Here is a 72089-nt window from a genome sequence, read left to right as displayed (position 1 = left end):
ACCCTAGTACTATCTGCTTCAAATATTTGGTAAAACTGAATAAAGGGATTTAAAACGCTCACATAGATATGTGCAAATAGAAGCATATATTCAGCTCACCATTCTGATACAAAAGTAATAATGCCACGGACAATGGCTCCTCCCACTCGTACATCTTATGCCCTCTTAAAGGGCTTCTACCGCAGGTATAATGTTTCATAATATTGTGAGATGTGTTGCCTGTGACTTGGACTTATACACTTTATGCTGGACATTATGCTGTATTCTAAAATAGCATGCTTTTGATTTAGTGACTTTACATGTGCTCTAAATGGTATATACCTGGCTGTCCTATATGCTCTCTGGCCTCCAGTATTTTATGAATCTCTGACCCAAAACAAGTATTCAGGCAAAGAGTTTGGATTTTAATCTCTCTTCTGATTAGTGTATTTTTACCTGACAAGGGAGCATGAAAAACAGAATATCAGCAAGACAAGGACATTTCTATTTTCAGGAGTAGCAATCTTGACATTTCTCTAATGACCGGTTATCTTCAAGGATTGAAATTCTAGTCATTTTCCTCATAAGTTATCTCTTCAATGGTAAGCCCTTCCCAAGCAACAAACCTGCTTTCTGTTTGGGTTTTGTCAGTGAAGTTCAGCAGGCACAGGACAGTTAGGCGGAAAAGAGAACACTTTTCACACAAAGGGAATATTCACAGGCATTTCCAGGGACAGCTGAAGGCTAAAGAAGTGCACCATGAAAAAAGTTCACACTCCTGGTTTTCCTCTCTAATCAGCTTGCTATATTTGGGCGGCACAGTGGTGTAGTGGTTAGCACTCTCTCCTAGCAGTAAAAAGGTCACTGGTTCGATCCCAACCTCGACACATCCTGCCTGGAGTTTGCATGTTCTCCCTGTGCCTGCGTGGGTTTCCTCCCGGTACTCCGGTTTCCTCCCACACTCCAAAGACATGCAGGATGGTAAATTGGCTTCTGTCCAGAAAATTGGCCCTTGGATTGAATGGATGAATGGGGACCTTGGATTGTGGGCTCCTTGAGAGTAGGGACTGATGTGAGTGTGCAATGTACAGGGATAGGGACAATTGTAGACACTCAGGTTGAACTGGATGGACTTGTGTCTTTATTCAACCTTACTAACTATGTAACTATGTATGTGTGTTGAGTATTGCATTCTGATTCATGTTTTAATTTTTTTTTTCTTACAAGGTTAAAACCTCAAAAGAAAGGAGGAAGTGGATCCTCCCAGCCCTGCGAAAACATTGTGGTGGCGTACTACTTCTGTGGAGAGCCTATTCCCTACAGGACCATGGTGAAGGGCCGTGTAGTGACCCTGGGACAATTCAAGGAGCTGCTTACGAAGAAAGGAAATTACAGGTAAACTCCGCCTACCTGGGAAAACTGTCTATACCAGCCTTTCTCCATCTTTATACCTCTGGGAACCCTGGCTGATGATGAGTACATTATTTAACTAACAAATAATGTGGAGGGCTTATAGTATTTGACACACGGGGCAGTTTATTTTTTTACATGTCCTGTTTTTTGTTTTGTTTTTTCTTTTACAAAAAATACTTACAAGAAAACAATTCTTCTGTACTCTCACTTTCAATTGATGGTCACAGTAGGTGAGCGATCAGTCTGCCGAAGGAGACTCTAACATCTTCAGGAGGAACCCTAGACTTCCACAAATCCCTGGTGAAGACACGCTGGTCTCTACCTTAAATATGTGTTCCTAGCTTATTTATTTTTCATGCAATCTCTAATTTAAAGTAACCTGTCATAATAGGAATGAAGAATGCCTTTCCTGGTGTTTTTCAAAAGGAGTGCCTGGCTTGCTGGTTTCAGTGCTCCTGAGTCACAGAAGCATTCTGCCAATAAAAGCCTGGACTCTCTCTGGTGGCAGACTGTATGTAATGCTCATGTCACTCTTGCCATCCTGTACTAATGACAGGATTGCTAAAATGCTTGTATGTGTCACTTCCTTGCTAGCTGGATCAGCAAGGTATCATTCATGCTGAAAACACTGCAGAATGTAAGTTAGCTAGTGAGATAATGATGTCTCTCTCTTCTAGCCAGCAAGGGAGAGATGCATGCAAGCAGGTTTTTCTCTCCGTTGTATCCTGCATAGCTATCGTATGTGTGATATCTACATATTTCTCACATGCTTCTTTAAAGCCCAATTCCACCTTAGCACCTCTTCCTCTGACCCCTGGCCCCAAACCTGTGTGTTTTTTTTTATTACTTTATACATTCTTTTGTGTGGGGGGGGGGGGGGGGGGAGGTTGGGTTTGTGGTTGAGTCACATGACCTCATTGGTCCTCTTCAGGTGGTGAGCAGGTCCTGATTTCTGCAAAGAACAGTGTCGTGTACTAAGTGAGTGGATCCAGAAAAACAGACGGCTCCGTGTACTGAGTGGTCGGGTCCCAAATGCTGTAGAGATGGCTCCATGTACTAAGTGGTCGGGTCCCAAATGCTGTAGAGATGGCTCTGTATACTAAGTGGTCGGGTCCCAAATGCTGTAGAGATGGCTCTGTATACTAAGTGGTCGGGTCCCAAATGCTGTAGAGATGGCTTTGTGTACTGAGTGGTTGTGTCCCGAATGCAGTAGAGCCAGCGCCATGTACTGAATGGTTGGACCCGAATGCTGTAGAGATGACTATATGTACTAAGTAGTTGGGTCCCCGAATTCTGTAGGAAATGGCTCCATGTACTGAGGGGTCGGGTCCCAAATGCTGTAGAGATGGCTCCATGTACTGAGTGGTTGGGCCCCGAATGCTGTAGAGACGGCTCCATGTACTGAGTGGTTGGGCCCCGAATGCTGTAGAAACGGCTCCATGTACTGAGTGGTTGGGTCCCGAATGCTGTAGAGAGATGGCTCCATGTACTGAGTGGTTGGGTCCCGAATGCTGTCGAGAGACGGCTCCATGTACTGAATGCTGTAGAGAGACGGCTCCATGTACTGAGTGGTTGGGATCCCGAATGCTGTAGAGACGGCTCCATGTACTGAGTGGTTGGGTCCTGAATGCTGTAGAGAGACAGCTCCATATACTGAGTAGTTGGGTCCCGAATGCTGTAGAGAGACCGCTCCATATACTGAGTAGTTGGGTCCCGAATGCTGTAGAGAGACCGCTCCATATACTGAGTGGTCGGGTCCTGAATGCTGCAGAGACCATGTCATGTACTGAGTTGATGCTAATGCGATCTCCTGTGTGTCCAGGGTGTCTTAATAATGCACCCAAGCCCCCATCCCAAAATGGCCTACATTGTTGTTCTTCAGACAATCAATACAGTTTCAGTAACAGGCTTCTTTTTCAATTTTTTAGGTATTACTTTAAGAAAGTAAGTGACGAATTTGATTGCGGAGTGGTTTTTGAAGAGGTGCGAGACGAGGACACTGTTCTGCCCATCTACGAAGAGAAAATTATTGGCAAGGTGGAAAAGATCGACTAGGCCATTCAACAACGCAAATGTGCTGTGTGCAAGCAGACTTGAAGATGTTTAACAAAATGCTGGAAGATAGACAATGCCACAACAGCCCCTCGCTGTCGTAAACGGCGGTATCTGTTTGCGGAAGTTTAATTCCCGCACTGGCGATCTTGAATCAGTTCAAGAGAACCTGTTGAAGCAGTCCGCGCTGTCCTCTTGGGGGCTGCAGTCCATGTAATGTAGCAGTGTACAGTTAAAGCTAGAGGTTGTTATAGAACCTTGTTTATGAGAGCTGCATATTTTTGATACATTGAAATTAAAAAAAGAAAAAAAAAACGGGAATTAAATTTTCCGAAGTCACAGTGCTCTTATGTAAATTTTAAATGCTATGGTGCTGCGGTCACCGAAAAAAGCTTCAGCCATCACAAAAAGTTGATCTGCCGAAGGCAAACCAATCTCCGCCCCCCCCCCCCTATTGTTTGCTGATGCTTTTTTTTTAATTTCAGAGTCATTTCCAATGTTCACTATTCCCACTTGAGTTTTTTCTGTACGGTTCCAAAACACTAAGATTTGCTTCAAGTGTTGTGCACGCTCGGCCTGGCAGGAGGCTGCATTGGTACTTTTCTGTATGGGTGCCTGGTTTTATTTTAAAGAACATTTTCTTACTAATTGCTATGTGGATCTTTTTTGAAAGAAAAGAAATATATAATTGTGGAAAAACCTTGTTTTCTAGATTTATTTTTAAAAGCTCTCTTAAAAAGTTATCTCTACCAATAGTATTGATGCAGTTTTGTGAGCAAAAAATTAATAAATGGTGGCTAACATGGTTTTCTACATGTCAACTCCATGTAGAATCGATGTTTTAGTGGGTCACCGGAGGTTGGGTTATTTCTTTTACACCAACGGTGGTGGTAGGGTTTTTTATTTATTAATTTTTTTACCTGTGTCCTTTCACAAGATTGTTAAAAAGGTTGGTGGATTTCCCCATTATGAAATAGAACGAATGAAGTGTGACCATATAAAGTGGCTGTTGCATAAGGGCAACATTGGGAGATCTTCCCAGTGTAATTTGAGGAATGGTTTAAGAATCCACTAGTGCCATAAATATTTAGGTAATGTTTATGGGCAAAATAAAAAAAGACATATATGATGCGGTCTGTTAGTAGCGTTAACAGCAATTTTTGTTTTCCTGAGAAAAATTGTTATTACCTGTTATCAGGGCTGCCACTAAAAATCATGGGAACCCAACGAGTTAGGTGGACATGCAACATTCCCCTTGGATCCAGTGACAGCTGTGGGGGATGAGCTCGAGTGAGCCCTTACCCACCTTTTGCTGTGTACCTCCACTACCTTACATGGGACTTATTCACCATCAAGGTTGAATCTGGGCCACCCTTCTGATCTGATGGGCCCGATCCAGGGTGTACTGCTTGTACCACTCTATCAGCGGGTCCTGCTTGCTGTTTCCACCAATAGATATGGGGTTCTTTTTCTGTTTCTTCAAAAGGCCAAGCTGTCCAGCTAAAGTGGGGGTCCGTAACCTGTAGAACGCGACCTACCAGGTCAGCGTGAAGCAATACACTGGGCTTAAAAGTACAGGGCTGCTTTCACACTGAACTGCGATTTAACAGGATTTTTCCCCCCAACTTTAAGTGTGAACGAACCCTAAGGGTGCTGCTGCCAAATGCAACTAAGGGTTCATTCACAAGTACAACGGGCAGGCACTACTACTCCTCTGAAAAGTGATCTGAGCGTATTTAACAGGTGGTGAGGTAGGGATATGTTGCCTCCTCACCACCGGATTTAGACCCATTTTTTCCGTGCAACACTGTGCTTGGTGATCTTAGACTTCTCCCATTATGTTAAGGTAGAGCTCCATCTCTTTAAAGTTACCTACCCCCGTTGGGACAAACCATCAGAAGCCTGCTGGGGCGTGCTTTCATGGTTAGCTTTTATTTATATGGTTTAAATATTTATTTTTTCTCCAAAGTCTATCTATGCTACTTTTTTCATCTAAGGCTGCATTCATACCTGAGCGTTTTCAGCTTATAAAACGCCCCAACAAGCAAAATCCCTTTCATTTCAAAGGCACCTCTTCACATCTGAGCATTTTCATCTGAAAGCAAAACTCCTGAAAAACACCCTAAGCTCAAAAAAGAACATTAGCTTCTTTGGGGCAGATCACAGGCGTTTTTCTGCCTTTTACAATGGTGACCTGAGCAAAATCGTGGCAAAAACACTGCAAAATCGCAGTAAAATCCGCTGCAAAAACATGCAACTTTGAATGCAACCTAAAGGTTGTCTTAGATGACAATTTTCTTTTTGATCAGCCACAAGCGAAGTGGATAGAGGGATCCTGCCTACTGTGCCATCGTATTCTGACAGAGGAACTCCTTCATTGCCAGAATACACTGATCAGCGGCTGCCGATCGAGAAGTTTTCCAGCATTCCATTTATGGCCATACATTGATTGAATTTCGGCCAGTCCCTGCTGAAGCAGCCAAATTTCGATGATCTATATTCCATTTTTGGTTTTGGGTTTCATACTACGGTATGGCTAAAGCTTTGTACACACGAGTTCGTCAGGGACCGGCCGACCTTTCAGGCCATGTGTACAGCTGTCTGTTCTACAGAAGGTGGTGTCACAACTGGCATGCTGGAAAACCAGTGGCTACCGCGCTGATCAGTGTGTTCTGGCAGGGGGGAAGTACACAAAGAACAGCAGGGGAAATTGCCACACTTACATTGCTTGTGTTATTATGGCGATTTCTCCGTTTGTTTGTTTTTTGCCTTCAGCCTGTTGGGTTGAAAGAAATAAAAACCTCTAGTGTGTACCCAGCTTAACCTGTCCACAAGGTGACAATGCCACGGCATGATTTTACAGCAAAACTAACAGTATGGTCACCCTGTTAAAGGAAGTGGAAAAATAACCAATTTACTGGCAGGTTCAACAGGGGAGCTGAGGAAAAACAAGCATTGCTTTGTTACTGCTTTTGAAAGCCTGGCTGTCATTTTTAATTTTGCCAATAGTTCCACTTAGAGTTTTGCTACACGTTACCCATTCTGCTTTTGTTTTTGCTCACAAAGTGCAGTGATCTTCAAAATACATCATCCTTTCTGGTCTCACCCTCACACATTTTGGAGTTGAGTTAATCACTTTGCAGCTCAAACCATATATGAATCGAACCTTTCATAGAAGTATTGTTCCTACAGACCTCTATTACTCTGACTTCTGAGTCATTTGACATTTCAAAGTTTGTGAAAAATGTAATTGTTTTCTGCCAAAAATTGCCTGCTCAGTACATTTGTGCCATAGCAAACCAATTTAACTAGTCTGCAGCATGCTGAGTGAGGTAGGAGAGGTGAAAAAAGGTGTACAGCGGATGTCCAGGGCAGCTTTGGTCAGTAGATGGGTTCGATTTATGAAAGCCACAACTCCAGTTGACCAACAAATTCTGATGCACAAATCCAAAGCAAAAGACTGGCTGCTGAATGCTGAAAATTTTATCCGAACAACTTGAACAGATTCCCTGCCTTCTCACGCAACATGTTTTCACCCACAATCCTGGCATTAACCCTAGAGGTCCTCTATGATTCATTATGTCAATATAATAAACATCAGAGTTTGAGTTTTCAGCCTGTCTTTTCGTTATGGATTTGTGCAGTCTGTGGCACATAGGAAGAGCCCCTGCTGGCATTAAGCACTCAATCTTCCATCAGGGTGACTCAATGCAGGGCTTGTGAGTGGTGTACCCAATACTTTTGCCAAAAGATTTAGTTGATTGTCTTGTACAGGCTGGCAGTATCCATTGGGCCTGATGAATTATGCTGTAGATGCTTGCTGCCATTGATGAACTGTAGGCACAGCCCATTAGACAAAGCAAATTGCTCATGATTCCCTAGATTTAGGAATAAATCACTTTGATTGCATAGATAAGTGCATTTGAGTTGAGTGACTGCTGCTTTTAGTCAGCAGTGCTGCCCTGGATTTATTTATCTATGTACATATTTATCACCTAATTGTTGTAGTTTACAGTTTAAAAGCAACCCTAAAATGACCACCAGTTTGCATGCATTAAGAAGCTAAAGTACTACGCAAAAAAGTTATTTAAAAAAAAAAATCATGAAAGCATAGCTCGAGGATTCCAACCCCCATCCTCGGCTCTTCTTCTTTCTCCGGTGTTGGCAGGGACCCAGGAATTCTTTCAGGGCCGAGCAGCACTCGTGTAATGCAATATGAGCATTACTCGGTCCTGGAGTACTGTGAACCCATTCTACGTGATGCCAGTCGTGTAAACGGGCTGGGCTCATATGAAATGAGCAGAATGACAGAGCGTCCATCTGTCCTGAATAGGACTGCCAGTGCTGGCTTGAGGAGGACTTTGGGACAATGATGCAATGTCAAGAAGATGAGTGAAGTTTGGCACTATCTGGGGGGCCTAAAAAAAATAAATCATTTAAATATAAAGGCCACTAAAGTAAGTACATGATTTTGATAATTGGCTGATCGGAGGAGAGAGCGTAGTAAAAATGTATCAACAAGTGTGGCTAAAGCTGGCCATAGATGGGTAAACTTTTGAATGAAAAAGAATGTTCTAAGAATGTTCATTCGTTCTTCTAATCATTAGTGGGTCAAATTGACCCAGTGACGATAAAATTAAAAGGAGCAGGATGGGACATTTCTAACTGTATGAGGCTTACCTTCAGTAAAGTCCTTTCATTCCTAAATCAAATGTTAAAAGCAAATAAAATCTTTCAAACCACATTTGAATACTCTGAGGATTTTCGTACAAATTTCCCCAAGACTTTTCCCAAATTTTTTTTTTTTTAAATCTATGGCTGGCCTGTTGATTGGTTGGCCAGTCAGCTGATCGGGGGTATATGATCACTCCCCTAACCTAATTGGTTGTCCAGTCAGCTGGCTGAGGGTGTGTGAACACTGCTGCAGCGTAATGTATAGTCAGCTGGCTGTGAGGTGAGGGAACAAACCCCCCCTCCCCTTCTAGCCTGATTGGTTGTCCGGTCAGCTGGTTGGGGGTATATGATTACTCCCCTAACCCAATTGGTTGTCCATTTAGTTGGTTGTGGGGGGAGGGGATATGTGATCACTCCTCCAGCCTAATTGGTTGTCCAGTCAGCTGGTTGAGGGTACATATATGATCACTCCTCTAATCTTATTGGTTGTCCAGTTATCTGATTGGGGGTATATGATCACTCCCCTAACCCAATTGGTTATCCAGTCAGCTAGCTGGGGGTGCGTGATCACTCCTCCAGCCTAATTGGTTGTTGGGAAGGGCTGTTCCTTTAATGCAGCAGCACAGCTTTGTCAGAGTGTGGTCTGGCAGGGGGTGCCTATATCAGCAGACTTGCTGAACAAAATATTAAACCCCCCTTGGAGTATAAAACCCATATATGTATTTCAGCTATGTGAGTAGCTGCTTGCCTGGATTTAAGTGTATAAGGAAGCATATTTTGGGGAAACAATGGGGTACCTCATTGACTTGGAATACGTATTTAGAACAGAAAAGTTAGAATTTGAAATCTGTCCTGTTGTTTCAACAAGTATTGAATCAGGAGAATCTGTTTGCCAAGAAAATAACATTTTCAGTAGACCTCAGTAACAGAATGAAAGCTGACAAGTTCACTTTAAACTGGCTTCTCCCATTAAGCTTGCAGCTACGTCGGACATTGCTCAGAGCAAAACCAGCCAATACACGTTAGATCTACCATCAACTGCAAGCATCTACCTTCCCAATCCATTTCATTTGTATGCAGGCCCTTGCTCTGCATTGTTGTATTATAAATGCTGTATTATACGGTAGCTAAAGTTTACTGAGCGCTGCCATTTTGCACTGCATTAAGCTCGATTTGCATCTCTGCATAGAACAGTAAATTAGCCTTAAATAGGGGTTTCCATTTATTCTGAATGGCGCCCAACACATGCATACAGTAGAAGCAAATGCAGCTGAACTACAATGAACAGATGTGAACAGTCTATGCGTTTTGGAATGCAAGGCTAGCACGGTGTGTTAAGGCTTCCTAAGGGAGATTCAAAAACAAATTGGCTGCCTTAAACAAACCTGCACATGGGTGCGAGCCAGATATTAATAAATGAGCCGCCTATTATGGCTCACAGCCACAAATCATTTCCCTCTCGGACTTTAAGGACGCTTGACCCATCATTTATCAGACTAATGCAGTACTGCTCCTAAATGATCTCCCTTTTATGCTAAAGAAATTGAATACACAATACCTTGAGTAAAGACCATATGACTGCGGCAGTCCTTTTGTCATAAATAAAAGCCAATGTTTAGAATAACAGAAAAAAAAAAAAGATGGTGCTTCATGTAAAATAGACTTGCAGCTCTGAAAGAGGCCTTATTTGTGTGCTCCCCCCCCCCCCCTTCCCCACCACCACCATGTAGAGTGTTGTAGAGAGAGGTTCATGGGATGTTCTCATTATTAAATACACTTGTGAATCAAATTTATTTTTCTGTATATTATGTTATCTAATATATTAATATATATGAATATTGCATGTTCTGTATGATTTTTATTTCCTTTGTGCTGTTTTTTTTCCCCCCCCTTGGAGGGGGCATTGTTCAGATGAAATTTAAAGGTTATACCGTTTCCAGTTCACCAAAAAAGGTTCTAGAATGTGTATATTTAAAAGCAGACCGTAAACGGTCATGGCACTCAAATGTTTTAGGATATCCTATTAAAATGACCCCATCCCATAATTACACAGCATGCCCCTGTTTTACAAATCTTCCAAACACTACACAAATTTTTGTTTCAAGAAAAAAAAAAATGCTTATTGGTTAAAGGGACGCAAATTCCTATACTGCAACGTAACTTGTGCAAAGATATATTGATGATGTTTACATTGAAAATATGCATACATATCTATAAATGTTGGCTTGAAAATATCTCCTCCTCATAAACAAGTTTATTTTCTTTTTGTCCAGTTTTTGTTGGAAATTTCTTCTCTTTTGTTTGATAGAAACACAAACATCCCAAACGTGCCAATACTTCTGAAAAATGTAACACCCCCCCCCCCCCCTTTTTTTTTCTCCTTTTCTATAACCATATCTATGTCATTAGAAACTAAGGCCCATTGAACGAAAGTCATAAAAACAATTTGCCCCTTTTAATTTTTTTTCCATATATTGCCTTTTTGTTTTTTTAATTGAGAAAATGCTTTTAAATTTCCCCTCTCGATCTTACATGCTTTTCTAAATGTCACCATCATTTAAAATATCACACAAGGACTATTTTTTCAGCCTTTTTAATTTATTTTTTTGCCAATTAAATATTCACACCTATGTCATTAGGAACTAAGGATCATTGAATCTAATTCATTGAGATAATTTGCCCCTTAAACTCCTTGACCTTTTTCTCATTCTTCATTCATGTATTTTTCAAAATTGAGAAAATGCTTTAAAAAAGTTTTTTTTTTTTTTTTTTAAAGCTCTTCTTTTTTTTGGGCTTCTTGTCGTTTTTTTTTTTTTTAAGCTGAACTCCAGACAAATAAGACACAAGTTTAATGCAAGTAGCTGAATTTGTATTGGCCTCTTGCAGTCCCCTGTACAGCAAGGTTCATATTTGGAGAGGGAGGAGCAGCACAAGGAGCCAACCAGTTATGCTAACAAGAAACAAGCTGATAGGAGGAGAGATCAGAGAAATGAACTCATGAGTCTGCTGCTTCTCCTTTCGCTGTCCTGTCACAGACTGACAATAGGACAACACTCCAATTAAAAAAAATCTTCACGCCCCCCCCCCCCCTTTTTATTTATAACCCCTATGCACCTAGTTGCAGGTCCTGCACATTTTAAGGCACTCCTACTGGGGTCCACTCCTTTTCAGCTCCCCCCTTCCGCCCTGCACCGCCATTTTCTTCTTTGATGTCATCAGTAAGCTGCCTTCTCTTCCGGGTTAGGCCAGCAGCCTCCCAATGATGCCTCACCTCCTTTCTTAAGGAAGGGCAATGCCTCCTGGGATATGTGATGTAGAGGGCTAGCAAAGTGTACGTCATTCACCTAGGAAAATGACATGCACGGGGGGGGGGGGGGGGGGGGGGGTTGGGCTTTATTTGAAAAAAAAAAATTGAAGGGAATAAAAAAGTCCCCGATTTGTGGATGAGAGGCAACATGTCATGGAGGGTGAAGATCCACTTTAATTGCAGCAGGTCTCCTGGCCCGTCAGACCTTGCCCTGTAGCAGAGCTGTGTTTTCTTGGAGTTCAGCTTTAAATTTTCAGATGAGGTGAAATTTGTAAATTGATGATTTGGCTACCCAGCACCTATTTTAGCAGATAGATATAGAAAACCTATTTTCACTTGGTAATCTATTTTTCACAAATTTGATATACTTGCCCAGTTTTATATTTTTGAAATTCTCTGTCCATTTGAATAGGTACTAGGATGTATTTTTGGTCAATGTCTTAGACTTGCTAGAGTGCTCAGGTAAGCTCTGTCCTCTTTTGCTTTACTTGATCGGTTACAGTAGGTGCGTCCCTTATTCTTGGCAAACTTTTGTTAAATCATCATCGTAAACCACAAACGAGTTCTTGAATCGGATTTAAAAAGCCAAAGTGTTGCTCTAGCGTCAGTTTTTTTTTTTTTTTTAATGATAAAATTTGATGGTTGAAAATCTGAGGGAAACGTGCGTGTGTGTTTGATCTTTTGCATAACTCTGTCACACGGTGCCTTTTTAAAATATAGCTCTCCAGTGAATCTTTGACATGTTTTGCTTTTTATCCAGGGAACATGTAAAAACATTTTCTTTACTTTTTTCCATATTTTTTTTTTTTTTTTTCTAAAGAACTTTGTTTTCTTCTCTGTAAATATGTACATTTTCTTAGAAATAAAAACAAAAAAGGAAAAAAAAAAAATGTCCGAAAGCACATCAGGTTTTATGACGTTACCATATCACCGATCATTACCCAACAAATACTGTCTTGTACATTTTTTTTTTTTTAAAGGTACTTGGAGATTAATAAAATAATAAACTGATATATGTATACAAATGCATGTTGTGTACTTAATTGCTAGTAAATAGATCTTTGTACTATATGCGAGATATATAGAAAAACAGGAGGGATTGAAGCATGGAAAGCTTATTTTTATTGCTCATTCGGTGATATAGAATCCACTGTTTCAAGCATACCTGCACTTTGTCACACTTAATCTAGTGACAAAAATATCCTTCTCCCCCACCATATGTTTAGTTGGTGATCCTTTAGATCACCTTGTCACATTGCAGTGTTGATGACCTCCAAAATGTTCAGCTCCAAATTTATGCCATTAAATTGTCAAGCACGTGCAAATAATAAATAAATTAAAAGAATGTGTGTAAAAACAAGAAGTTCACTTCGAAATGGCATAGAAATCACCTTTATCTCAACCATATGCATGTATTTTCGGATGCATGCTGTATCTACCAGCAATTATAATTATACATAAGATGCATGATTTCAATAGAGTATCTCATGTCTACGCGTTTCTAGGGTCTTGCCCTCTTCTTCAGAATGAGGAATATCTGAACTGTAAGATATTATATCACAATGTGTGTCTTTTGGCCAATATGTATACAAGTAAAAAAAAATCGGGAAAACAAGCAAACAAAAATACTAATAACCACTTTATTAGAGAGAGCATAAACGGTATGCAGTTATATATGGACATAAGCTATATACATCTTCATTCACAGGCCGACAACCAAACTCAAAAATAGAGGGGAAGAAAGGAGCACATATGTATCCAAAAATAAGTATTTTGTAATATGATTGATAAAGGTAATTTTTTAACTTTTTGGAAGTATGGTGGACTTCCTGCATTTGGGGAAATCAATATGTGATTAATAAATTATACATTTCTGTTCAGTTTTTTTTCTTCTTAAAGCATTTGTAACCCTTGGCTCCTGTTCCTTTAGGCTGAGTTCACATCTAAGCCGCATGTGGCTTGCAGCAGGGGTTCGGTGCGTCCCTGTTCTCTGTTTCAGGGCCAAATTTTTGCCTGAATTCGGACCTGAAACGGATCCAAAGACGCACAGGACCCTCTGTGCAATCCACTCGGCAGCCACCCCGGAGATTTGTGAAGCGGCTCCATTGAGAGCCAGTCACAATCTCCTGTCATATGAATTGAATGCAGAGAAAATCTGCATCCAATTCGCACTAGTGGGAACCCAGCCTTAAAGCATGTTATACAGCACTATGCTTGTGCTGTGTAATTTGGCCCCCATAACACCTGAAATACCTGTCTGGTTCTGGCCCCCCACCCTGTAAACTTACCACTGTTTATCATGGCTGCTGAGCCCTGACACCATGGTCAGCTTACGTGCCTCCTTCATCTGCAGCTCTCCTCTGTCCTTTACCCCACCCCTCCCCTCTCTGCCTGTCAGCTCCGTCTACTAGCCAATACTCCCCTCCTGCTGGAAAAATAACAGTTTTGTTTCTAAAGTTCCCTCTGTTGGATAACATGATGTTCCCAAGTGTATGTGGTTTATAAAAATATGCTGCCTAATACCTTATTTCAGAGCGCCGCTCATGTGACTGCCCGTCGGTCTCCTCCCGGCTGACGCCAGCAGGGGATTCTCAGCCCCTCCCCCTGCAGCTGTGAGATTGGGAGAGGAGACCGGCGGGCAGTCACGTGAGCGATTGGCGCCCTGAAATAATGTATTCGCATATTTTTATAAATCCCATACACTGAGGAACATCATGTTATCTAACAGAGCGAACTATAGAAGGAAAAAAAAGTTTCCAAAATGTTCTCCAACTTTCCAGACCTCCATATTCTCTTCCATTGCATAGCTGGCAGGGCGCAGTTCTTGGCACAGTCTTTCGTTTTATTATGCAGAAGTGTGTTCACTACTAAGGATGAGCCATGTTGATAGCTTCCTTCTAGGTTTGGTTCAAACTCAAATGTATCCTTTATTAACTACAATGAAACTGTCAGAGGGGAAACAGGGCTACAATACAGACCGCTGCAGAGGTTGGTCCTGGCAGCAAGGAGGGGCAGGGGTTGTATTGGCTCTCCTGGGTGTACTCTATCACACCCAGAGGAGGAGGTACAGGGTAGCAGAAAGAAAGAGCAGATCACCGGTTTCTGTCAAAGGGACAGCGGTCCCGAACAGTGAGAGCCAGCGCCGCCTCATCTGTGTCCACCAGTGCCACCTACTAATGCCCATCAGTGCTGCTTATCAGTGCCACCTACCAGAGCCCTTCAGTGCCCATCACTGGTACCTTATCAGTGCAGCCTCATCAGCGCACATCAATGAAGGAGAAAAATTATCTGTTTGCAAAATTGTATAACAAACTATAAAACTGTTTTGTTTTTTTCAAAATATTCATTCTTTTTTCGTTTTTTTTTTTTTTGCAAAAAATAAAAAAACAAGCGGTGATTACATACCACCAAAAGAAAGTTCTATTTGTGGGGGAAAAAAAATGATAAAAATGTAATATGGGTACAGTGTAGCATGACCACGCAATTGTCATTCAAAGAGTGACAGTGCTAAAAGCTGAAAATTGGCCTAGGCAGGAGAAGGGGGTATAAGTGCCCAGAAAGCATTTGGTTAAAGTGGTTGTAAACCTTTTTGTTTGTCTTTTCTCTCTAGGTAAGCCTAGAATAAGGCTTACCTATAGATACTGGAAATATCTCCTAAACGTGCGCCGTTTAGGAGTAGTGCGTCAATGTCATCATCGGCACATGTGCTGTGAAGAAACGGACCATTGTGGCGTTTCTTTTCCCATCGTGTGCCGTCACTGACGGCTCCCGCGTGGGAGTGACGTCATGCAACGCTGGCCAGTCACAGAGGTGGAGTCCTTGGCTCCGGAAGGAAGAGGGTAACGAAGATGGATGCAGCCTGCACAGGGGACAGTGTGGGCTTTGTTTGCAGGTAAGTGTCATATAACGCATACTAGCCCATTATGCTTTTCATTTGCAGGACTTTTGGAAGCAAAAAAGGAAGTAAAACCCGTCGGGGATTACCTCCTCTTTAACTGCTTGCGGACCAGCCGCCGCAGTTTTACTGCGACAGGTTGGCTCCACTGCGCAAAATCACGTTATATTACGTGATCTCGCGGGAGTCCGACCGTGGGTCCCGCTGACTCGATGTCCGTGGGGATACCCGCGATCGTCTCACGGAGAGATGCTAATGTAAACAAACATTTCCCCATTTTGACACTGTCACTGATCACAGCTCCATGTAATCAGGAGAGGTGATCAGTGATGTGTCATAGCTAGCCCATCCCCCCTACAGTTAGAATCACTCCCTAGGACACACTTAACCCCTACATCGCCACCTCCTGGTTAACCCCTTCACTGCCGGTGACATTTTTACAGTAATCAATGCAATTTTATAGCATTGATCGCTGTATTAATGCCAATGGTCTCAATGCGTCAAAATTGTCTGATGTGTCCACCATAATGTCGCAGTCACGATAAAAATCACTGATCGCCGCCATTACTAGTAAAAAAAAAAAAATTATTAAAAAAAACTATTCCCTATTTTGTAGACGCCATAACTTTTGCACAAACCAATCAATAAACGCTTATTGCAATCTTTTTTTTACCAAAAATATGTAGAAGAATACGTATCGGCCTAAACTGAGGAAAAAAACTAAAATTTATATATTTTTTGAGGTTATTTATAACAGCGAAAAGTAAAAAATATTGCTTTTTTTTTTTTCAAAATTCTCGCTCATTTTTTGTTTATAGTGCAAAGAACAAAAACGCAGAGTTGATCAAATACCACCAAAAGAAAGCTCTATTTGTGGGAAAAAAAAGGACGTCAATTTTATTTGGGAGCAACATCGCACAACCGCGCAATTGTCAGTTAAAGCGACGCAGTGCCGAATCGCAAAAAGTGCTCTGGTCTTTGGCCAGCCAAATCCTCTGGGGCTGAAGTGGTTAAAGGCAACTATAATAATTCTGCAGGTGATGTAGAAAGCCCCTTTAACCAAGCATGCACACATTACACATTTTTATATTGTAAAAACTTTTATTGTCTTCAGTAAATAGAAATCCATAAACGCCACTTAAAGTTCAACAAGGGAGAAACACTTGAAAATAGCGCAACCAATCCGCATCCACCAAGTCTATTTTAAGTTGCTTTTATTTTTGGTGGCTCTACAACTCGTCTTTGGGCTTCTCAGGAAGAACATCTTCAACTTTAATGTCTCCTCCCCGCTGATCATCTTTTAAATTTTCTATAATCTGTATGTAATAAAAAAAAAAAATGGTAAGCATATATAAATCTTAATAAACGTATTCTCCCTTTTTGGGTCGTTAGATATACAAATAAAAATGTTTAATTATATCTGTTCGATAGGAACAAAAAAACATGATCCTGTCAGAAATCAGTGCTGCAATGTTCTCCCAAACAATATTATCAAAAATTGTGTTATGACTAGAGGTCGACCGATATATCGGCCGATATTTCCCGTTTTTTAAATAATCGGCATCGGCCGATTTGAGCTGATGAAAAGCCGATTTAGAACTACAGCGGGACTTTTCTATTACAGAAGTCATTTCAGTCAGTGTAATGCCCCATACACACGATGAGATTATCGGACGAATGAACGTCCGTTTTTTATTGCATGCTAATCTCAGATCGAATCTGATGAGTTTACTAAAGTCACGAAAATTCCCGCACGACATAAAAAAAATTCGTACGTGATGTCATGTGTTGTAATGCATTTGTATTGCATTTTCGAACGATAGCTGTACTGATTACACGAAAATCGTACGATCTAGCATCGTACGAAAAAAATTTCCGTGCACGTCCGATAGAATAATATCGGATGTACTGTTCGAATCGGCTCTCGAAAGCTCTGTACTAACGATCCGATTATCGTACGATCGCATCGAAAGCGGTATTTTCCGTACGATTTTCGTATCGTGTGTACGGGGCATTAGTTGCCTGAGTCGTCATAGAAACCCTTTCCTCCTCTCTGGGCAGACTGCCAAGAAAAGAACTAAATGATACAATGTTTACACTTGAATGAATGAAGTCATCTCTGTGTGTAAAAGTTCTCAGTTTAACCATTTAAAGACTAAATCTTTTCTGACACTTGTTGCTTACAAGTAAAAATCCTGTATTTTCTGCCAGAAAATCACTTAGACCCCCCCAAAAATTATATAGAGTTTTTTAGCAGAGATCCTAGGGAATAAAATAGCGGTTGTTGCAATATTTTATGTCACACGGCATTTGCACAGAGGTCTTTCAAATGCATTTTTTTTAGGAAAAAAATACACTATTTAAAAAATAAAAATAAAATAAAAACAGTAAAGTTAGCCCATTTTTTTTTTTCGTACAAAAGTTTTGACTACCTGTTTTTATTTAATATATAGGTTTTTTTTTTTTTTTTTGATCTAAATCATACATACAAGTAAACTGATTGGAGGTTTGTTTTGTTTAATAAATGTTTAAATGTAAGAAATTTTCTGTATCACTAATGAAGGCTGCTTTCACAGTGGAGCGGGCAGGCGTTGATGGTAAAACGCAAGTTTTAGCGGCTCTTTACCATCATTTTAGCGGTGCTATTTGGCTGCTAGTGGGGCACATATAACCCAGCTAGCGGCCAAGGAAGAGGTTAAATGCGCCCATGAAGCACCGCTGCCAAATCGCATTGCATGCGCTTCAGCAGTGGTGCCCATTCATATCAATGGGCAGGAGTGGTGGATGAGCGGTATACACCACTCCAAACGTGCTGCTTGCAGGACTTTTTTTTTTAAGATCCTGCCAGCGCATCGCCTCAGTGTGAAAGTTTCACACAGACTGCAGGGGAGCCATTTTACAGGCACTATTTTTAGCCCAAAAGCGCCTGAAAAACGCCCCAGTGGGAAAGGTGTGTTAGATCAAGGGGGATTAAAAAATAAAATAAAAAAGGAAAAAAATAAATAAATAAAATAAAATCGGCCTAACATATCGGCCCAAAAAAAATCGGCATCATATATCGGCTATCGGCCGCCATGATTTCTAAATATCGGCATCGGCCAGAGAAAAACCCATATCGGTCGACCTCTAGTTATGACTACAGAATGCCTCCAAATCGTTGTAACTGGGATGAGAGTGGGGGGATTCTGTAGTCTCTCATCCAATTTCTAGATTGCTACTTTTGTAAACTTCAAAAGCCAGTATAAAGGAATAGGAGTGGTAGAAAAAGCGCTTGTGGGTTTAACGAATAGTATTTTTTTTTAGGGCTGTGGAAATTAAAGATTAATTCCTCGATTAATATTTTTGATCAATCAAAATTCTTTTGATCGATACTCACCTCTCCGCCGGCTTCCGGGTATTCAGGGAGTTCCATCGGAGATCCGGTGACGTCATAGACATCAAAGTCACTGGACTCCTCCCCCTTCCCCAAGTGTCTCCGTCTGCTAACGAAGGGAAGGGGGAGGAGTCTGGTGACGTTGAAGTTCTGATTGAGCCTAATGCGTACGGGGGAGGAGCTACACTTGACTTTACCCGCTGCTGCCCTACGGAACTAACACGATTGTCGGCTTTACATGCTGTGTTTTTATCATCTTTATGTGAGTAGTTTGTGTTTGAACACAAAAATTAAATCTTATACTTAAGCGGTGAGCACTTAGATCTTTTTTTTCTACCCATGACCTGGCCTCCTTGCTGAGATCCAAGGAGACGTGAGAGAAGTTTATGGTCCGTGTTAACCCTTTTGATACCCGCTTGCATGACCACCTGTTTGCACAGGGGTCTATGCCATAAAGGAAGAGTGATTAGTTAGACCGGAGGTGGAGGGATTGTCACGCTACTGTGAGAAAAAAAAATGACTTACATCAGTGCTACAGTTTGAATTTAAAATGTATTTGTGTGAACTGTGAAGTTAAGTCATGGATTGTGGAAACAAACTAGTGTCGGGTGATTGTATATAGTGTATACCACATTTACCACTGACTAATGCAGAGTTGCAATGCAAGGAGACCAGCTAAAAGTAGTTGGATCTGTATGTGCGTTATAATTAATGGAAATTAGTCGGTTAATCGATTTAAAAAAATTAATTAACACGAAAATTGTAATCAGTAACAGCCCTAATTTTTTTGTATAATTCTCCTTTAAAGGGGCGTGACAGGCTATACCTACATACTTTTGCTAATAGGCGTCCCTCGTTCCCATCTCAGAAAGTTGGGGGGTATGCTCCTTAGCTCTAGGGAATACTGAGTAATATTTACCTTCCCCCTTGCTCCAGAAGGCTCCCTTCCTTCTATGTGACCCATCCCCCGAAGCCTCTTCTGTAAGACGCTTGGCTCCATGGTCACATGATGACATCATCAAGCACAGTGCAGGACCAATCGCATTGTACATGAGGATGAAGAGGGACTGCCCACAATACAGAGTGTAACTAGGGTGCCTCCAAAAATAAGGGGAAAAAGAAGAGACAGAAAACACCAGAGAGGTCCTTATGGTGTAGTTTAATAGATAATTAGATAAAAATATAGGAGGAGAAGGTGAAATGCAATGGTGTACTCAAATCTGAGAGGTTGCTGAGCTCTCGGATGGGGGATCAGACAACCTGGAGTGAACGCCTGCAGGGAATAGAACTGTCCCTGTGCAGAGAGTGTTTGCACTCGGTGGGGTGATCCGGACAATCCTATGCTCTTTGGTCTTAGGGCTCCAGTGTATTCACAGTAGGGGGTCTTCGAGTCCCAAAAATGGCAAAGTTGTGTCAGCAGAGGAACTTACATGTGAAGGAGAAGCTGAGAAGTGCATTATTCATAAATTTGAACACTGTCAACGCGTTTCTTGGCACTACACTGTCTACTTCCTCAGGATAGTGCATAAAACACTGCTTCCCGACCGCCTCATGCAGATATACTGCGGCAGAAGGGCACGTACAGGCAGAATCACGTACCTGTACATTGCCCTTTAAGAGCCGGGTTCGGGGCGCGGGCCCACCGGGAGTGCGATCAAGTCCGCGGTGATACCTGCGATTGTCTCACGGAGAGGATGAACGGGGAGATGCTAATGTAAACAAGCATCTCCCCATTCTGCCTAGTGACACTGTCACTGATCACCGCTCTCTAATCAGGAGCGGTGGTCAGTGTCGTGCCGCACACAGCCCCTCCCCTCCACAATTAGAATCTCTCCTTAGGAGAACAACCCCTACAGCGCCACCTACTGGTTAACCCCTTTACTGTGTAAATGTTACTGGCAGTGATCAATGCATTTTTAATTGCACTGATCGCTGTAGAAATGTGAATGGTCCCAAAATCATGCCAAAATTGTCCAATTTGTCCGCCATAATGTCATAGTCATGATAAAAATCGCTGATCGCTGCCATTACTAATAAAAAAAAATTATTAATAAAAATGCCATAAAACGATCCCTTATTTTGTAAACGCTATAACGTTTGCGCAAACACATTAATTAAGGCTTATTGCGATTTTTTTTTTTTTACCAAAAAAGATGACGAAGAATACGTATCGGCCTAAACTGAGGAAAATAATTTTTTTTATATATTTTTGGGGGATATTTATTATAGCAAAAAGTAAAAAATAATGTGTTTTTTTCAAAATTGTCACTATTTGTTTATAGCGCAAAAAATAAAAACCGCAGAGGTGATAAAATACCACCAAAAGAAAGCTCTATTTGTGAGAAAAGCTCTGGTCTTTGGCCACCCAAATGGTCCGGGGCCTAAGTGGTTAAACAGATGTGATCTGTCTCTCCTGCTGTTTGTACTAGAGTATAGTGCCTTGAAACGCGTTGACTATTTTTATTCTATTCTGCAAGCAATAAATACAGAAGTTATGAAGAATCCACTTCCTAGCTTCCCCTTCACATTCAGATGACTCTTGTCCCTTTCAAATAGCTTTCATTCATCCGTTTAATGCATCAGTACTTTGGAGAGAAATAATAGCTTGGGAACCCAGGGGAGATCACCCCAATTTCTGGGGCTAGACAGAAAAGTTTTCATAAGCGCTTTCATGGTTTTATCAAAGAAAGACCGGTTCACATTTGAACTTAACTTATCGAAATCATATACTGTATACTGATGAGGAGAGAAGTACTAACCTGTTCCTCTTCATCCACGGGTAGCACTCCTCCACTATCGATAAATTTGGAAAATAACTCCACTGTTCTATTTTTTGTATACTCAATCATCTGTTTAAAATCAAGGAAAAAAGTGTGTCACTTAGATAGGTAACTGCAGTTGTTTTAAAGTGATATACATTTATTTATATATATATATATATATATATATATATATATATATATATATATTTATTTATATATATATATATATATATATATATATATATATATATATACACACACACACCGATCTGTCATAACATTACATTATGACTACCCACCATAACATTATGATCATCCACCTACTATAGAAGTAGGAAAACAGGTGTATAGGTGCTGCAACCTTCCCACATATCATTGGATAGCTCCCACTTTTGCTGCCAAAACAGCCCTGGCCCACTGCAGCATGGGCTCCACTAGATATTGCATACCACTACCTCCACCGGCTTGCCTTCTTCTCATATTGCATCCTGGTGCCATCTCTCCCCAGATTAGCGATACACACGCACCTAGCCATCCACACAATTCATCAGACCAGGCCATCTTCTTCAATTACCCTGTGATCCTGTTCTGATGCCCACGTGCCCATTGTAGGCCCTTTTGGCTGTGGACACAGGTCAGCATGGGCACCCTGACCAGTCTGTGGTTACTAGAGTTGTCCTGATACCACTTTTTTAAGACCTAGAACGAGTACCGATACTTTTTTTGCAAGTACTCGCCGATACCAATTACCAATACTTTTTTTTAAATATCATGTGACAGTTTTCAAAGCACAATACAGATTAGGTGGCACTGATATACAGCATTGATGAGCACTGATAGGTGGCACTGATTAATGAGCACTGATAGGATTAGGTGGCACTGATGAGCTCTGACTGATGCCTGGGCACTGACTGATGGCACCGACTGAAGGGCACGGATTGATGTCACTGACTGATGGGCATTGCTTGATGGCTGGTACTGATGGCTGGCTTTGATAGGTAGCACTTATGGGCATTGGGCACTAATAGGTGGCATTTATGGGCACTGATGGGCAGGCACTGAAATGCAGCCAGTTAAGTCTATGGTTTTTGGCCAAGATGTCCAACAAGCTTTTTTCGGTGTGATGGTCGGGTGTCCACAACCTTTTGGCCATAGAGTATAAGTGTGCATTTTATTATCAGAGTCTCACCTTGCGTCCTGGTCCAGCAGGGAAAAACCTCAGGTTGGGATATCCTCTCACCCTCAGCCCGTCGATCTCATTGGCTGTGCCGTCTATCTTTGCAATGATTACGTTTGGGTGATCTTTGTACTTCTCTCCCAGTTCCTCCCAGATCGGTTCCAGCTCTTTACAGTGAGTGCACCAAGGGGCATCTGAAAACAATTACAAGGGTTGGCCAATTAGAGGAGCATATCAATAGTCTGTCTTCCTGGAGGATTCAAACCGCCCAATCATTTATAGGTCATCTATAAGATATCTGTAGCAGGTCCCCAGAGCTTTTACCACAATGTACCAGTGTGCATTATGTACTCGCCTATTATGGTAGAGTGACGAAAAAGGGGTAACTGCGCTAGAATAATAAAAGGAAGACAACTGAACCACAATAAGCAGCAGCATACAGTGCGATAACACAAAACGTCAATAAAATAGAGAAATCTGCGCTATAAATTTTGAGTCTATAAATCAAACGTGATGTCAGAAAATAGATTGTGAAGGTTGTAGTCACTGATGAATAACAACACCGCAGTGTGCATGTACAAACATAAAATGCCCGACCACCGTAGCTGTTGATTATGCTTACCAAGCAGCAAGCGTTAAAAGCAGGTGGCTTGAACCCAGCCTGGGCCTTTTAAACTTTTTAGACCACAACCCTTCGTTCCTCCCGATATCCGAAGAGAAAAAGACTAGCCATAGGGTAATATATTCCAAATTCAATGAGTATATATTGCACTTACAATTGCGTAGTAATAAAATGCATAAAAAGGTTGCCGGCTGGCATACATGAACACAGACGGAGCCCGTCCTCCTAATTAGATTGCGTGGTGACGTCACTACGTGCCTTCGGCCAGACGCGTTTCGTCATCAACAGACGTTTTCAATGGTGGTCGGGCACTTTGTCTGTTTGTATATGCACACTGCGGTGTTGTGATTCATCAGTGACTACAACCTTCACACTCTATTTTCTGACATTGCGTTTGATTTATGGACTCAAAATTTATAGCGCAGCTTTCTCTATTTTATTATGGTGGAGTGCCCTACTAAAGCGATGACAGATCAAGGCTCTTCATTGTCACGCCATGTGCTGCCATCTTCTTTCAGTTCTCTGCACCATACCTTCTCTCTTCTGCTATTGGGTGGCCATTGATGATGTAATTCCTGTGCATACATGCCAGAGTTCCATCATCTCGGTACCCGGCTCTATTCTTGGTATCTTATAGAAGGAGGGGGAGGGTTAGGAGTGAACACCGTGGGCAGTGCACACAAATTTGTCAGAAAATAGGTAAAGCAGCTTTTTGCCATTGGCGGATTCATAAAGTCCTAAAAATATTTTTCAAAAAGTCTAAGTTCACTTTTTCACCAACAAATGAAAAACATTAACTAGCACCCTACACCCCCCGATCCTCACCACACTTACCCTGTTTCCTGGGAAAATAAGACCTAGCGTGATTGTCAGTGATGGCTGCAATATAAGTCCTACACCCCCAAATAAGCCCTACCGTGTTTCCCCGAAAATAAGCCCTACCCTGAAAATAAGACCTACAAGGACTTTAACTAGGGCTTATTTGGGGGGTAGGCCTTTTCTATTGCAGCCATCACCGCCAATCACGCTAGGTCTTATTTTCGGGGAAACAGGGTATGTGCATGATTAGCGCTTGCCACCCACACAGTCGGTGCGTTTTCCAGTCTTATTAGAAATACTTTCCTGAGCCCTGTTTCTGTGAATTACTAACACTGATTGAGGAAATATGGAAAAAAAAGTACGGAGGATCTAGCTAGGACTAAACTAACTAGCAGTAAACAGGATGGGAGGACAGAGGAAAATACCAAAATCAAATTAGTAAACAAGTTGTAGTGGCCCAAATCTGCCACTAGATGTCAGTGTACATCAAAACAATAACAGCCCAATGCAGTTCAATAAAATGATATGAAAGGAGGGCTGAAATGAAAGGCTGGGGAAGTAAATATACCTTTGAGAAGCTCAGCCACTAAACCTTTAACCCTTCGCTACGACAGACAGTGTTCAAATCTAGTACAACTGATGAGACGATATCTGCCTGAATATCACAGAAAGGGTTAATTATGACATAGCTCCCAAACAAAAAGAACTAAGCAGGATTTTTCCTTGCTGCAAGTTCCAGAAAAAGAATGTCTAAAAAAGGAAAGCAGCTTTTTTTTTTTTTTTTTTACTTTTAAGTTTTACTATGTGAAAGGGAATATGTAACAAATATAAAGTAGATGTCATCCCAATTTGGCTGCAAAAAGTGAAAATACAATTGAAGATGATTCTGAGCCACAGATGCCTCAAGTGTGCCATCTAGTGTCCATAAAGATTATCTGCAACATTTTTGTTACAGCTGAACAAACTCAAAATGATGTTGAGGATGTCGCCGGGTAACTTTCATGCCACATTAAACCTTCTATATACTTACAGAATTCGACAAACACATTCTTGGTCTCGTCGTAAGCGATATCTTCAAAATTGGTGCCCACAAGAACCTTGACGGGTTTCTTATCCCAATCTTCTGGCAGCTCCTCGCTCATGAGATTTTGCTGTGTTTAATGTAACATAATATACGTGATTTATTTATTGTACATGTGGGGTATGTAACATATCTATGCTCAGCCCAGGTGTCTACTACATCCATATCTCTACACCCTTGTCCCCCTGACACCTTCTGGATGCCCTTCTTCATCGCATCTCACCTCTCTTGGATGGAGCAATGGATAGGACTATAACCCCTGCTAGGACTTTTATTTTTATTTTTTTTGCCATCTGTGTCAAGTTTTGGTGAGATTTCTCTTAACTTTCTGTTCCATATTCAAGACAGGAAAAGAGAAGAAATCCTTCCAAAGTGGAGGAATCCCTGGTTGTCACCAGAACTAGCATCCACCATTGGAAGATTTCCTCTATCTTCCTGTCCTGGTGATTTTCTTTCACTTGCACTGTCGGTGATAACATTCACCAGCACAAATAGAGAGGGCGAATCTGTCTAATGGGGACAGACGAGGGTGACCACCACCAAACTGCTATTCAGGGACACAACCCCCCCCCCCCCTCCCCCCCAAAAAAGATAATTTCTGATACCTTTATGGGGCGGGGGAGGGGAGGTTTGAAACATTTTCAGCACTGACGTTTTCATGCTGAGAACTGTAGTCTTTCACTTTGGGGGGGGGGGGGGGGTAACATCCCCCAAAAGTGAAGGACTACGGGTCCCAGCATGAACCCATGAAATCTGAGGATGTAACTCCTCACCCCCAAAAGTGATGGACTAAGAGGTTGTGACAACCCCTCAAGATTGAAGGACTACAAGTCCCAACATGAACCTCTGAGATCTAAGGTTTTGACACCCCCTCAAAATTGAAGGACTACAAATCCCAGCATGAACCCCTAAGATCTAAGGTTGTGACTCCCCCTCAAAATTAAAGGACGAGTTCCAAAAAAAACCCTATTAACACACACCAAACTGAGCATGTGCAAAATGCCTCCAAAGGCTCTGTCTTATCAGGAGATCGATTGGGGACAGTGGAAGAAGGGGAGGAATCAGAGAAGACAGGATCAAACAGCCTTTTTACACAATGCAGGTGATTAACCCCTTAGGTTCCACATTGAGTATAACAATCATGCTTTACTGCATATACAGACCGATTTTACTGTTGTGAGTTTAGTAACACTTTAACTGCATCAGAGAAAATTCAGGTCTCCTACCCTGGGCTGGTCTGTGCTGCGTGGCAGAGCTGAGTACATGTCAGGATTGGATGGACAGAAATACAAGTGTTTTTGTAGGTACAACAGCTCCCTTATTGCTATTTCTCCCACTTATTTAGCTATTTAACATGAGTTTAGCTTTAATAAAATACCCATAGTGCAAAAGCAATAACCCAAAGCACCCAATCAGAATTCAGTCTGACCAGTACAAGATTAAACCTGATTGAATGCATTATTTCCTGCACTTCCCACTTACACCCTTCGTTTTCTTATTTTTCAGGCTTTTTTCTTTTATTTTCACCTGTTGATCCTACCAGGAACACACTTACTGTCCCATCAGGGCTACACTCATTTCTCCATTATATCTCTAGAGGAAGCCATGGTTGTCATGCTAGGCTGGACTTTAGATTGATATTAAACCCTTAGTTTTTTTATGCACTTTTTAATCACTCACTGAGTATGCAGCTTCTTTATCTTTAATCCTTGCCTATGTTCCAGCTTAGGCTGGTGCCATGATCACCACCTCAGGTTTCCTGTTTCAGGGGGGGCTCCTTTCTCCTGCAGGATTCTATGTTGCCAACCATGCAGGAAGGGACTATCGTTGCGTCTCCCTATACTGTGTGCATCAATAGAAACACACAGCCCCATAGCCCAGCGTGGTAAGGCTCCTCCCTCATCCTTCCCCCTCTCTTCTCTAAGCTAACAGACTAAAACTGTCCACTGGCAACTCGTTCCTATCAGAACAGGAAGTTCAGGGAAGCAGCACTGAGATATTCAGCAGCAGAGGTATCAGTTTCCTATGATGCACAGTTTTTCTGATAAGTCAATGAAAATAAAAGTTTGGCACCTTGATTTTCCCATCCAGGACCCCCTGGCAAAATTCCCTCACGGCCTCTGTTGTTATTTTTTCTGCCTTGAAGACGTATTTTTTCACCAGGTCGATGTTGATGAATCGGATAGTTGGGATGTCGCTGTTTTGGAGTCCAAAGTATTCAAGAACTCCCGCATGAGGTCCAGAAGAATCAATGGAGACAAAAAGGATCTGAGTGAGACAAGAAGAAGACAATTTTAAAGTTGCACAGACAGTACACGGGATCCACTACCAAGAATGTGTGGAGCAGAGGGTAGAATCTCCACATACGTAACTGACTCACTGCTGAATCCCAGGGAATCGGCAAGCAGACAGTGTTTTCTAATGAACCCGAAACAGTAAATGTGTTGGGGAAAACATCATGGAGCTCCTAGCAACCTCTGGAGGAACCCTGGTTGAGAAAGGTTGGCATAGTAAATGTCTTGAAGAAGAATTCCAAGCATGGCATTTCATACATAGTTACATTGATCTAGCTTGGACCAATGCATCAATGTATATACCATACCTGGCCAAAGCCCCTGGAAATCACTGAAGTAGACACCGTTACTCCAGGGATCACCACTGGGTTCCAGGTCCCATGCTGAGCAGCCAGGCTTGCTGCATTGTAAAACACAGAAAGTTGGCTGATCAGCTTGGGTGCCATTCAGAAAATGCTTTACATTTTCCTAATAAATGCAAAGCATTCTTCGATTAGATGAGGTGGAGATTGTGATGTCACCTCATAGCTTCTTCACCTCATCCAATCAAAGAATGCTTTTAATCTCTGCATTTTTTTCCTGACCATTATTATTACTATTTGTTTCATTTAATTATTACTGAAAAAGTTGTGTCATATACAGCAGCCCAAGTCATCCTTTCACAACCAGGGTTATGTGAAAGCCTAGAGTAGCCTTTCTCAACCAGATTTCTGTGGAACCCTAGGGTACCACTAGAGTAGCCTTTCTTAACCAGAGTTCTGTGGAACCCTAGGGTACCACTAGAGTAGCCTTTCTCAACCAGAGTTCTGTGGAATACTAGGGTACCGCTAGAGTAGCCTTCCTCAACCAGAGTTCTGTGGAACCATAGGGTACCTCTAGAGTAGCTTTTCTCAACCAGAGTTCTGTGGAACCCTAGGGTACCTCTAGAGTAGCCTTCCTCAACCAGAGTTCTGTGGAACCCTAGGGTACCTCTAGAGTAGCCTTTCTCAACCAGAGTTCTGTGGAACCCTAGGGTACCTCTAGAGTAGCCTTTCTCAACCAGAGTTCTGTGGAACCCTAGGGTACCTCTAGAGTAGCCTTTCTCAACCAGAGTTCTGTGGAACCCTAGGGTACCTCTAGAGTAGCCTTTCTCAACCAGAGTTCTGTGGAACCCTAGGGTACCTCTAGAGTAGCCGTTCTCAACCAGGGCTCCTCCAGAGGTTGCTAAGTATTCCTTCAGCAACACATTTTGTCTCTCAGATAAGTAACCACTGGCACTGGAGGTCTTTTAGCTATCTGAATGGGGTAGTAGATTCTTCCCAATGACCACAAATGTAAGAAGCATTATTTTTAGTGATCATCATCATCTTCAATGTACAGGGAGCTGTAGATATAGTAATTATTAGCAGATGTTCCCTGAGATCAGAAAGTTATTTCAAGGGTTCCTCTGTGTTAAAATGGTTGAGATAGGCTGCTCTAGATATTGCTAGAGCTTCCTTGATAGGTGAGTCTTGGTGCATTGGTCTCCTTTCCACACTGACCAGCAACATAAAGGGCACATTTTCCACTGAACGTCAACGTGAGGAGAAGATTGCATCCTACAATGAGACCTAAGCTGGCAAAAGATGGATTGAAATTCGTCAGGTTCAGCAGAGAGCCGGTCAAATTTAGATCCATGGATAGAAGTCCCCTTTCGACAGAAGTGCATAGTTATGGTTTTCTTTGCATAAAATAAGACTATACGTTAAAAAGATTTGTACATTCTGATATAGTCCTTCATCATTTATATATCCCAGTAGACATCTCAGGGGCCCCGATCTTCACCTACGATCACTTTTTTGCTTACCATTACTATCCAAGCACTTCCACTGTACAAATTGACATATGGTGCCAGAGGATGCCCACGCAAGTTCGCTAAAATCTGGGACTCATGGGTCAATTCGGAGCGTACTATACCACCTATTTCTTAAAGGGGTTGTAAAGCTTTGTTTTTTATTTTCTAAATATGTTCCTTTAAGCTAGTGCATTGTTGGTTCACTTACCTTTTCCTTCGATTTCCCTTATAAATGTTTTTTTTCTTTGCCTGAATTTCTCACTTCCTGTTTCTCCTCAGTAAACTTCACACCATCATCCGAGCGGTGTTTAGTCAGCCAGAACAGCTTACTGAGGAGGAACAGGAAGTGAGAAATTCAGACAAAGAACAAAAACATTTAGAAGGGAAATCGAAGGAAAAGGTAAGTGAACCAACAATGCACTAGCTTAAAGGAACCTATTTAGAAAATAAAAAACAAACCTTTACAACCCCTTTAAATCATAGGATCGGGATGTAAATTTGGACCGTACCTTTTCCTATGATTCTTCCTTTTATACCAACTATTAAAGTAAGGGTAATTTTTATTATTTTTTTTTTAAAATAACAAACATATCATACTTACCTCTACTGTGCAGCTCGTTTTGACCTCAACTTCTGGGGTCTCTCGGCAGCTCTCATGGCTCCTCCCCGCATCAGATAACCCCCTGGGAGAAGCGCTCTCCCGGGGGGGTAACTTTGCACGTGCTCCGAGTCCAGTATTCGGTGTCCATAGAGGCCTAATGCAGGACTCGGCCACACCCCCCCAGCACCCACGTCATTGGAATTGATTGACAGCAGCGGGAGCCAATGGCTGCGCTGCTATCAATCTATCCAATCAAGATCCGGGAGCCAGTAGAGAGAGACACAGCATGTCACCGCCGACTGAATGAATGGGTTCAGGTAAGTAAAATGGGGGGGGGGGGGGCTGGGGTGCTGGTGACTGCCAGGACATACATAGGATGCATTAAGGTGAAAAAACTCGAGCCTTTACAACACCTTTAAGATTTCACATGTTTGTTTCACACTTCTTCATTTAAAATATAGATATAAAACGGATTTCAGCATTGAATTGTATATGTTGACTGGACTTGTTATAGATGCAACTTATTGATGATTGAGCTCTGTTGGCTCCAACATTAGTGTATATGTATATGTGTATGTGTTTGTGTACAATAAAAATGACACCTTTAAAAAAAAATAATTAAAAATAGTTAATCAAATCAATTAATTAATTTTTGAGTGCCCTGGGAATGCGCAGATGTGAACGTAGCCTCACTTTATCCCAAATATTTTTTTTAAGTTTTGCCTTTTTTTCTGCTCTAACGTATCTTTGGGGTTGGACTGGCCATGCAGAGCCAGATCCTTTGGGAGAGACCATGCAACCAATGTATCGGTGAAATTACCTTTTGTTATGATCATTACATCTCATGATATCTGTTTATTGCAGGCCTGCTGAAGTGCTGAATATCTCACCTTCCCCTTGAATTCAGCAGCTGCACCACGGAAATTCTCCAGCAGCTGGAGCTGTGACTCTTCCGTCTTATTGATAAATAGCAGTAGGTGGTTGGGGATCTTGGCTGCAAAAATTCTTTCTGATGTCTGTTGGAAAAAAGGAAAATGCAAGTGATCGCTGTTCTTTATTGGTCGCAGGTGTATTTTATATCTATTCATCAGCTGAGCTTCTTTCCTATATGGACCTAATTATCTGAATATACATGGAAAAAAAAAAAAAGGAACGGGACCATCCTGAGTCAAGGAACCACACCATAGTTAAAATATTTTCACATATTTATTACAAAAAGTTAAAATCAACTGATTATAATACAATACAATGCAGCATAGATCACTCAATCAGTTGTAACCTCCTAGAATTTACCCTTATCGACACAATTCTGGCCGCAGTTCCAAATCGCATGCCAATCACTGCAATCACTGCAAGATGAGTGTTTGGGTGCCATTCATTCTAAATGGCATCCAACACATGGTGAAATATTTATTCATTTTTTTTGCGTGACAGAAAAACGCTCAAATTGCAGCAAAGCGCACCTTTAAAAGTCGCATGAAGCTTGTCTCCCAAAGAGAAGCAAGAGCTTCTTGGGGGAAACAAACACTCATAGGGCAGCCCATTGTAGTGAATGCATATCACGTAGAATCATGTGAAAATGGCCCACATAAAATTGCTAACAGAATCGCAAACTCCCGCCATGTGAAGTGAGAATTGGGCCATTTTAAAGTTAAAAAAAAACAACCAAAAATGGAACTTCCGCATTTCCGGTTCCTCCCCCTCTCCGGTGTCACATTTGGTACCTTTCGGGGGGGAGCAGATATCTGTCTAATACAGGTATTTTGCTCCCACTTCCGGGCATAGATACCTGAGCCACTCGTGGGTATCTACGCCACCCCGCTGTAATCTGGGAGACACACGGGTCCCATAAAACAGCAGGGACCAATGGGATAGTGCAGTACCGCAAGGCTTCACTTCCTGATTCCCTTACCCAGACAGCACCTGACAGCCGAGGGATAGATCGGCTTCAGGTGCCGACATCGTGAACGACCTGGACAGGTAAGTGTCCATATATTAAAAGTCAGCAGCTGCAGTATTTGTACTTGCTGACTTAAAAAAAAAAAAAAAAAAAGGCGGACCTCCGCTTTAAAGAGGAAATAAAGCCTCTTAAAAAAAAAGAAAAATACACCCTGTAAGACAAAGGCATAATGAGCTAGTATGCATAGCATACTAGCTCATTATGAATTACTTACCTGAGATCGGCCCTCGTTCACCTCCTCTGACGCCGCCATCTAACCCGGAGTGACTTTCGGGAATATCGCGGCTCCAGCTTTGTGACTGGCTGAAGCCGCAATGACGTCACTCCCGTGCATGCGTGTTGGTGCCACCACTGACGGCATGATCGCAACTATAAACGGCACGCTCAGTGCGACTGTGCCCAATGTCTACGGCGCATGACGCATGAAATTACATTTGTGTCTGTGTGTGTGTGTGTGGGGGGGGGGTGAGGCGTTCTTCACACCATCTTTGTACAGAACACCTCCATGTAGTCATATTGCATTGTATTTTACAGATAATTACAGAGCTGCAGATTGATAAGGAAAGGTCATTTTTAATAATATTCAATTACAACATGATTCGTGTAGCAATTGTATATGCTATATAATATTTAATTTGCTATTTTCCCCCGCAATAGTGGAGTTACACTTTAAGTCGATTTTTAATTCTCTTATGCCACGTACACACGATCGGAATTTTGGCCAGCAAAAGACGGATGAGAGCTTTTCATCAAAAAATGCGTGTGTATGCTCCATCGGAATTTAGCTGGCCGAATTCCTGCCAGCAAAAATTTGATAGTATGTTCTCAATTTTTCAGACGGAAAAACTTTCTATCGCAAATTCCGATCGTGTGTATGCAATTCCGCCACGCAAAAACTCGCGCATGCTTCAACTACGAGATGGAAGCTATTGGCTACTGGGTATTGAACTTCCTTTTTCTAGTCCCGTCATACGTGTTGTACGTCACAGCGTTCTTGGCGGTTGGAATTTGATGTGACCGTGTTTATGCAAGACAGCTTGAGCAAAATCCTGTCGGAATTCCGTCGGGAAAACCATCAGAGCTTTTTCCAACCAAAATTCCGATCGTGTGTACGCGGCATTACTGTTTTCTTTGTAAAAGCTGAATATCTGGAGACCTTTGTATTATAAAGAAAACCATAGATGGGTAAAAAGTTCCCTGAGCTAGGTGAGAGATTTGCCCATTGGCTGTAGGGTCATGATCCTAACATCTCTGCTTATACAACCCACAGCTTGGACTGAGAAATATGTGGTTATCTTATCATTAGTAAAGAATTTCTTGAGCTCTAGTTGAGTGACTGTGCCTAGGCTGAGACGATGTCATCAATCTGCTGCAGGCAGAAAGAAGCATTTCCTCTGTCTTCTCTCCCTCAGCAATTAGACAGTACATTACAACTTTGTAGCAACTTACAAGGTAAGGGGCCCCAACAATGGCTGATCTGTGTCAGACATTTTTGAACACAGCCAAAAACTGCACAGGCACCATACATTTACATGTGCCATCTCTGAGCAAGCATCTCAGTCCTGGAAGTAGCTGACACAGAGTGATGCCTGAAAAAGATGGCTCCATCCTTCTTGAGAGGGGATGGGGGAACACAGCAACGCTGCAGGGGATGAGGGGTGGGGGGCCAGGGGATCACACGGGGGCCTGATAACAGCAAGAGGTGAATAGGAGGGACAGCATGAAGAAGAACCGATTCCCTTCATTTTCCTCTTACAGCCGCTGAAAGGCTGCAGGAGGTAACTGGAGGGGAGCGGTTCCTATATATGCCGCTCCTCCTATCCAGGTGTACATGGTACAACATAGGCCCCCTGGGGCATGGGGCTGGGTCGCAATTGTGACCCCTGCGACCCCTGAATGTACGCTCCAAATACAGCGCTGTGTTCCAGCAGCAGTACGGGGACTTCTCATCCCATTCTCGGAACACAGCGGTTCCTGGGCTCTCTCGTTCCCCCACGGAGCCTGAGACCACGTTAAATGGCCAGAACCTCTGAGCTACCGTAGCATCTCAGTCCTGAAAGTGTCTGACTCTGGGTAATGCCTAAAAAATATGGCACCGTGCTATTGGAGGGGAAAGCAGATGAAAGCATAACCGGAGGGAATGCCGTGATCTCTTTGAGAGATAAGATATTACTGGAAGTGTTACACTTACACCCTTAGTTAGCCTGCATGTTAAAAAATATATCTTGGAAGAGGGAAGTAGTGATTGGGTTGTATGGAGGTTTTACAGCAAGTTTCCAAAAACATCATCAAAACGGTAGAAGAGATGCTGCTCTGTGTGAGCTGCCTGCCCACTCACATGCAGAAAAAACTGATCTGGGTCTCTTGTTGTGAATGATAGCATAAAAACCTGTTCAGACAAGAGTTGGACCAGACATAATGGTCAGACCATTGATGTTCCTCTATAAACATGACCATGCAGGTTTGGTCTCACGGAGGGTGGAGGCAACTAAGGCTCTGGTCTATCTTGAGGATAGGAGATGGGGGGTGGGGGAAGGGTATACACAAGAGATCGGCCAGCAGGATTAATCCAGTCCTTGACAATCAACTTCCGACCCAAGAAGTCTCAGCCAGGGGATTGTCAGCTGGTTTGGGAAGGACTGGATGAATCTACAAGTAATTAATACAGATAGACTCTTTAAAAAGAATCAGAGAATACACACCTGTTCACTGTATTCTGTCACCAGACCCATGCTGTTTGCCATTAGAAATCGATAGAGCTCATCCTTGTCCAAGCCGAGGTCCTCGTCCAATTTATATTCATATTTCTCACCATCCTGAAAGAACAAAGGATTTTATTTGTACAACATCAGCCAACCAAAATCCCCAAAACAATCCAGTTCCTTACATGTACCTCCGATGTAATCCCGGCAATACCGGACAGCAGATGAACCTAATGATTTTGAAGCTAAAACTTTATTTTTTCAAACTTTGGATGGAGTATGGAAGTGTTAGACCCCTCTATTTGTCCCAGTGACCATCTGAGTTGTCACTGGAACAGGAACAGAGGGGAAAATCCTCCAATGAGGCCCCAAACACACCATTAGATTTTCTGCAGAGTTTTTGTCTTCAGATTTAGCAAAACCATAAATACGAGGTCAAACCTTAATGCCTCGTACACGCGGTCCGGATTTCCAACAACAAATGTTTGATGTGAGCTTGTTGTCTGAAAATCCGACCGTGTGTACGCTTCATCGGACATTTGCTGTTGGAATTTCCGACAACAAATGTTTGAGGGCTGGTTCTCAAATTTTCCGACAACAAAGCTTGTGGTTGGAAATTCCGATCATGTGTACAGAATTCCGACGCACAACATTCCAGGCATGCTCGGAATCAAGCACAAGAGCCGCACTGGCTAATGAACTACATTGTTCTCGGCTCGTCGTACGTCACCACGTTTCTTGACGTTCGGAATTTCCGCCAACATTTATGTGACCGTGTGTATGCAAGGACGAGTTTGAGCCAACATCCGTTGGAAAAAGAATCCACGGTTTTGTTGTCGGAATGTCTGATCGTCTATACGTGGCATAAGAGTTTCAATTGGTATGCAATCAGGCAGGCCCTTGCACTACATGGTTTTGGTAAATCGGAAGACAAAAAACTGCAGAAAATCTAATAGTGTGTGTGTGTAGAGGGGATCATAAAAAGAAAAAATATAAAAATAAAGATGGGGGGGGGGGTATTTTTGGTATGTGAATCAACACATAAACACATAAATAAATAAAAACATTTTCTTTTTTTTTTTTACATTCACAGATTTTCTTAACTAGGACCTTAAAGTTGTAGTAAACTCGGTTACGCCACTTGTACCTACAGGTAAGCCTGTAGCCTTTCACAGTTTAGGAGATATTCAGAGTGCAGCCGGCCGCAGATACATGCGATCTGAAGGGCCAGCTTACAGTGCTTAGTGTCTTCTTTCCCTCTGCCCAGCCCCCCCATAGAAGTCTCCTCTGTCCCCTTCACATAAACCCCTTTTCCCCACAGTAGTGCCCTCTGCCCCTTTCCCCTCACCCCCACAATAGTGCCCCCTGCATTACTCTGCGGCGTCCGTTGTCGGCTGTCTCCTCTCCACCCACCTCTACAGCAAAGCGGCAGCTGACAGCTCAGCGTGGGATCAGGTCGGATCGGCTTCATAAAAGGTATATATACTGATTCCTTCTTTACAGGGTTAGAAAGTTTAGTCTTAGATCACGGATGTCTGTAGATGCAGGGATTTTAGTGTTGAGGTGGACTTCTACTTTAAAGTGGACCTCCGCCCTAAAGTGGAAGGTCAGCTCATCGGAACCCCCCCCCCCCCCCCCTCCAGTTCCACAATTGGCACCTTTCAGTATAATCCAGGTACCCCGGGACAAGTGAGTGTCCATTTATTAAAAGTCAGCAGCTGCAGTATTTATAGCTGCTGACTTTTAATATATTTTTTAAAAGGTGCAGCTCCTCTTTAATTGCACTGGAGCCACAGACTGCAATAAAAACTGACAGGGGTTCTAATCCCACTCCACTCTATCTAAAACTACAAAAAAGTTTTGCCTTTAGTTCTACTTTAACTCTACACTGATAACCTGTAAAGGTTTTTGAAGTGTCACCTATGAAAAATTGTAGGTATCGTAGTTTGTGGCCATTTCATGGAGTTTTCAATCTTGACATATTTGGTATCTTGTTATTTGACGCAACATCCGCTTTTATATTTTCTATTATATTGTAGTTGCATGCACTAAAATTATTTTAGTGTAATTTTTAGAGAAAATTTACTTTTGATAAACATAGTTACACATAGTAGGTGAGGTTGAAAAAAGTCCATCAAGTCCAAGTGTGTGATTATTAGGGTGCCCACGTGTCCCGGATTGCCTGGGATTGTCCCTGATTTCACATTTTTGTCCCGTGTCCCGGGCACCTTCATTCCGGGACAATACAGTGTCCCGGAATGAAACAAAACACAGTCTGCTCGGATTATATGTCAGTATTACATTGTATATCCCTGTATGTTGTGGTCGTTCAGGTGCTTATCTAATCGTTTTTTTAAACTATCAATGCTCCCCGCTGAGACCACCGCCTGTGGAAGGGAATTCCACATCCTTGCCGCTCTTACAGTAAAGAACCCTCTATGTAGTTTAAGATTAGATCTCTTTTCTTCTAATTGTAATGAGTGGCCACGTGTCTTGTTATGCCGCGTACACACGACCAGACTTTTCAACATCAAAAGTCTGACGGAATGATTCCGGCAGACTATTCGATCGTGTGTGGGCTGCAGCAGACTTTTGATTTGCAAAAGTCTGACAGACTTTAGAAATGGAACATGTTTCAAATTTTTCTGCCAGAACTCCGCCGGACCCAGTTCCTACCGAGAAATCCGCTCGTGTGTGTGCTAGTCCGACGGACAAAAACCGACGCGAGGGCAGCTATTGGCTACTGGCTATGAACTTCCTTATTCTAGTCCAGTCGTACGTCATCATGTTCAAATCCGTCGGACTTTGGTGTGATTGAGTGTGGCCAAGTCTGTTCATTCGGAAAGTCTGTCAGAACTCTGTCAGAACTCTGTCAGAACTCCGTCAGAACTCCGTCGAAAGTCTGCCGGACTTAAGTTCGGTCGTGTGTATGCGGCATTAAACTCCCTTCCGTGAATGTTTTATCCCTATTGTGGGGTCACCAGTACGGTATTTGTACATTGAAATCATATCCCCTCTCAAGCGTCTCTTCTCCAGAGAGAATAAGTTCAGTGCTCGAAACTTTTCTCATAACTAATATCCTCCAGACCCTTTATTAGCTTTGTTGCCCTTCTTTGTACTCGCTTCATTTCCAGTACATCCTTCCTGAGGACTGGCGCCCAGGACTGGACAGCATATTCCAGGTGCGGCCAGACCAGAGTCTTGTAGAGCGGGAGAATTATCGTTTTATCTCTGGAGTTGATCCCCTTTTTAATGCCAATATTTTGTTTGCTTTGTTAGGAGCAGCTTGGCATTGCATGCCATTGCTGAGCCTATCATCTACTAGGACCCCCAGGTCCTTTTCCATCCTAGATTCCCCCAGAGGTTCTCCCCCTAGTGTATAGATTGCATTCATATTTTTGCAACCCAAATGCATTATTTTACATTTTTCTACATTGAACCTCATTTGCCATGTAGTTCCCCACACCATTCATTTGTTCAGATCTTTTTGCAAGGTTTCCACATCCTGCGGGGAAGTTATTGCCCTGCTTAGCTTAGTATCGTCCACAAATACAGAGATTGAGCTGTTTACCCCATCCTCCAGGTCGTTTATGAACAAATGAAACAGGATTGGTCCCAGCACAGAACCCTGGGGGACCCCACTACCAACCCCTGACCATTCTGAGTACTCCCCATTTATCACCACCCTCTGAACTCGCCCTTGTAGCCAGTTTTCAATCCATGTACTCACCCTATGGTCCATACCAACGGACCTTACTTTGTACAGTAAATGTTTATGGGGAACTGTGTCAGATGTTTTGCAAAATCCAGATACACCACGTCTACCGGCCATCCTTTATCTAGATGGCAACTCACCTCCTCATAGAAGGTTAATAGATTGGTTTCTTCATGAATCCATGCTGATTACTGCTAATGATACCGTTCTCATTACTAAAATCTTGTATATAGTCCCTTATCATCCCCTCCAAGAGCTTACATACTATTGATGTTAGGCTAACTGGTCTGTAATTCCCAGGGATGTATTTTGCCCCTTTCTAAATATTGGTGCTACATTGGCTTTTCTCCAATCAGCTGGTACCATTCCAGTCAGTAAACAACTGCATAAATATCACATAACAATTTCAACAACTAAGCTGCCTCTGCTTACCAGAAAATATATAATGTTTGGGATTTTCTAAGTCATTTTCAAGCGGATTTTAACATGTGTGAAAAATTAAAAAATTGCCCCAGACAGCAATTGATTAAAAACAGAGAATATTTTACCTTGGTGAAGAAGAGGACAGTGTCTTCAGTGACCCCGTACTTCTGTAATAATTCTTTCTTATGTGTGATGGCAAAGGTGAAATCCTCAGCGGTGGTTGCAACGTCATAAAAGATCTTCACATCGGCGTCTTCAGGGTCCTAATGAGAAGCAGAATCCACTTCATGACATGTAGATCGATTTCTTAAAGTTACTCCACAAGTAAATCTTTCTTAAAGTGGTTGTAAACCTCAGACATGAAATATGAACAAAGCATAACCCTCTATAGTGTGAAGTAGCCTGAATCCAGAGCACTAACTGTAATCTCTCTCTGCTACTCCATTCCTCTGCTACCTGCATCAGTCACTTCTGAAAAGTTTTCTTGACAACAAGAGCTAAAGAGGTGACAGGGGAGGGACCTTCAGCACACAACCTGTGATTGACAGCCTCAGCTCTGTTCTTTTGAGAAGGGGGAGGGCTGTCCCTTTCCCTCCAATAAGCTCACTGAGCTCTGCAGTGTGACATCAGCTCCCCACTCTCTGTTATCTATAAGTTCACACAAGCTGTATAAATTCTGCACTTTGAATGGCTGTGGAGAAGAAAAGACTGCAAATAGATGGGTACAACGTATGTAGGAGGATTGGTTTTATCAATGTGTATCATCTGAGGCCAGTCATTTTACCGAGTATATCTAAGGGTTTATAACCACTTTAAGGGAAAATGCTAGTTGTCTGGCTGTGTATGTGATCCTCCAATCCCAATACTTTCCAAGTCGCTGACCTTAAACAAGCATGGAGATCAGAAACGTCAGATGCTTCTCTGTAAACTTTGCCTGAAAGTATTCAAGGAGGACCGCCAGGCAACAAGCATTTTTAGAATGAGAAACGTCACGTTCTGTGTAGGTTTCTTGAAACTGGTCACTCCACCCAAAACAGACATGCCCAGGATGACCCACCTGGAAGAAGGCGATAACAGAATACTCATGAGACTTGATGAACTCCTCTGCCTCAGCAGCCGTTTCAATTGTAATGATGGAGGACTCCATTCTCCTCAGCATCCATTTGATGATTCCGTCCGTGTCTCTTCGGCCTATGAGGTGAAATCAGAAGTGCATGTCAATCCAGAATACAATGGATGGAAATGTGCAGCGCTGGTGTCCTCTGATCAGTTCCCACCAGGGGCACTGTGTAGTGCTGGCATGGGCTCCTTGTGTCTGACTGGGGGAGAGATAATGAATGTGGCAATATCTACACTATATTGTCAAAAGTATTGGGACACTAGCCTTTACACACACGTGAACTTTAATGGCATCCCAGTCTTAGTCTGTAGGGTTCAATATTGCTTTTGCCCACCCTTTGCAGCTATAACAGCTTCAACTCTGGTGGGAAGGCTGCCCACAAGGTTTAGGAGTGTGCTATGGGAATGTTTGACCATTCTGCCAGGAGCACATTTGTGAGGTCAGGCACTGATCTCGGACGAGAAGGCCTGGCTCGCAGTCTCTCTAATTCATCCCAATGGTGTTCTACCAGGTTGAGGTCAGTACTCTGTGCAGGCCAGTCAAGTTCCTCCACCCCAAACTCGCTCATCCATGTCTTAATGGACCTTGCTTTGTGCACTGGTGGGCAGTCATGCTGGAAGAATGGAGAAACATTCCCATAGACACACTCCTAAACCTCGTGGACAGCCTTCCCAGAAGAGTTGAAGCTGTTATAGCTGCAAAGGTTGGGCCGAATCAGTGTTGAACCCTACGGACTAAGACTGGGATGCCGTTAAAGTTCACGTGCGTGTAAAGGCAGGCGCCCCAATACTTTTGACAATATAGTGTATATGCTCTGTACCCATGCTCAAGTTTTAAGACTCCTGCATATTTGCGACACCCACCATTTGTTGCAGTACTTATGCTGCTATAAGCCCCACCCACCACTGCCCCCATTCTCAGAAATTTCAATTTTCAAAAGTTCCCAGGTGGTGATATCACTGCAGTGTTCCATTACCTCCAAAGTCAATGCGACTGGTTCTGTTTCCATCCTTAAAGAATAGGATGGTGGGGTAGCCCTTGACTCCAAATTCTTCACCCAATTCATTTTCCACTGTAGCGTCCACTTTGGCGAGCCGGGCCTCTGATGTCTGATTCTTCAGGGCCTCTGCTGCCTGGCTGTACTTGGGGGCGAGTTCCTGGCAGTGGCCACACCATGGTGCATCTGCAATTGATAAGACATAGATGATCACATATAGAAGCTTGGGAAGGTGCTCCTGCCCCTATAACAACAATGTACATTATGTCTCCAGATCCCAGGAGACTCCTGTGGTTCTCATTTTGTCAGCCCATTTTCTGGGTAGGTGCGCCCAAATCACATTCACTTTATGAGCTGGTCCTGCCCAGACTCAACCTCTAAATACACTATATTGTCAAAAGTATTAGGGTTCAATATTGTGTTGGCCCACCCATTGCAGCTATAACAGCTTCAACTCTTCTGGGAAGGCCGTCCACAAAGTTTAGGAGTGTGTCTATGGGAATGTTTGACCGTTCTTCCAGAACAGCATTTGTGAGGTCAGGCACTGATGTTGGATAAGAAGGCCTGGCTTACAGTCTCTGCTCTAATTCACCCCAAAAATGTTGAGTTGAGGTCAGGACTCTGTGTAGGCTAGTCAAGTTCCTCCACCCCAAATTCGCTCATCCATGTCTTTATGAACCTTGCTTTGTGCACTGGTTGTAATCATTTGGTGGGGGGGGGGGTTATGGTGTGGGGATGTTTTTCAGGGGTTGGGCTTGGCCCCTTAGTTCCAGTGAAGGAAACTCTAAATTTGTTACCATACCAAAACATTTTGAAAAATGTCATGCTCCCAACTTTGTGGGAACAGTTTGGGGATGGCCCCTTCCTGTTCCTGCCACCAGTGCACAAAGCAAGGTCCATAAAGACATGGAGGAGCGAGTTTGGGGTGGAGGAACATGACTGGCCTGCACAGACCTCAACCCAATAGAACACCTTTGGGGTGAATTAGAGCGGAGACTGCAAGCCAGGCCTTCTGGTCCAACATCAGTGCCTGACCTCACAAATTTACTTCTGGAAGAATGGTCAAACATTCCCATAGACACACTCCTAAACCTTGTGGACAGCCTTCCCAGAAGAGTTGAAGCTGTTATAGCTGCAAAGGGTGGAACAACTCAATTTTGAACCCTACGGACTAAAACTGGTATGCCATTAAAGTTCATGTGCGTGTAAAGGCAGGTGTCCCAATACTTTTGGTAATATAGTGTATTTTGTTCAGCTTGCATGAATGCTTCTGACATTCGTGTAGCAAATGTTTTAAAAATAGACCCCTAAGGTGTGAAGGCTCCCTTTCTTAAAGCCTGTATGTACGTTCTTACGTGTAGTAGAATGACAATAAAGTTTGACTTGACTTAATATGACCAAGAGCTAAAATGCAGGCCAAGGCTTAGATCTGAATGACCTGTTACATGATGGACGCAATATGAAGAGACCATGGTGGATTCCCAGTCACTCTACAGCCAATTTAAAATTAAGGAAATATCTCTCCACCCTTCAATGGCCACTTTTTGTTCTAGTATTGGATTGACCTGGGAAGAGTCACAAACCCTTGGCGTCTGGTCCCCTCCCCACTGGGAAGATTTACCTCAACTTCCTGTCTTGGTGACCACATTAGAAGGGAAAGGGAAAGCAAATGTCTCCAGCTGGGTCACAAACAGTAATAACAATTTCTTTCTACCAACAGCAGGAACACCACACATGATGGAGGTGGAAAATTATATTTTTCCTTCATTAAAATAGAAAGCAGGAACAGAATGTTCTCCGCCGCGTTTCACTCTAGGTGGAGCGCTTTCTCAAAGCTGGCTGTTTTAATAAAGGAAGAATTTCATGTTGCATTGCAGTGTGTTCCTGTTATTGGCATAATTATTTGCTTAAGAGACAAGTGAAGCCAGCCTCAGCCTCAGGATGTGATTATGGAGTGTGGAGTCTAATCTAATCGAATAGTGTCTGCCCTGTACTGCGCAGGCGCAGCGCTTGCACAGTACAGAAGACAAGGAGACTCTGAAAGTCTCCAAAGAGGAACGGCGCCTGCGCACTGAGTCCAGGTTCAAGCCCCACCATCCAAGTGGACATACGGTAGCGCTTAGTAAAAGGGCCCCTCGCCACGCTTCGGGCACGGCCTCACTTTGCTTGCCAATTTTTTATTCTAACTCTATGTCCACTTGGATGGTGGGGCTTGAACCTGGACTCACTGCGCAGGCGCCGTTCATCTTCGGAGACCTTCGGCGTCTCCTTGTCTTCCGTACTGCGCAAGCGCAGAACAGGGCGGACACTATCCGTCGGGGGACAGTATTCAACACACCATGTGGAATGTGTACAATAATAATGACAATAATCATACCACCCAAATTTCTGAGATGGGAATGAGGGACACCTATCAGCAAAAGTATGCAGGCATAGGACACACCCCTTGCCACACCCCTTAAAGGAGAATTGTACAAAAAAATAAATACGATTGGTTAACCACTTGAGATCCACGCTATAGCCAAATGACGGCTACAGCGCGGATCTCCTTTTCCGGGACTACGTCTATTGACGTAGTCCCGTGTACGAGCGGCCTGCGCGCCCTGTGATCGGCGAGTCCATGAGACTCGCCTGATCACCGATCCGTGCAAGGGGTCGATCCCGACCCCTTATCACGTGATCAGCTGTCAGCCAATGACAGCTGATCAGGTGACATAACGGAGCCGGTAATCGGCTAGTATTCCTCCTCGCGCTGATAGCGCGAGGAGAAAAAAAAAAGCCGATCACCGGCGGCCGTGATCGGGACATCAGTCCCGATCACGGCCAGCAATGCAAGCGCCCACCTGCCCCCTGCCAGTGCCCACCTGCCCCCTGCAGTGCCACCCTAATAAAAAGTAAGTGCCCCCGTCAGTGCCACCCAGCAGTGCCCATAGTGCCACCCAGCAGTGCCCACAGTGCCACCCAGCAGTGCCCACAGTGCCACCCAGCAGTGCCACCCACAGTGCCCACAATCTGCCTCAAAGGTGCTGCACCCCAGTGCCGCCCATCAGTGCCCAGCAGTGCCACCCATCAGTGCCCAGCAGTGCCACCTATCAGTGCCCATCAGTCCCATCTATCAGTGGTACCTATCAGTGCCCATTCGTGCCACCCATCCGTGCCATCTTATCTGTGCCCATCAGTGCTGCCTTATCTGTGCCTATTAGTGCCGCCTTAACTATGCCTATCAGTGCCCACCAGTGCAGCCTATCAGTGCCCACCAATGCAGCCCATCAGTGCCCACCAATGCAGCCTATCAGTGCCGCCTAATCAGCGCACTTCAATGAAGGAGAAAAATGACCCGTTTGCAAAATTTTAAAACATGATTTATTTTTTTTATTTTTTTGCATTTTTTTTGTTTGTTTAGCAAAAAATAAAACTCCGAGCTGTAACTAAATACCACCAAAAGAAAGCTCTATTTGTGGGAAAAAAATGATAAAAATTTCATTTGGGTACAGTGTTGTATGCCCGCGCAATTGTCATTCAAAGTGTATCAGCGCTGAAAGCTGAAAATTGGTCTGGGACTGAGGGGGGTTTAAGTGCCCAGTAAGCAAGTGGTTAAACCCATGAGTGTTTTTTTTTTTACCACTACTATTCCTTTATTTTGGCCTTTGGAATTTACAAAAGCAGCAATTTAGAAATCAGGTGAAAGGTTTAGCACTGGGAAACACTTTTTGATAGATAAAAAGTACATTTTATATACATCTATATAGATCAGACCAAAATGAGGGACAAATGAGGAGGAATGATAGGCAAAGGGACATTGCTCCAAATCATGAACAGTCCCTCGAAATCAGGGACAGTTGGGAGGTATGCAATAAAGCTTGCAGCACTCTAAAAACATGCATTTATTGACCTCTGTGTTCTCTTGTAGAGACTCTGCTCACTTCCTGTCCAGATGACTACACAGAAAGTGAAGGGAAATCTCTTAAACCGGGGTCACAGAAAGCATTTAATATCTGGCAGAGCTTGGGGGCCCATTCACATGCAAGTTCCCCATTTCAGTGCAATAATGCGCACTCGTTATGGTACACATTAACCTACATTGCGTTAAGGCAGCTTGTTCATTACGAATGATCCACTAATGCACCACAGCAGATGAAAAAAGCTTATGGCTCTTGCAATGCAGTGCCCAACCATGCATGGTAAATGCCTTATGGTGTGTTCTACTTTGGGCCCTACCATAGGTGTGTGTGTGAGGCCTATTGCTTCAGGGTGTACACCCCAAAACTCAAACACACATGCCTTTCTCTGCAGCCTCAACTGCACTGGACAGTGAATGAATGGGAAGTTCTCTGTGCTGAGCGGCTTCCTGTTCATTCACAAACTAAAGCATAGTAAACACAGTTTAACCACTAGCTGACCGCCGCACACACATATACGTCGGCAGATTGTCTCACAGGCAAATGGGCCTACCTGTATGTCCCTTTGAATTTGGCACCTTGCGCACGCTGTGGGAGCGTGCCCGCGGGTCCTGCAAACTCAATGTTCGCTGGCGGCGCGCGATCGTGAGACGGAGCGGCAGAACAGGGAGATGTAAACAAGGCATTTCCCCGTTCTGCCTAGTGACATGACAGAGATCACTACTCCCTGTCATCAGGAGCAATGATCGCTGTCATATCAGTGGTAGCCCATCCCCCCCACAGTTAAAAATCACTCCCTAGGACACACTTAACCCCTTGCTCTCCCCCTAGTGTTTAAGCCCTTCCCTGCCAGTGTCATTTATACAGTAAATCAGTGGCTATTTATAGCACTGATCGCTGTATAAATGACAATGGTCCCAAAATAGTGTCAAAAATGTCCGATGTATCCGCCATAATGTCGCAATCCGATAAAAATCGCAGATCGCCACCATTACTAGTAAAAAAAAAAAAAAAATGTATAATTAAAACCATAAAACTATCCCCTATTTTGTAGACGCTATCATTTTGCGCAAACCAATGTGCCTTTATTGCAATTTTTTTTTCACCATAAATATGTAGAAGAATACATATCGGCCTAAACTAAGGAAAAAATTTGATTTTTCTATATATTTTAAGGGGACACCCTAATCACTCTGTGTGGTGCCAATTCCGCCTCCTGCCCGGGTTTTACCCCGCATTGCGCCCCCCCACCATAGTGCTGCTGGCTTCCCTCCTCTGCTCTCCCGCAGCTACTGTGCACCCCTATGGGCCCAACCATTAACACTTAGTGACACCACACATGGAGCAAGTGCATTTCCATGAGTTGTGGTAACAAGTGTTAAGAGGAAAGGATCGCCACTCCCGACCTGCCCAGGTAAATAAATGATAAAGTGCAGCCTCAGCCTACACATCTCTACCAAACCATACACACTGATGCATTTCACCCCCTGCCCACCAGGGCTTAGTCATAGGGTCCCTTTGAATGGCATACAAAAGCCGTGTTGGTAGGGTGATGGACCCAAAGGTAGAAGAGAAAAGGGATGGAAATCCAACTTTTAGAGGCAGCTCTCTGTCAACCGGGGTCCACAGAATGTAGAATGGATGAGAGCGCCCCCAGATCTATTGTAATTCCAGTGTGTCTTTATTGCAGAGAAATCCAATGTGTTTCAGGGGTCAAAACTCTCCCTTCATCAGAGTGCTAAAGGAAGCATTAAAGCAGAGTTGCACCCAAAAGTGGAACTTCCGCTCGTTATACTCCTCCCCCTCTCCAGTGCCACATTTGGCACCTTTTTGTGTGTGGGGGGGGGGGGGGGCAGGATACCTGTCTTTCACAGGTATCCTGTTTCCCCTTTGGGAGCCGCAGGTATTGACGTCACCGACCAGGCTCCCTCCTCTTTCCCCAGCCACCGTAGGAGAGAGGAGCGGACGCTTCACTGCCGGGTTCCCTTACTCGCAATGGAGGTGGCATGCACCCGACAGCTGATGGAAACATCAGCTGCGGTGCCGACATTGCTGGACACCAGGACAGGTAAGTGGTGCCACGTTGAACTTCCAGTGACCAGTATGAGAGAGTGAGAGCGATAACACCAAATTTAACACACCTGAGACCTTGTAACACTAACGAGCCACATGACACCGGGGAGGGAAAATGGCTAATTGGGCCCAATTTGGACATTTTCACTTAGGGGTGTACTCACTTATCTTGCCAGTGGTTTAGACATTAATGGCTGTGTGTTGAGTTATTTTGAGAGGACAGCAAATTTACACTGTTATACAAGCTGTACACTCACTACTTTACATTGTAGCAAAGTGTCATTTCTTCAGTGTTGTCACATGAAAAGATAGAATAAAATATTTACATAAATGTGAGGCGCGTACTCACTTTTGTGAGATACTGTAAATTATGCCATCCACCTTCAAAGTTCCTTCTTCGCTCACCACATGCAGTAAGATAGTGAGCACTGCCTCCTGAAGATGTCAACGCGGACGAAACACATTGGTGCATGGTCCACCACAGATGACATCAGTACCTGTATCGGACTTCTGGTTTCCGGTTCAGAGGAGCGCATTTATATATTTACTTATCGATCACGCCATATCATCAGAGAGGTGTGTAATGGGCCCCAAATTTATTCTGCAGCAAGGAGGGGCATTGCTAAGTCTACAAAAGAGAGCCCCCCACTTACATCAGGGTCCCCAGAGAGCCCCCCCACTTACATCAGGGTTCCCAGAGTCCCCCTCATCACCATGGTTGTTAAGGTGTCAAGAAGATTGAGGCGCCTTATTTCTGTTATATTGTAATATAAAATTAAATAGTTCAAGTCACCATAATGCAGTGGGAGCCCTGAGCGTGTCACTTGCCACAGTTCACATGCCACCAGATGCAGCTTGTCACTTACCACCAAATGCAGCTTGTCACGTCACCTGCCACCAGATGCGGATTGTCAGGTCACCGTCTTCAGATACAGCTTGTCATTTGCCACGTCACCTGCCACCAGATGCGAATTGTCCATGGCCACATGATGCGGTTTGTCACTTGCCAATGATTGTCTTCTTGGTGTCCCAGAGTGAGGGCGGGCAGTGAGAGATGATGTAATCTCTCTGCTTCCGAAGGCTGCACAGTGAGGGCAGAACTGCAGTGATGCAGGACAGGCGGTGAGAGATGATGTCATCTCTCTGCTTGCCCATCTGCTCACCGTCCTGCCCATCCGCTGACCCGCCAGGCCCACTCACTGTCCTGCCCACCTGCTACTTTCTCGGGGGGGGGGGGGGCACATTGCCCCGTTGCCCCTCCTGAATCTGCCCCTGTAAGAGACCTGGGGCTATGGGCCCCAGATTCAGGGCTATACCCCAAACATACAGCTAATGTCCTGAAAGTGATGGTTTGCCCCCCACTCCCCCGAGCCTCGATCTCACCATCATAGTGTCTGTCTGGGATTACATGAAGAGACAGAAGGATTTGAGGCAGCCGACATCCACAGAAGATCTGAGGTTAGTTCTCCGAGATGTTTGGAACAACCTACCTGCCGAGTTGCTTCAAAAATTGTGTGTAAGTGTACCTAGCAAAACTGATGCCGTTTTGAAGGCAAAGGGGGGGGATCACACCAAATATTCATTCAGTTTGAATTTCTCTTCTGTTCGCTCACTTTTAATTTTATACATTGATTTAAAAAAAAAAACTATTAACACTTCTTTTTCTGAAAAAGTTCCTAATTTAACGCATTTTTTTATACCTACCTAAAACTTTTGCACACTACTGTCCACACAACCACATTGTACATACCCCTTTCAGTAGGGCAGGTTGGAGGAAAGGAACAATGTGATGGCTGCTAATGACAAAGTCACTTTTTTTTTATATACCTGAATCCAAATGCAGGAAATCTTTATAATTACTTTTGTGATCAGTGGGAAGAATGTTCCTTACATTGGTGATCAGTGGGAAGAATGCTCCTTACATTGGTGATCAGTGGGAAGAATGCTCCTTACATTGGTGATCAGTGGGAAGAATGTTCCTTACATTGGTGATCAGTGGGAAGAATGCTCCTTACATTGGTGATCAGTGGGAAGAATGCCCCTTACATTGGTGATCAGTGGGAAGAATGCTCCTTACATTGGTGATCAGTGGGAAGAATGTTCCTTACATTGGTGATCAGTGAGAAGAATGCTCCTTACACTGGTGATCAGTGGGAAGAATGCCCCTTACATTGGTGATCAGTGGGAAGAATGCTCCTTACATTGGTGATCAGTGGGAAGAATGCTCCTTACATTGGTGATCAGTGGGAAGAATGCTCCTTACATTGGTGATCAGTGGGAAGAATGCCCCTTACATTGGTGATCAGTGGGAAGAATGCTCCTTACATTGGTGATCAGTGGGAAGAATGTTCCTTACATTGGTGATCAGTGGGAAGAATGCTCCTTACATTGGTGATCAGTGGGAAGAATGCTCCTTACATTGGTGATCAGTGGGAAGAATGATCCTTACATTGGTGATCAGTGGGAAGAATGTTCCTTACATTGGTGATCAGTGGGAAGAATGCTCCTTACATTGGTGATCAGTGGGAAGAATGCCCCTTACATTGGTGATCAGTGGGAAGAATGCTCCTTACATTGGTGATCAGTGGGAAGAATGCTCCTTACATTGGTGATCAGTGGGAAGAATGCCCCTTACATTGGTGATCAGTGGGAAGCATGCTCCTTACATTGGTTACACAGTGGGAAGAATGCCCCTTACATTGGTAATCAGTGGGAAGAATGCCCCTTACATTGGTGATCAGTGGGAAGAATGCCCCTTACATTGGTGATCAGTGGGAAGAATGCTCCTTACATTGGTGATCAGTGGGAAGAATGCTCCTTACATTGGTGATCAGTGGGAAGAATGCTCCTTACATTGGTGATCAGTGGGAAGAATGCTCCTTACATTGGTGATCAGTGGGAAGAATGCTCCTTACATTGGTGATCAGTGAGAAGAATGCCCTTTACATTGGTGGTCAGTGGGAAGAATGCTCCTTACATTGGTGATCAGTGAGAAGAATGCCCCTTACATTGGTGATCAGTGGGAAGAATGCTCCTTACATTGGTGATCAGTGGGAAGAATGCCCCTTACATTGGTGATCAGTGGGAAGAATGCCCCTTACATTGGTAATCAGTGAGAAGAATGCCCCTTACATTGGTGATCAGTGGGAAGAATGTTCCTTACATTGGAGATCAGTGGGAAGAATGCTCCTTACATTGGTGATCAGTGGGAAGAATGCCCCTTACATTGGTGATCAGTGGGAAGAATGCTCCTTACATTGGTGATCAGTGGGAAGAATGCCCCTTACATTGGTGATCAGTGGGAAGAATGCTCCTTACATTGGTGATCAGTGGGAAGAATGCCCCTTACATTGGTGATCAGTGGGAAGAATGCCCCTTACATTGGTGATCAGTGGGAAGAATGCTCCTTACATTGGTGATCAGTGGGAAGAATGCCCCTTACATTGGTGATCAGTGGGAAGAATGCTCCTTACATTGGTGATCAGTGGGAAGAATGCCCCTTACATTGGTGATCAGTGGGAAGAATGCCCCTTACATTGGTGATCAGTGGGAAGAATGCTCCTTACATTGGTGATCAGTGGGAAGAATGCCCCTTACATTGGTGATCAGTGGGAAGAATGCTCCTTACATTGGTGATCAGTGGGAAGAATGTTCCTTACATTGGTGATCAGTGGGAAGAATGCTCCTTACATTGGTGATCAGTGGGAAGAATGCTCCTTACATTGGTGATCAGTGGGAAGAATGCTCCTTACATTGGTAATCAGTGGGAAGAATGCTCCTTACATTGGTAATCAGTGAGAAGAATGTCCCTTACATTGGTGATCAGTGGGAAGAATGCTCCTTACATTGGTGATCAGTGGGAAGAATGCTCCTTACATTGGTGATCAGTGGGAAGAATGCTCCTTACATTGGTAATCAGTGGGAAGAATGCTCCTTACATTGGTGATCAGTGGGAAGAATGCCCCTTACATTGGTGATCAGTGGGAAGAATGTTCCTTACATTGGTGATCAGTGGGAAGAATGCTCCTTACATTGGTGATCAGTGGGAAGAATGCTCCTTACATTGGTGATCAGTGGGAAGAATGCTCCTTACATTGGTAATCAGTGAGAAGAATGTCCCTTACATTTGTGATCAGTGGGAAGAATGCTCCTTACATTGGTAATCAGTGAGAAGAATGCCCTTTACATTGGTGGTCAGTGGGAAGAATGCTCCTTACATTGGTGATCAGTGAGAAGAATGCCCCTTACATTGGTAATCAGTGAGAAGAATGTCCCTTACATTGGTGATCAGTGGGAAGAATGCTTCTTACATTGGTAATCAGTGAGAAGAATGCCCCTTACATTGGTAATCAGTGAGAAGAATGTCCCTTACATTGGTGATCAGTGGGAAGAATGCTCCTTACATTGGTGATCAGTGAGAAGAATGCCCCTTACATTGGTGGTCAGTGGGAAGAATGCTCCTTACATTGGTGATCAGTGGGAAGAATGCTCCTTACATTGGTGATCAGTGGGAAGAATGCTCCTTACATTGGTGGTCAGTGGGAGAAATGTCCCTTACATTGGTGATCAGTGGGAGGAATGTCCCTTACATTGGTGACCAGTGGGAAGAATGCTCCTTACATTGGTGATCAGTGGGAAGAATGCTCCTTACATTGGTGATCAGTGGGAGGAATGTCCTTTACATTGGTGATCAGTGGGAAGAATGCCCCTTACATTGGTGATCAGTGGGAAGAATGCCCCTTACATTGGTGATCAGTGGGAAGAATGCTCCTTACATTGGTGATCAGTGGGAAGAATGCTCCTTACATTGGTAATCAGTGAGAAGAATGTCCCTTACATTGGTGATCAGTGGGAAGAATGCTCCTTACATTGGTGATCAGTGGGAAGAATGCTCCTTACATTGGTGATCAGTGGGAAGAATGCCCCTTACATTGGTGGTCAGTATAAAGAATGCTCCTTACATTGGTAATCAGTGGGAAGAATGCTCCTTACATTGGTGATCAGTGGGAAGAATGCCCCTTACATTGGTGATCAGTGGGAAGAATGTTCCTTACATTGGTGATCAGTGGGAAGAATGCTCCTTACATTGGTGATCAGTGGGAAGAATGCTCCTTACATTGGTGATCAGTGGGAAGAATGCTCCTTACATTGGTAATCAGTGAGAAGAATGTCCCTTACATTGGTGATCAGTGGGAAGAATGCTCCTTACATTGGTAATCAGTGAGAAGAATGCCCTTTACATTGGTGGTCAGTGGGAAGAATGCTCCTTACATTGGTGATCAGTGAGAAGAATGCCCCTTACATTGGTGATCAGTGGGAAGAATGCTCCTTACATTGGTGATCAGTGAGAAGAATGCCCCTTACATTGGTGGTCAGTGGGAAGAATGCTCCTTACATTGGTGATCAGTGGGAAGAATGCTCCTTACATTGGTGATCAGTGGGAAGAATGCTCCTTACATTGGTGGTCAGTGGGAGAAATGTCCCTTACATTGGTGATCAGTGGGAGGAATGTCCCTTACATTGGTGATCAGTGGGAAGAATGCCCCTTACATTGGTGATCAGTGGGAAGAATGCCCCTTACATTGGTGATCAGTGGGAAGAATGCTCCTTACATTGGTAATCAGTGAGAAGAATGCCCCTTACATTGGTGATCAGTGGGAAGAATGCCCCTTACATTGGTGATCAGTGGGAAGAATGCTCCTTACATTGGTGATCAGTGGGTAGAATGCTCCTTACATTGGTGGTCAGTGAGAAGAATGCCCCTTACATTGGTGATCAGTGGGAAGAATGCCCCTTACATTGGTGATCAGTGGGAAGAATGCCCCTTACATTGGTGATCAGTGGGAAGAATGCTCCTTACATTGGTAATCAGTGAGAAGAATGCCCCTTACATTGGTGATCAGTGGGAAGAATGCCCCTTACATTGGTGATCAGTGGGAAGAATGCTCCTTACATTGGTAATCAGTGAGAAGAATGCCCCTTACATTGGTGATCAGTGGGAAGAATGCCCCTTACATTGGTGATCAGTGGGTAGAATGCTCCTTACATTGGTGGTCAGTGGGAGAAATGTCCCTTACATTGGTGATCAGTGGGAGGAATGTCCCTTACATTGGTGATCAGTGGGAAGAATGCTCCTTACATTGGTGGTCAGTGGGAGAAATGTCCCTTACATTGGTGATCAGTGGGAGGAATGTCCCTTACATTGGTGATCAGTGGGAAGAATGCTCCTTACATTGGTGATCAGTGGGAAGAATGCTCCTTACATTGGTGGTCAGTGGGAGAAATGTCCCTTACATTGGTGATCAGTGGGAAGAATGCTCCTTACATTGGTGGTCACTGGGAGGAATGCTCCTTACATTGGTGATCAGTGGAAAGAATGTCCCTTACATTGGTGGTCAGTGGAAAGAATGTTCTTTAGATTGATTGGCCAGTAGGGAAAATGCTGCCCTTACACTGATGGTCAGAATACCCCAATACAGACAGATAAAAAAGTATCATTGGCGTCATGCTGCTGGCTCCTTCAAGTGACATTGGCCCATAAACTCTGCAGACACCATCAGATGGGAGGTCAATAAAGCACAGGTCAAAGAGCCCCTAAAAACATGTAAAGAAACAAAACCCAGGCAGAGAATGGCTCTTCTCAAGGCTGTCCGAGCTTTAGAAACGTATAGAGAATTCTGCAAGCAAAACCCTATACTGATGTTATGTCACTGCTGGGAAAATGTACACCTGAGGTTGGGGGGTTGGGGCCGGGAATTGGCCTTCATAGAATGTCGCTCACCTGGCAGCTTCCCACAGATTTTTTTTTTGTTTAAACTTTGCCTGAAGAGGAACTCCTTCTAATTGGATACATAATTTTAAGCTCTATCAATGCATTTATAGGAAATATCATTCTACCTCCATAATATGAACTGCACAAATACATGCATGTTACATGTCAGCCTTATGTATTTATGTCTGTAATACATTTGGACAATATATCGATCTCATGCAATTTTTGTACTATGAAATGTTTAATAAATTATTCATTTTTACTCTGTTTGTTTGCGTATCCTTCTAAAGAAAATGCTTCTATATTTGGATACCTCATCTGAAAATATGAATCGTTGGAAGCATTGCCTCAATTTCTGAAGCTGGGAAAGGTGGCCAAAATGCAAAATAACCGTTTTCCTAAAAAGGGCATTCGGAATAATTTGATGTATATTTCCACTCGTCATAAGTGTGATGCTGCGTACACATGATCGAAATTCTCGTCGGAAAAAGCTCTGATGGTTTTCCCGACGGAATTCGGCTCAAGCTGTCTTGCCTACACACAGTCACACCAAATTCCGATCGTTTATAACGCGGTGACGTACAACACGTAAGACGGGACTAGAAAAAGGAAGTTCAATAGCCAGTAGCCAATAGATTCTGTCTCGTAGTTGAATCTGAGCATGCATGAGTTTTTGCGTGTCGGAATTGCATACACACAATCGGAATTTCCGAAAGAAAGTTTTTCCGTTGGGAAAATTGAGAACATGCTATCAATTTTTGGCTGGCGGAAATTCAGACAGCTAAATTCCGATGGAACATACACACGGTCGCATTTTCCGATGAAAAGCTCTCATTGGTCTTTTTCTGTACGGAATTCCCATCGTGTGTACGCGCCATGAGAGGCTGCCATTAAGAAAATGCTGGTTGCTTTTTTTTTTTTTGCTTGCATCAACCAATCATGTGCAAGCAAAACTTTTTTTTTTTTTTTTTTCCTTGCACATGATTGGGTATTTTGAAAGTGGTTTCACCCTTTGTTCCACTTCATTCATCAACCTAAAGATAAATTATTCAATTGTCTTGTTCAATTTCCTTTAGATTTACCTTCAACTATGTAGTTCAAGGGCCTGCCCGATCGTATACAAATTGAAAGTGTTTAGGTTTGACCTCATATTATATGGGTTTGGAAAAATCTAAAGGAAAAACTTGTATAATGGATAATTCTTCGCAAAGTGAATTTTTACTTGAGGATGAGGTGAATGAGGTGAAGTTGTGTTGACTTAAATTGTCCAATAATGTGCAAGCAAAATTAAGATCGCTGGAAATATCCAATCATGTGCAAGCAAAATAAAACATGGATTTTTAATTTTTTTTTCTTGCACATGATTAAATGATTGAAGTCAGAACAACTTCACCTCATTCACTAGGTAAATATTCACTTTACAAATTGAAAAAAAATCACTCAGCTTCGCAAAAGAGGTGAAGCAGCGGTGACTTCAGTTATCCAATCATGTGCAAGCAAAAACAAGAAGGAAAAAAAAAAAAAAACAGGATTTTTGCTTGCACTTGATTGGATGGTTGAAGTCAACACAACTTCACCTTGTTCACTATATTGATGTCACGTACACACAATCAGAATATCGGCCAGCAAAAGACCGAAGAGAGCTTTTCATCGGAAAATGCGACAGTGTGTATGCTCCATCGGAATTTAGCTGTCCGAATTTCCGCCAGCAAAAAATTTAGAGAATGTTCTCAATTTTCCAGATGGAAAAACTTTCTTTCGGAAATTCTGATCGTGTGTATGCAATTCCGTCACGCAAAAACTCACGCATGCTCAGATTCAACTACGAGACGGAAGCTATTGGCTACTGGCTATTGAACTTCCTTTTTCTAGTCCCGCCGTATGTGTTGTACGTCACCGCGTTCTTGGTAGGCAAGACAGCTTGAGCAAAATCCCGTCGGAATTCCATCGGGGAAAACCATCAGAGCTTTTTCCAATGAGAATTGCGATGGTGTGTACGCGTTCTCTTTGCAAATTGAATTTGTACTTAGCTTAGTGAATTGTCCAATCATGTGCAAGTAAAAAAAAAAAAAAAACTAGATTTTTTTTTTTCTTGCATCAACCATCCATTCATGGTGCAAGCAAAACCATGTTTTAACATTTTTTTATGCACATGTTTGGGTATTTTCAAAGTATTTGTACACTTTGTTCCACCCCATTCATAGAGCTAAGTGATTTTTCTCTATGCAAAGTGATTATATACTTATACTATACTTAATAAGTGTTTTACTTATGAAGGAATAAAGGTTAAAATGAATGGAAATACCCAATCATGTGCAAGCAAAACAGAAAAAAAAAATAGATTTTTGCTTGCACATGATTGGATGATCGAAGTCAGCACAACTTAACATCATTCACCAAGTGAAGTAAAAAATCACTTTGCAAAGAGAAAAATCACTTAGCTAAGTGAAGGAGGAGAAGTAGTGGTGACTTCAGTTAGCAAGTGCAAGCAAAAAAGAAACATAAAAAAACTCCCAAAAAAAAAGAAAAAACTTTCTTCTCTTGCACATGATTGGGTGCTTGGTGTTTTTTCCATTTGCAAAGTCATTTTTTTTTACTTCACATAGTGAATAAGGTGAAGTTGTGCCGATTTCAACTATCCAATTACGTGCAAGCAAAAATTATTTTTCTTTCTTGCATGATTGGGTATCCTTTACATTCACCAAGTAAATGAAAATTCACTTTGAAAGCGAACATGCTCTACTCTTTTAGTAGATCAAACTCATTATATGGACAAGGGGACCTAGAGAGAAATATTTTGGAGCTTTGTGTAGTAAGGCAGAGGAAAGTTGGTTGACCTATAGCAGTGATGGTGAACCTTGGCACCCCAGATGTTTTGGAACTACATTTCCCATGATGCTCAACTACACTGCAGAGGGCATGAGCATCATGGGAAATGTAGTTTCAAAACCTCTGTGGTGCCAAGGTTCGCCATTACTTACCTATAGAGACAAAATAGAATCCAAAGCTTCTTTGTTTGGACAATAGTACGACTTCATGCAGCACACAGAGTCTGCGTAATCACTCTCCCGGGACCCGCTGCCACCTTTGTACAGATGCCTACTGAGATGAATTAGAAGATGTGAGGGTATCCTAAAGTATCTGGACAGACATATGGTCCAGATGCACATTATCTATGCACATGCATGTCTTTATGCAACCTCCTCATCATAGGCATCTCAATGGGCAGTTGTAGGCAGTGGCAGTGCGTCCCAGGACAGTGATTACACAGGCTCTGTACGAAAACCTAAACCTGGAATCTAGTTGCCATTCAGGGTCAATATTTCAGGAATTTGGTAATGCAATGCAGAAGATGAAAATGATGCCAGTAGCATGAAGGATTATAAGGAAAGATGACTTCTTGATACTTACAAAATTCAACTAAAAGATACTTGTAGGTCTGCAGAGCATTGTTGAAGTTCTTGGCATTCAGGACCAGCACATTGTCCTCTTCTAGAATGTCATCACTCTTTTCCTCGCTAGATGTCTCGGAGGACTCAGCAGAAGGGTCATTTTTGGAGTCTTCAGCTAGTACATAGCAGGAGGAGAAAAGGCCGAGCAGTAGAAGGTGGACCCACCTCATAGTGAGAGGAGGAAGAGTAGGGTCAGTCTGGAGAACTGGTAGAAGCCTCAGAGGAGGGAGGTAAACACGGGGGGCAGCAGATAAAGGCTCAGAGCCTGTGACGCTGACCTCGTCGGCACTCGTGGAAATTTGCTACTGGCTTTGGGAACACTCATTATGGTTTGTTTAAATATTTACCTGGAACTATCAAACTCCGACACTGCAGCTGCCAAATCTTGAAGGGCAAAGTGAATAAATGCTTCGTTATTCAACCACACAAAACATTCTACTACAACCTGAGCTAAAATGAAAACCTGTTCATTTTATCCTGTAATCCCATTTGAGGATTCCTGATCAGAAATACATGGTCGGATTATGACTTTATAGATGACTGGTCATGACCGGGTGGGCATGGAAGGAATACAGATCTTAAAGTAGAACTAAAATATATATATATATATATATATATATATATATATATATATATATATATATATATATATATATATATATTTTTTTTTTATAGGAAGTGAAGGACCAGATATATAAAAAAATAAAATAAAATGATTATAAGTTATAGTTATAAACACTCTTATCGACCAAAAATCTATCAAGGACAACACCACCAAAATAGTGGGAGGGGTGAGAGGAATACAATAGGACTTTAAGTGTGCCACCAATAAGAGTGCAGATAATACAAGTAAACACAATATTTTTTATTTATGAATATTAAAACACATAGCAATTTATAAAATGAGTGCCATATACATATTTCAACAGATATATATCAAAGGGCATAAAACTGGATCAACACATTTCGCAAACAAGTCGCTTCTTCAGGATACGTTCCAATTGATACTACATTTAACTGTTATCTATAAGGATAATTATTTGGGGATTACGCAGACTCTGCAATGCTGTATGCCCATGTGCTTGAAGTTGTACTATTGTCAAACCAAAGATTTGTATTCTATTTGGTTCTGGATTGCGTTTTTGTTGTGTGAACCAGCCCATAAGATATGCACGCTCTATATGAATTGAGATTCAAAACCTTTGAAAGTGGTATCAAGTGGCAGGCATCCAGAGGAAGTGACTGGTTTATGAAACATGTTCATCCATTTTTTCGCCCATTGATAGATACTACTGTGGAAATATGGGATTTTAGGTGTGCCTCCAAATAGAGTGCAAACCATATATGTAAAACACAACTTTTTTTTTTTACAAATATTAAAACACATGGCCTATTAAAATGAGTACCATCATTTTATACTAGGCCATGTGTTTTAATATTTGTAAAAAAAAAAAAGTTGTGTTTTACATATATGGTTTGCACTCTATTTGGTGGCACACCTAAAATCCCATTGTATTCCTCTCTCCCCTCCCATGGTTCTGGATGAGTTGTGGGTGGGAGATTTTTGGTTGATTTAAGCACGGACAGTTTCCCATTGAGTTAAGGTGTTTATGTTTTAAGGGCTCCACCATTAACATTTTTTCTATAACACTTATGCTATAAAAAAAGAAGTGAAAAAAAAAAACATTTGAAGAGAAAAAAAAAGAAATCAGGGAAAAAAAAAAAAAAACCCATCGGGAATGCATCAAAAATGTACCAGAGCACATTTTTGTCGTGTGAAACAGTCCTTAAGATATGCACGGACTATATGAATTGAGATTTGCACATCTAGATGAACTTGTATATTTTCTATTTAAACTTAATGTATTGTTTAAATATAGATTTTTTTTTTTTTACGCTTTATGAATGGTTTTGATGAATTTACACATATATCACAATAAAAAGGAAGTTTACATTTAGGTTTACACATTAAATAGGTGGATAGAGGCAGCGCTGTAGTACTCTGGATCAAAACCTTTGAAAGTAGTTTCAAGTGGCACGTATCCTGAGGAAGTTACTTGTGTAGGAAACACGTTCATCCATTTTTTCTCCCATTGATAGATACTACTGTGGAAATATGTATATGGTACTCAATTTATAATATGCTATGTGTTTTAATATGTGTAAATAAATTTTTTTATGTTTTACATATATGGTTTGCACTCTTTGTCCCATTGTATTCCTCTCTCCCCTCCCACCGTTCTGGCTGAGTTGTGGGTGGGAGATTTTTGGTTGATTTGAGTAGGGATAGGTCCCCCATTAAGTTAAGGTGTTTATGTTTTAAGGGCTCCACCATTAACATTTTTTCTAGAACACTCTTACGCTATAAAAAATGTGTATAAAGAAAAAAAAAAAAAGTGAAAAAAAAAGTGAAAAAAAAAAATAAATAAAGGAAAAAAGGTTTGGACATTGTATAATAAATGAGGTGAAGCACTTATAAAAGATTTATACCAAGCCCCATTTCAAACTTTCATACTGATCCATAGCAAAAATGCATATGCATTTTCGCCGCATTTGCAGTGTGTTTTGCACAGGACGTCACTCAAAACCACATCAAAAACATGACCACGGGTGCGTTTCCTCCACTTTTCTTATGCATTTAAATAGGGAGCGCCAAAAAATGCAACTAGCCGAATTTTACAACCCGCATCGGATACGTGCAAAGCGTTCCATAGGATTACATGGTCACATCACGTTCTTCCAATTTTTCTAGAAAACACAGACTTCACTTTTCTCATATAAAGCTTAGCTATACAGCTCGGTCACCAAACCCCATCTAGTGTTATGATTGGCTATAATCAAAGGATGTCCCCATGCTAATGAGGTCATTTCTGTGCTCAGATTGTTAAAATCAATGTCACGGTGCAATAAGATTGGTTAGGAGTGTTGCCCCGCCCTCTACCACTCCTGTAGTCCAGAGGGTTACAGCAATCCAAAATAAAGACATATTCGGCTACCTGTACTAGCTAAATTTATTTATACATTGAAGGATTTTTATAAGAAATATAACATTACAATAATGAAATATTTAATCCAATATAATACAATACAGTTAAAGTTTTTTTTTTGCATTATTCCCAGGGCTGGAGATGTCTCGGGTAACCTCTCCATCGCTTGTTTACTTTGTTCTTGTCATTTGGCACACAGGCAAAAAATAATGAGCTCTGCAAATGGAGCTTCGCCTCTGAACTTTTCTGCCATTTGTGTAAGTGCTTCAAAATAATCTTCTTTATGCTTCATGCCCAACACGGGAACACGGCGCTTCTGCTATTACCAGACAGCATTCAGCCAAAGCTGGGCGCTAATGATCCAAGTAATGTGCTGTTCACCGAGGCTGCATTCACACTTGAGAATGTCGGGAATGCGTGCATCAGTGTGCGTTTTTGTTCAGGTTCACGAAATGCGTGAGAGGCATGTTGCATTTTGCAGTGACATTCATTGCTAATGGCACCCTTAACGCAGCAAACAGGTGTGCCTCAAAGGGCATGACAAATATCTCAAAATGCAGTTATAGACATGCAAAAGCTCAACACCCAAAAAGGTAGATAAGCTACGTTGGCGCATCTGTCCCATGTAGGGCAATCCATCAAAATGCACACAAAAAAAAAAATAGAGGACAAAAATGTGAATTTGCAAGACACTAGGTGTGAGCTTAGCCCGATTGAGGGGGAATATGAGGGTTACCAGTATGGAGGGTAAGAGGTGACAGGGCTATGTGACTTGTAGGGGTTTAGGGGGGGCTTTCCTATCCTGGGAGTCCATATTGGTTGAAGATTGGTACAGGAGGACGAGAAGCCTGTTTTTTTTGGCTGTCAACGTCAGGCACCACAAGGTGGTCACTACTCAATTGGGCTTCATGAGAGATTCTGGCTTTGGAGGGTGCAGTACCCCAGGCAAGGTAGGAGGGGACTGAATTCTCAGCACGGGCCTCATTTACCAAAGAGAAATGGGATTGAGCCCTTGTGAGGTAAGGAGAGCTCTAGGTGTGCCCTGTTACTCTGTTGGCATCCAAAAAGTGTAGTGCTAGAAGCTTTCTGATTCCCAGGAGCCATAAGCTTTGCTAAATAACAAATCTATAGCTTTGACTAAGCAGGGGGCTTATTGGACCCCTGCAGAGAGACCACTGCTTCCGCACAGAGCAAAGATCCTCCTCTGAAGTATGCTGGCAGGGGACAGGCTTTTCTACTCATGACTTTGAACAATTTTTATTTTCTGTACCTGGAAAGTATGAGGGTTCTTCAAGAAGTTGCCGCACTTTTATTTTATTATTATTTTTTTTTTAACTCGATTATATTATAAAAGCGCAGAAACTTTTTAAAGACCCCTTGTATTTAGCCATAGGCATGAGCCCTAAGAATGAATCAGCAGATGCTTGCATCAGTCGAATCATGACCGGGTCTCTTAAAACTCAAGTTCGGTACGATTTAGGCAGTCCAGTGACAGTTAAAAATCAATGTCTCTTCTCTAGGTACTTAGACTCAATCAATAACTCTAAAACTACGATGAGCCATTAAACGCTTTTCTCTGCCAAATTATTCATAATAAGCCTCAGAGCCATTAATGAAATGATAGGGGAAGTGCTGCTCAGCATTACTTTCATATGCAAAGTCATCACTGCAGTCCAAAAGGAAAGGGGGCCCATTTGGTAAGCTTTCATATCAGATTATGGCTTAAAGCATGGGTGCTCAACCTGTGGTCCTCCTGCTGTTCTGGAACTACAAGTCCCATCATGTCTCTGCCTTTGGTGGTCATGTAACTGTCAGCCTTGCAAAGCCTCATTGGACTTTTATGCCGAGTACACACGACCGGACTTTCCGGCAGACTAAGTCTGACGGTCTTCCCGACGGACTTTTGGTGGAGTTCCGACGGACTTTCCAAATGAACGGACTTGACCACACACAATCACACCAAAGTCTGACGGATTTGAATGTGATGACGTACGACTGGACTAGAATATGGAAGTTCATAGCCAGTAGCCATTAGCCGCCCTAGCGTCGGTTTTTGTCGGTCGGACTAGCATACACACAAACTGATTTCTTGATAGGAACTGGTTCCAGCGGAAAATTTTGAAACATGTTCTATTTCTAAAGTCCGTCAGATTTCTGGGATAGCAAAGGTCTGATGAGGCCCACACACGATTGAATTGTCCGAAGGTTTCTTTCCGTCTGACCTTTGTTGTTGAAAAGTCTGGTCGTGTGTACACGGCATTAGTTCTGCAACAGCTGGAGGGCAACAGGTTGAGCACCCATGGCTTAAAGTGACCTTTATTTTGAGTAAGCGCCTCATTTTTGACACCTCCTGGGAACACATCTGGGTGTATCCGGGGCTTCTACAGGCTGACCGCCCACAACGCCACCCGATCACTCTCTGCATCATGAGTTCAGGCCTGAGAAGTCTTAAAAGTACTCCAAAATGAGAAGGTGTAAGCGTGCTCCTGACAGCAAAATAAGTGCACTCGTGTGGTATTACTGAGCAGCATCATATGAGTGACAGTTCAGGAGGTGCAGAGTCTGACCCACTATTCTCCTCTGGGAGTGTCTAATTGCTGTCTGTGCCAGCCCAGCCCCTCCATCCCACCCCTCGCTCCCTACATAACCTTATATGGAACACCTGGTAAAAGAGTGAAAGGGAATACGGCAGAGCAGCCATTTAACCAGTATTCCATTGAACCCCGAAATTCCTCAAGAGGTTGCTGGGGTTCCTTGAGCTGTGGCTGATTGACATCCCTTCTGATGGTGCCCGCATAGTTCAAGGGTCAACAACACTTGGCAAAGCCTGCAGCATGGCACCAATGGTCTGTAAGGGTGGCATTCTGACCAGTGGCGTAAGGTGGCATTCTTCATACTGAGCACAGATGTAAGGTGCATTTTCTCCATTGCTTCCCAATGAATAGGTTTAGCAGGGATTCACCAAGACCTACAAATTATTTAAGGGGTCTTTCCAGTCTAAAAAGATTGATAAAAGCTGCTATAGAGTGATAGTTCGAAGTCTGATGGGGCAGCTGACAGCACTTCCAAGATGGCAGCACCCAACAGAAGTCTCTGGGCTATTGGATGTCTACACATGGGAGGATTTTCCCAGTAAATAACATGAATAAAATAGGTTCAACTTTAAGGAAGAAAGGGCTGTGCTGAACTTGGGCAGAGCCGGTAGATGGAATGGAAGGGCCTGTGGAGACTAGGCACATAAGTACACACGTACATGCCAAATCAGAGGTGTCACTATTGTATACTATTGCCCACTATGTCCAGTCTCCATGCTTGTCCCACACTGCACCTCCAGTGCCCTGTATTTGGAATGTCGCAGCAGGTAGTACAATGACCCCCTCCCCCCCCCTCCTGGTAGGAGTTGTAATGCCATCTAAAACATGTCAGGCTTTTACTGCTCTGTGTTCCTGAAGGACACATTGCCCACGTGGTCACCAGAACAAGTTGGGGGTAAACCACAACAGGAGCACAGCAGAAGGTCATACTCTTCCCTATTCTATCCAAAGTCAAAAGTGGAATCCCCCCCCCCCCCCCCTTTAAGCCACCAGCACTGATCCACAATTTAAATTTCGGTTTTGTGTGGAGCCACCCTTTCAAATATGTCCATTAATGTGCCCCAAGGTGAAAGATTCTCAGGCACGCATTAAAGAAGAGCTAAAAGTCTAAATCCAATAGGAATCCTACGTGTTCTGAATTTATTAGATTCGTCAAAAACCTTATAACGGTGACAAGAAGTTTGTTAAAGTTTTCTCTTTATTAAATAATGTCTTTACATGTTTGTATATTGTTTTTTTTTCTTAGAAACTACAAGAAAACAATTAGAAAACAGATGTAGAAACCATAATAAATCTTGTACAATTTTTAATATGCAGAATCATTATTTTCCCCTAATTAAGATGACAACAAAGTCATGGTGGGCTTTTTTTTTTCCTGATCTAGTCCTTCCACTCCTTTTTTATACTCAATTTCCACTCCCAGGACAAGTGGTCGGTTTTGTCGTCATCTGTGAAGAAGGACTTAATTGAATACGTCCCGCGGGCAAGCATTCCTTTCGGAGCCTCCTCTAGTGGCGTTAGGAATTCGTACGGTTCCACCCGAGGGCCATAACTGCCAACCATGTGCGTCTCTTTGTCAACTGTTGACAAAAAAAAGAAAAAATATTTTTTTCATTTTTATGATCTAGGTAAAGAGACCATATTGTTTTATATACTGTGTACATACACTGGAAAAAAAATGTCCCCATTACTAGATTTCCTTTATTCCTAGTCTGCTGACAACTGTACATTTTTGCATTTCATATCACTCTGTGGGGGAGATTTACTAAACTGGAGAGTGCAAAAATCTGGTGCAGCTCTGCGTAGCAACCAATCAGCTTCCAAGTTTCATCATGGCTATGAAATCGTGCACGTTCAACTCGCAAGATTTCAAAGCCGCATTTAATTCAGACTTTTCGGGGGTGAAATACATCTGTGCGGGTTCATGCAAAGAGGTCTATTGAAATCGCCCCTAAAGTGCCAAAATTAGTGCAGGAACTACTTTTGGAAAATCGGTGTGGCGCTCGCAAAGTGGGCGTCGCACCGACTGGGATGCTCCTATTGCCGGCAATAAGCTCCGAATTGACCTGTCAATTCGCATGTCAAGTCGCGCCAATGTGAACGAGGGCCCATAGTACAAGCTTAATTGAACAAGCTGAAGTTAGAAGCTGATTGGTTACCATGCACAGCTTCACCAGAATTTGCACTCTCCAGTTTTAGTAAATCAACCCTTGTGTCTCTCTGAGGGCCTGGAACGTACATACCTGCTTTCAGGAGCCACAACCAGCTGATCCAGAGCTGCAGTACACTGGTTCTTCCGAACTCCATCAACAGTCTACAAAGGACCATGCTGCTGGACAGTGCAAGTGTCCATGTCACCCAGGCAGTGAAATGAACACAGAGAGACAACTTGGGACACGGCGCATTAGGCCATCACAAATGTAGGTGTTTTGAGGCTTATAGAAGGCTGGACAACTATCAAGTCATTGCTAAAGCTGCTAAGAAACTGATTAGAACTAGACTATGGTGCTTCTGTTATGAACTTTAGCCACTTCCAGCCCAAGCCTATTCTGGAACTCCTCTCCTATGTAAAAATCATTTTTTTGCTAGAAAAGTCCCCAAAACGTATATATTTTTTTTTAGCAGGGGCCCTAGGGAATAACATGGCAGTTGTTGCAACTTTTTATGTCACATGGTATTTGTGCAGCAATTGTTTAAACGTGAAAACATTAAAGTTTAAAAAAAAAAACACCTTTAATGAAATCAAAAAAAATCAAAACATTAAAAAGTTAGCCCATTTTTTTGCATAATGTGTAAGATGTTATGCTGAGTAAATAGATACCAAACATGTCACGCTTTAAAATTGCGCACACTCTTGGAATGGCCCCAAACTTCAGTACTTACAACTCTACATAGGCGATGCTTTAACAATTTTTTACAGGTTGCCGGTTTAGAGTTATAGAGGTGGTCTTGGGATAGAATTATTGCTCTGGCTCTAACATTTGTGGGGATACCTCACATGTGGTTTGAACATAATTTACATATGTGGGCACGACGTATGTATGCAATCATTTCTGTGTGAAAGCATGCGGGGGCGAATTTAACATTATAAAAAAAAATGTATTGTTCATTTTATTTTATTTTATTTTTTGATCACTTCATTTCTATTACAAGGAATGTAAACATCCCTTGTAAAAGGAATAGGGCATGACACGTCCTCTGTCCATCTGACCTCAAGCATGGAAACTAAAAAAGAAAAAAAGCAATTTCTGCCTTTTCTGTTAAAAAAAAAAAAAAGAAAAGAAAAGGTTTACATCTGCCTAGACCGGACTTGACATCATAACGTTGCACCCGGCCTCCAAATGTCACAGAAATCTAAACAGCCAACACTGTTGGTGGAATCAGACTTCTGTCTTTTTCCAACCTGTGTAACTATATAACAGGGTGCCATCATTGGGCATCAGAATGGTAGCAGCAGATGGATGGAACTGGGGGTTATAGCTCCTGAAGTCTCAGATGGAAGAATTTTTTTACCTTAATGCATTTTATGTTTTATATTTTAAAACCTTCAGTATGCAGCTCCTGCCCCACCAAAATACTCTTACCCAAGTCCAGCGATGTGCATGAAAGCAGCTCTCCTGGGTCTCTGCCTCCCCACTGGCCATTGGCTACCACTGCTGTCATTTACTGCCAGCGAGGAGGGAGCGGGGGCGGGCCAGAGCCCCAGTCTTTTATCTTATGGACACACGGAGTGGGGCTCGAAGTGAGCATGCATGGGTGCCCCATAGCAAGTGGCTTGCTATGGGTGGACTCGGAGAAGAGAAGGAGCCAGCAACGACAGTGGGGGACTTGAGAAGAGAAGGGACTGCTCTGTGCAAGAATGTTACCCATTTCATGAATGTTATTTTTATCAAAAAAGTTACCTTTTATTCCTGTCTTGAAGGTATGCTGTACATATCTCAGCCCAGATACAATTTCCTTGTTCACCTAGAAGAAAAAGTAAAAAAACTGACTGTGAATAGAAAAGACCACCATGCATCAGCACTCAAGGGACCTGGGATACATTCAGGACCACCCGGTAATACCAAATACTTCAACCTCTCTCTCCTCAATCATCCGATACCTCAAGCACTTCCCATTATCCTATGGGTTTTTTTTTTTTTTTTTATTGTAAATTTCAATGTATGACACAAGTAACAAACAAATGCCCCCCTACCCCCACCTATAACTGGACTTCACAGCAAGGTGCACATGGAAGGGCAAACGCATAGAAGACAATAGGCTCTGTATTGTATGATATAACACAGAGCCTATTGGGCATACTCAGGTTCGTAAGAAATACAAAAACCAAACAAAACCAAAAAGTACACTCGGACCACATGAGTGGAGTAGATCACTAGGATTGCATACATACATTTAGGGTTCAGGACCATAATAAGGGACTATTGAGTAGAGGTCGACCGATATATCGGCCGATATTTGCCGTTTTTTTAAATAATCGGCATTGGCCGATTGTTCTGATAAAAAGCCAATTTAGAACTACAGTGGGACTTTGAAATGACTTCTGTATAGAAGTCAGTGTAAGTTGCCTGAGTCGTCATAGCAACTTCTTTCCTCCTCTCTGGGCAGACTGCCAAGAAAAGAACAGAAAGATACAATGTTTACACTTGAATGAATGAAGTCATCTCTGTGTGTAGAAGTTCTCAGTTTAACCATTTAAAGACTAAATCTTTTCTGACACTTGTTGCTTACAAGTAAAAATCCTGTATTTTCTGCCAGAAAATCACTTAGACCCCCCAAAAATTATATATATTTTTTTAGCAGAGATCCTAGGGAATAAAATAGCGGTTGTTGCAATATTTTATGTCACACGGCATTTGCACAGAGGTCTTTCAAATGCATTTTTTTGGGGAAAAAAAATACACTATTTAAAAATAAAATAAAAACAGTAAAGTTAGGCTTCATGCACACGAGACGCAGATGCAAATGCTGCTGGACACATGTTGAAACCGGCGTTTAGAAACGCGCGTTTTGCCGCGATTTAGCGGCGTTTTATCGCGTTTGCGTCTAGAAGCGTTTAGTTAAGCTAACATCATAGACCCTCCCCAGCTCAAAAAAACAGTATTATTAACTATTTCAGCAATTTTGTGAGACCAGAGTGAGTAGCAGCAGCTGTGAGAGCTGCAGTGTACTTGTATTTAGCGTGTCACTTGCCACGGCACCTGCCACAAGTTGTGGATTGTCCACTTGCCACAAGTTGTGGATTGTCCAACTGTCACGTCACCTGCCACAAGTTTTGGATTGTCCACTTGCCACGTCACTTGCCACAAGTTGGGGATTGTCCAACTGTCACATCACCTGCCACAAGTTGTGGATTGTCCACTTGCCACGTCACTTGCCACATCACCTGCCACGTCACTTGCCACGAGATGTGGATTGTCCACTTTCCACGTCATCTGCCATGCCACCTGCCACAAGCTGTGGATTGTCCACTTGCCACGTCACATGCCAGTCACCTGCCACAAGTTGTTGATTTTCCACTTGCCACGTCACCTGCCAGGTCACTTGCCACGTCACCTGCCAGGTCACTTGCCACGTCACCTGCCACAAGTTGTGGATTGTCCACTTTCCACGTCACTTGCCACTTCACCTGCCACAAGTTGTGGATTGTCCACTTGCCACGTCACTTGCCACCTGCCATGTCACTTGCCACAAGTTGTGGATTGTCCAATTGCAATTGTTTAAAATATTTTCTAATGGTTTTTCATCATTTGCAATCATTTTTGAGATTTTTAATGTAAAAAAAAAAGGTCACCTTTAAAAACGCATATAAACGCAAACGCGGCTAAACGCGGTGGCTGCGTTTTGCGTCTGAAACGTGGACATTTTTGCTTCTGAACGCATTTTTTTGCTTCTGGAAAAACGAGATTAAACGCAACTGCATAAAAACTGAAAAAAATGAGACTGTGTGCATGGACACATAGGATAACATTGAATGAGTTCAGGGACAGTTGAAAAAACTGTCCAACTGCATCTGAACGCGCGTTTAACTGCGTCTCGTGTGCATGAGGCTTTAGCCCATTTTTTTTTTCGTCCAAAAGTTTTGACTACCTGTTTTTATTTAATACATAGGGTTTTTTTTTTTTTATCTAAATCATACATACAAGTAAACTGATTGGAGGTTTGTTTTGTTTAATAAATGTTTAAATGTAAGAAATTTTCTGTATCACTTATGAAGACTGCTTTCACACTGGAGCGTTGATGGTAAAACGCAAGTTTTAGCGGCTCTTTACCATCATTTTAGCGGTGCTATTTGGCTGCTAGTGGGGCACATATAACCCAGCTAGCGACCAAGGAAGAGGTTAAATGCGCCCATGAAGCACTGCTGCCAAATCGCATTGCATGCGCTTCGGCAGTGGTGCCCTTTCATATCAATGGGCAGGAGTGGTGGAGGAGCGGTATACACCACTCCAAACGTGCTGCTTGCAGGACTTTTTTTTTTTTTAAGATCCTGCCAGCGCATCGCCTCAGTGTGAAAGCACTCTGTCTTTCACACAGACTGCAGGGGAGCCATTTTGCAGGCACTTTACAGGCGCTATTTTTAGCCCAAATGCACCTGAAAAACGCCCCAGTGGGAAAGGTGTGTTAGATCAAGGGGGATTAAAAAAAAAAAAAAAGGAAAAAAATCAATAAATAATAATAATAATAATAATAATAAATAAAATAAAATCGGCCTAAAAAAAAAAAAAAAAAAAAAAAAAAATCGGCATCATATATCGGCTATCGGCCGCCATGATTTTTAAATATCGGCATCGGCCAGAGAAAAACCCATATCGGTCGACCTCTACTATTGAGAAAAGCATTGTCCCAAGCATGTTCGACTAGTTTGATCAAACACAGAGAGCATATACATGAAGTACCTAAACTCTGGCGTAACTACCACACACCGGTACACCGATTAGTCATCAGCAATAGAATCTGCATTAGTGAGCAGGGATTCAACCCAAATATCCCAAATTTTATGGAACTTCTGGACACAACCACGTGACAGATAGATGGCCTTGTAGAGTGGTAAAGCTAGATTGACCAAACATTTCCAGAAATTAATTGATGGTGCTGAGGAGGATTTCCACATAAGTACAATAGCTTTGCATGCATAATAAAAGTAATAAACCACATTCTAGAGTTCTAGAGGCCCGACAAGGAGCCAAAGGGTCAAGTAGTCCTACCAGACACACCTCTACTTTTAGTGGAATCTGAATAGTGGAGATAGATAGAATAAATAAAACCACATCCTTCCAGAAAATTTTAATCTGAGGATACTGCCAGAAAATATGGATGAAGAACACCTCCAGCAGGAGGCTGGGGCAGATGGATACATCCTTTGCAGGTGTATGGGGGTGAGGTAAACTATGTAGGATTTTGAACTGGATTAATCTATCTTTGGTGGACACCAATTGAGAAAAGGAGCATTCCCACATCTCCTCGCAATCTTCCGTGTCTAAGTCGGGAAAGTCAACTAACCATTTGGTTGTGAGAGATTCGAGCCCCGTATCGATCAAGGGTAGCAATTATTTGTAGATAGTAGACAGAGGTTTTACCATGAACTTGTCTCCGAGGACACCTTCAAGACCTGAAGTATAAAAGGCAACTTGGTGGTTCTCAAATTGGGAATTAAAAGCATGTCTTATGCCGTGTACACACGACCGGACTTTGACAGCTCTGACGGAATGAATCCGCCAGACAATTCAATTGTGTGTGGGCCTCATCAGACCTTTGATGTCTAAAAATCAGACAGACTTTAGATTTAGAACATGTTTCAAATCTGACAGACTCGAGTCCGGTCGAAAAAGCCGTTCGTCTGTATGCTAATCTGACGGACGAAAACCGACGCTAGGGCAGCTATTGGCTACGAACTTCCTTATTCTAGTCTGGTCGTATGTCATCGCGTTCAAATTTGCCGAACTTTGGTGTGATTGTGTGTGGCCAAGTCCGTTAGTTCGGAAAGTCTGTCAGAACTCCGGTGAAAAGTCAGTCGGGAACACCATCGGACCTAGTCTGCCGTAAAGTCCGGTTGTGTGTACGCGGCATAAATTGCAAGAATCTGAACAGATATGAGTTAAGCAAACAATGCTGATGTTTTAACCTGTCAAAAGTCTGCAACTGGCACTCGGAACAGATCTGAACCAGAAATTTGATGCCTTTGTTTACCCAAACATTTGGATTGGGGATTGACAAACTCCGACAGCTCAGGATTAAATCACAATGGGGTGTGTTGGGAAATGTGCCCAGGAGAGTTATCAGTCGACCACACTTTTAAGACAGTTTTCAGATATAAGGTTCCTTAATGGTTCATAGGATCCCAGACAAGCTGTCTCCAAAACTACCACCGCATTAGACTCATCTGCTTGTAGCCAATTATGGGCATGTGTCAGCAGGACAGCCAACAAGTACTTGTAGAGGTTAGGGCAAGCCAGGCCTCCTTCATAACCACCAATTTAATCTCAGCTGACTTGGGCTCCAGAGAAAACATAACAAATTAGTATCAATAAGGCAAAAAACTTTTTGGGGTATCCACACAGTGGAATGTCCAAGTACATAAAGAAATGCAGGTAAGAGCTTAATTTTAAATAGATGAATTTGCTCAATCAGGAAGATGGGGAGATGCAACCAATCCTTCAGCCTAGCTTTCATGGTTTGTATTAACGGGGCCACATTTTATGGACAGTAATCAGAGGTGGATGGCGAAATATAGATACCAAGGTTTTGATCTTATTGGTCCATATTAATGGGAGATTACGGAGTGCTAGAAGCGTGGCTGCAATATCAACAGGTAATCTTTGGGATTTATCCCGGTTATCTTTAAGGCCAGAGTAGTCGGTGAAACCAGAGAGAATACACAGGGCCTCTTTAAGAGAAGGACTGGGGTCATTCAGAAATAAAATAAGGTCATCTGCCTACATACCTCTAACAGGGTTTACAAGTCCTACGATTTACCTAGTAAATATTTATGACCCTGATGTACTTATTCTGCAGTATACTCTGGCGATATCCGCTCTCCTTATCACCATCAGGTACACTTTTCATGCTGGCCTCCTAGTGAAGAAATCGCTGACCGGCCAACTCTGGCTACATCATTTTTGAGTCACTGACCTGGAATAGGCTTGCAGCAAATAAAAATTGGATACGTTTAGTATCTCTATAATTCTGGGTCAGTGACTCAAAGGATTAAAAGCAATGTATCAGCACTACAGCCAGACATGTAGAATTTCTAGACGGAAAAGTCAGCAACTGAAAATGCTTTAAAGAAGCAAAATCCACATACAGTTCCTTGAAAAAGTATTCATACCCCTTGAAATTTTCCTCATTTTGTCACGTTACTCTTAAAAAAATAAATGTATTTTATTGGGATTTTATAGACACACAAAAGTGGCACATAATTGTGAAGCGCAAGGGAAATTATAAATGGGTCTCAATTTTTGTTTTACAAATCAATGTGAAACGTGTAGCATGCATTGTATTTAGCCTCCCTGAGTCAATACTTTGTAGAACCT

At 42.6% G+C, this 72089-nt stretch overlaps 3 protein-coding genes across 5 annotated transcripts in view; 1 reads left to right on the top strand and 2 right to left on the bottom strand.

The window, feature by feature from the left end:
- Positions 1 to 4143, top strand: part of AXIN1 (axin 1) — a 95416-nt gene extending 91273 nt beyond the window's left edge. For both annotated transcript variants that reach the window (XM_077449491.1, XM_077449492.1), the window contains 2 exons: positions 1207 to 1374; positions 3321 to 4143. In XM_077449491.1, the coding sequence (XP_077305617.1) occupies positions 1207 to 1374; positions 3321 to 3447 (295 nt within the window). In that variant the 3' untranslated portion in view covers positions 3448 to 4143. The remainder of the gene's footprint in view (positions 1 to 1206; positions 1375 to 3320) is intronic.
- A 12258-nt stretch (positions 4144 to 16401) lies between these two features.
- Positions 16402 to 57212, bottom strand: PDIA2 (protein disulfide isomerase family A member 2). The gene is made up of 11 exons (XM_077449493.1): positions 56935 to 57212; positions 40759 to 40965; positions 39720 to 39853; positions 38788 to 38925; positions 34525 to 34638; positions 30753 to 30878; positions 27228 to 27422; positions 25104 to 25224; positions 22645 to 22826; positions 21453 to 21542; positions 16402 to 16636 (listed from the first exon to the last, which is right to left on the bottom strand). The coding sequence occupies exons 1-11, from the start codon at positions 57143 to 57145 to the stop codon at positions 16550 to 16552; spliced, it is 1605 nt and encodes a 534-aa protein (XP_077305619.1). The 5' UTR covers positions 57146 to 57212; the 3' UTR covers positions 16402 to 16549.
- A 6524-nt stretch (positions 57213 to 63736) lies between these two features.
- The window catches only part of LOC143924950 (rho GDP-dissociation inhibitor 2-like), a 130770-nt gene continuing 122417 nt past the window's right edge, over positions 63737 to 72089 (bottom strand). For both annotated transcript variants that reach the window (XM_077449490.1, XM_077449489.1), the window contains exons 5-6: positions 66459 to 66522; positions 63737 to 64136 (exon numbers count right to left, since the gene is read on the bottom strand). In XM_077449490.1, the coding sequence (XP_077305616.1) occupies positions 63937 to 64136; positions 66459 to 66522 (264 nt within the window). In that variant the 3' untranslated portion in view covers positions 63737 to 63936. The remainder of the gene's footprint in view (positions 64137 to 66458; positions 66523 to 72089) is intronic.

This window comes from Lithobates pipiens, unplaced genomic scaffold (genome assembly GCF_037356315.1).
Source record: "Lithobates pipiens isolate NorthernLeopardFrog02 unplaced genomic scaffold, aLitPip1_a1.2 Scaffold_22, whole genome shotgun sequence".
Taxonomy (NCBI): Eukaryota; Metazoa; Chordata; class Amphibia; order Anura; family Ranidae; genus Lithobates; species Lithobates pipiens.
This window is presented reverse-complemented; position numbering and strand designations above follow the sequence as displayed.

Coding starts and splice junctions, on each gene's coding strand:
- PDIA2 (XM_077449493.1), bottom strand. CDS start 57,145: ATGAGGTGGGTCCACCTTCTACTGCTCGGCCTTTTCTCCTCCTGCTAT. Junction 27,423..30,752: donor CTGCTGAATTCAAGGGGAAG/GTGAGATATTCA, acceptor TGTCTCACTCAG/ATCCTTTTTGTCTCCATTGA. Junction 21,543..22,644: donor CTGCTGGACCAGGACGCAAG/GTGAGACTCTGA, acceptor GATTTTAAACAG/ATGATTGAGTATACAAAAAA.